Raw genomic sequence first — 51343 nt, 5'->3', positions numbered from 1 at the left:
CCTAAGCCCTAGGGCGCCCTGGGGCACGAGCCGCGCACACCGGGGGGTGGAGGATGCGCCTTCCTCCTGGTCCCTCTGCGACGTTGACTGAGCAGCCCCGGCACAGCTGGGGTTGGGGTCCTTGGTGGACGGGCAGCGGTCGGGGGGCCCTGATGAGCTGGCCCATCCCTGGGGGTGCTGCCAGGGCTCAGGGGCAACCTCCAAGCTCCCCCGAAGTCGGGGGTTCCTGGGGGTGTCCTCTGGGAAGCCAGGGCCCCGGGGCCCAGTGCGGGGGGGCAGAGCCTTGGGTCCCAGAGGGGTTTCCTGGAGCAGGACCTGTGGGGGGTTGAGGCGAGGCGGCTGAGGCTCAGCCTCCTGACCCGTGGAGATGCCCCCACGAGGTCGCCCTCCGAGCCCTGAAGCCTCCATCCATCCGGCTCAGCCTCAGTTCCCCCACAGTGGGATGGAGACAGCACAGGATCGGGGGGCAGAGGAGCAGGGCACGAGCGATGTGCCCCGCGGCGTCCCTGGGCCCACAGACGGGGACACTTGTCCCAGACCCCTGCCCCTTGCAGTGGGGGCCCCCAAGGGCTCTCAGGTCAGCAGCAAAGGAGCGATTTGGGGGCCTCACCCGGCAGCAGAGAAGATGGGACAGAGGTGTTGGGGTCATCAGTTTGGCCCTCCCACTTGCTGGGGAGTGCGGTTTCTGTAGGGAAAGGAGAGTCCCGGTGAATCTGCGGTTGGCTGACCCGGGGACCCCAGCTGGGCCGTGTGACACTGGGAACCGGGTGGTGGGATGCCCCGCCTGCCGTCACTGGCCGCCCTGGGCAAGGTGCTGGCGCGGGTGGCTCCCAGACTGAAGCCAGGGGTCCTGCCGCCAGCTGATCACACAGCATGTCCCTGAGCCGCGGTGGGCTCTCCTGGTGGCCCCTGATGCTCAGAGGGTCCCCAAGCTCGGGGCCTCGGGCCTTTGCACCTGGACTTGCCCCGACTAGAGAGGACGCAGGGTTGGTCGGGAGGTGCCCTCAGAGCCCGTGCTGGGGCCCAGTAATGCTCAGCTGATGGGATCGGGGCTTCTTAGCAAAGGCAGCTTCAGGCCGCAGACTGTTGTGAACTCGGGGTCTCACAGCCGTGCACCCTCCGCTGTCTGAGCGTCCACCCACCCCGGGAGCCTCAACAGCCTTTGTTGTCCCACAAGCCAGTCACCCTCCTGCCTCAGGGCCTTTGCCACCTGCCAGACGCTCTTCCCACAAATGTCCACGTGACACCAGCCCTCCCTTCAGACATCACCTTCCCCCCGGGGAGGCCTCGGGACCTCAGCCCCAGCACCTTTGTCTTCCCTCTCTGGCTCTGAGTTGTGTAGCGCTTAACCACCTTCCAAGGGATTTGTCGTATCTATTAAATGTAAGGTTTACTATGGTGAGTGTCCTTCCGCCCACCTCGCAGCAGGGTGCCCGTGGCCCAGGTCCCAGCCCACTGGTGCTGAATAAATGTTTGTTGAACGAATGCAGGGCATTGCGCCCTGGCCGAGTGTGGAGAGGGGGTGGGAGAGACCGGGGGGCTGGTGGCTGTCCAGGATGGAGCCTGTGGGACGGGGAGGAGTCGTCAGGACTTGGGGGCCGGGTCCCCAGGGCCCAGGGAGGGGCTGAGACCCCCCCCAAGGTGACTCCCAGTCCAGGCCCGCCTCTCCCACTCCAGGCTCGGTGGGCCCGCCTCCTCCCCGCTCTGTGCGGGAGCCCTGGGGCGCTGGCGGCCTGCCCAGACTGACAGGCTCCCAGGGTGAGCATAAAAGATCCCCCTTCAGCTGGAACACACATCTGCCCGGGGCGGGCTGCAGCCTGGCACTGCCAACCCTGCTGCCCGCCCAGCTTCCCCTCGCCGCCTCAGGACGCGCAGCCCTGCCGCCCACCCATCCGGCTGCAGGTCTGGCCCGCGGGCGGGAGCGGCCCCTGGATGCCTGACCTGCTGGGTAGAAGCACAGGAGACCCAGGCCTCTGTCCACCCCTGTCACCCGTGGGCACCTGCTGTGTGCAGAGACACGCTGGCGGGTGGATGCACCCATGGGAGCAGGCATGAAGGTGGAACGTTCCTTCCCGGGTTCTCCAGGTCCCTTCTCGCTCCTGTGTCTCTGCCCGCTACTTGCCTCTTGGGACACCTCCTCCTCCCCTCTGGCTGTGCTGGGATGGGGGCCGGCGGCTAGGGACGGTCCCGGGCCTGTGCCCTCGTGTCCCCTAGCACCAGACAGCCCCCCAACCTGATTCCAGCCCGGGACACGGAGCCTCAGGCATCCTCCCAGAGCGCGGGGCCGAGTGGCCAGCAGGGCCTGAGCCCCGGGGCCAGGGCAGTGGGGCCCTCGGGTGCGAGTCCGCGGCCGCCCCGGGCCCCTGGGCACGTCCCCGTTTGAAAGCCCACCAGCGCCCGGGAGATGAGCCGCCGCGGACCCTCAGGGCGCTGTTTGGGGGCCGCATCAGCGCCGCCGGGGGGCGCCCCCCGTGGCCCCGGTTCCTCCCTTGCGGGCGGGGGCGGGGGCGGGGCGGGGGCGGGGGCGGGGGTGGCGGTGCGACCCCCGCGCTCGCACGTCCCCGCGTCCGCGCCCGCCCGGGCCTTCGCGCCGCAGAGCACCGGCCCTTCTGACCTTTAAAACCCTCCTTTTATTACGGAAACTCTCGAGCCCACGGAGGCGGGAGGCCGGCGCGGCCCCGGGGACGGCCCCAGCGCGGGGAGGCCGTGGCTGAGGCGCGGCCGAGCCCGGTGACCTTGGGCGCGTCCTTCCTCCCGCGGGCCTCAGTTTCCCTTCTGCGACGAGGTCTGAGCGCGTCGCCCGGGCCTCCGGCCGCGCGACCTTGGGCCGTCCCCGCCTCCTCCGCGGCCCTCAGTTTCCTCCTCCCCGGCGCGGGGCCCGGGCGCGGCGCGCGGGGAGGGGGTTCCGGCCGGAGGGGGCCGCCCCCGCCCCTCCCCGCCCCGCCCCTCCCCCGCGCCCGCCCCCCGCGGGCTTCGCGCCCCTGCCCACGGCCCCGCATCCCCCCCTCGGGCTCGGGCCGGCGGGCGCGGCGGCGCTCCTCTCCTCACTTCCTGACCTCCCTCCGACTCGCCTGGCGCGCGGGGGGTCCGAATCTGCTCCCCCCCGGGCAGTCAGGGCGCTCCCCCGCGCCCCCCCGCCCCTCCTGCCCCCGCCTCCAACCCCCCCCCCGAAACTTTCCGGCCCGCCCCCCACCCCGCCGCCGGCGCCCCGGGCCGAGGCGGCTCCGCCGGAGGCGACGGACGAGGGCGGCCCGCGGGCCCGGCTCCGCAGCCGCGACAGCTCGAGCGGGCGGCCGGCCACCCCGGGCGCGGCGAGCACGGCCAAGGGCAGCCCGAACGGCGAGTGCGGGGCGAGGCGAGACGCAGTGCAGCCCGCGGGGCCGGAGGGCCCGGCGCGCGGCGCCAAGGTGTCGTTCTCCTGCCGCGGGGCCGCGGGGCCGGGGCCGGGGCCGGGGCCGGGGCCGGGGCCGGCGGACGAGGCGGGCAGCGAGGAGGCGGGCCCGGCGGGGGAGCCGCGCGGCAGCCAGGCCAGCTTCATGCAGCGCCAGTTCGGCGCGCTCCTGCAGCCGGGCGTCAACAAGTTCTCGCTGCGGATGTTCGGCAGCCAGAAGGCCGTGGAGCGCGAGCAGGAGCGCGTCAAGTCGGCGGGGGCCTGGATCATCCACCCGTACAGCGACTTCAGGTACCGCGCGGCCGCGGCGCCGGGGCTCGGGGACGGACGCGCGGCGGGAGGGCGGGGCCGCGCGCCCCGGGGGTGACCTCGGGCCCCTCGCCGACCCCCGGCGCGCCCGGGACCCGCCCCGCGAGGCCCCGCCCTCGGAGGGGCGCGGGAAGCGCGCAGGCCCGGCCGAGCCCCCGGCGCGCCCCCTCCCACGCACCGCCCTCCCGCGCCCGCGGGCCGGGGTCTGAGCGCGGCCGGGCCGGGAGGACGAATAGAGGGGAACGTGGGCGCCGGGAGGCGGCGGCGCGGAAGGAAGGCGGAAGGAAGGGCGCTCGGGAAGGACGCGTCCCGGAGAGGCCGGCGGCGCGGGGTGAAGGGCGCGGGGCCCTCGTCCAGCGGCTCCGCCCGCGCCGCGCGCCCCAGGGAGGCGCCTGCAGGGTCCCGGCCGGGGCCGCGGGGCGGCGTGTCCGCGTGTCAGTGGGTGTGTAGACGTCGGTGTGGATCAAGGCGGCGGATGCGTGGAAAGGCTCAGAGCCGGCCCGGCCCAGGGTCAGGCCGAGGATGTCCGTGGTTCGTGCTCCCTGGCGCGTGCCCCGTGGCCTGCGGGTGCGAAGCGTGCGTGTCACTGCGGGCCGTGTGTGTGATCACGAGCATGTGACTGCAGGGGGCGTGGGCCCGGGGCCATGGGCAGAGTGACCCGGGGGCCCTAGGGGTGTGTCCGCGTGGTAGGTGTGCCCGGAGAGGGGCTGCGTGCGGGCGGCCGGGCGAGCTGAGCTGTGTGCAGGGGGTGTGCAGGGGGTGTGCACGGTGTGTGCAGGGGGTGTGCACGGTGTGCGCCGCCTGGGAAGTTTGGAGCCGTGAGGGACGCGGCCGGTCGGGCGCGGAGGGTCCAGCCGGGCGCGCGCGGCTTCAGCACCACGGACAGCGGCCCGCCGAGCCCCGCCGAGCCGGCGTCCGCAGGGGGGACGGGGCTCCCCTGTCCTGGCCCCGCTTCATAGCTCAGGAAACAGGCGCCAAGGGGCGCACAGGCCCGGGACAGAGGTGGACGCCGGCTCCTCACCCTGCAGACCTGCCCCGGGAGGCGGAGGAAGCCTGCCCAGCGGCCTGAGTTCCCCGGGGAGGAAGGGGGTCCACACGGCGGGGCTGCGGGCGGGAGAGCTCGGTGTCTGCACTCGTGATCCCGTGATCTGGCCGGCGGGCCGGGGAGCGACATCGGGCACACAGCGGGCAGGGGGAGGGGGCCGCAGAAAGTAGCCATTGCTCCGGGACTTCTCCAGCACGTCTGCCTGCAGCAGCTGCCCCTCCCCCGCCAGCAGTGGGTGGCCTCGGCGTCCTGGGGCCACAGGAGGGGCAGTTTGCAGCCTGGTGACCGGGGGCGGCGAGGGCGGGCGGGAGGAGTGGGGCTTGCTGGTCCTCGTGCCCTTCTGAGCGTGGTCACCTGTGAGGCTCCGGGCAGTCCACATGGTGCGGGCTGAGCAGATAAACCCTAAGACGTGGTGAGCGTGTCCTGTGGTCGGGACGAGGGGACACGCCGTCGGACCGAACGCTTATGATACCCCCACACTGGGATGCGGCGGGGCCTCCGGACCCCGTGTTCTGGGATCGTCGGCCCCTCCAATCCCAAACCGCAAGCCTCCTGAGGTCCTCCTGGGTCAGGTGCTGCGGGGACACCTTACTCATACGGATTCAGGTCCCGTGTGGGCCGCGAGGTGGATGCGGCCGCTGGTCACAGGAAGGGAGCACGGACGTACAGCTGCTTGCCCAAAGTCACACAACTCGTCAGGGGCAAACGGGGGGTTGATGCCTGGGCTGACGGCCCCCCGGTCCTGGCTGTGGCCCCAGCTCTGGCCCATCCAGGCCAGGAGGACCCGGGAGGAGAAAGGTCTTCTGGGGGTTGTAGAGATCGGGGGCACCTGGGCCTGGGCTGCGGGCCTGAGCGTTTGAAAGCAGTTGGCAGAGCGCCGGGCAGGGGCCCCTCTGGGCCCCGTTTCCACACTTGCCTCTTTCACATCTGACCCGGTTGCACGGATGCCATCCTCTCTGGCGCCTGCACCCTCGCACTGTGCAGGATTTGAAAGCAAAAGAGATTTTGGAGGGCGGCCCCAGGCTCCCTGCCCAAGGCCATGGGGTCGCCACTTCCTCGAGCTCTGACTTTGCTGCGTGTCTGGGAAGCCGTCCCCACGCCGCCCGGCCTGGCACACACCTGGCATCGAGAGCAGGGCAGTTCGTGTCTGGTGACCTGGAGCCACCCTGGCTGTGCCTCATGTGCCCCGGGCCGCGGCTGCCCTGACTAGACTCACGGGAGTGGGTGGAGGGAGGTGTTGGGGCGCAGAGCAAGCCCCGGGGAAAGGCCCAATGTGCAGGGTGTTGGGGGTAGTCACCAGCCCCCCTGCCCTGTGCTGCCGGTGGCTGGGCCTCCTTGCCTTGGTTTCCCCTAACTGTGAGGGGCGGGGCTGTGAGGACTACCCCAGCCATGCCGCCCGGTTCTCTGGGGATGCGGGGAGTTAATTCCTGTTCCCTTCCCCTGGACCAGCCCCAACCTAGGGGGAAATGGTGGGCAGGCGTGGGGCCTGCGGGGACCTGCTGGGACCACCCGTCCTACTCTCCGCCACTTGACGCCACCTCCCAGACAGTGACACACGCAGCCCTGGGCTGTGGGGCCGGAGGGCCTGGCGGCACAGTCCTCACTGCCCTGGGAGAGCTTGGGCGACGCTGCCAGGCCTCCCCAAGCCTATAAGTGCCTCCCAGGTCTGATCTGAGTCTCCCCTGCCACTGTGACTTGGGTCCCGTAGTCCCTGATCCTGGGCCGCCCAGAGGCCTGTGTGACGGGAAGGAGAAGAGCCAGTCCCTCTCCTGCCCCTCAGAGGCATCTAGACGAGCCCAGGACCAGTGGACGCTGACCCGGGTCTGTGTCACGCCCTCTGGGGTCCCCAAGGGGCCTGGGGGGGCGGCGTGCGGAACCCAATGGCCCTGAGGTCTCTCGGCCCAGATGGCCTGGCGGAGCTGTGGGAGATCAGTGCACCGCGCTCTCAGCAAATCCCTGCATTAGCTCGTGGGAATAAATCCTGTATTATCCGGGGGGGGGGGCACGGAGGCGGGGGGGTCAGGGCCGAGGCTCTCCCGCTGCAGACCCAGCTCACGGGCACCGGGGCGCCATAGGGACAGGGAGGCCTGTCCTCCTGTCGGGGGGCGGGGAAGGGGACTCCGTGGGCCATGCGGAGGGCAGGGCCGGGCGAGGGGCCGGGGAGGCCGAGGCCCCCTCCTCTCTCCGGGGCCCTCCTGCCAGAGCTTGGGAGTTGGGGTCCCCGCCTTAAGCATGTCGCATGTCCAAGGCCCTGGCCTCACCGTGACGGGGACCGGGCAGGGCCAGGGCGATGCTCAGGTGGGTGCCCCGTGCCTGCCCCAGACCCACGCAGCGCAGGCCACCCCGTCTCCCTCCCGCCCCCTCCCGCCCCCTCCTGACCCTCCCTTGGCCAGCGCAGGCTTCCCGAGGTGTGCATGTGTCCGTCGACCCCTCCCTGGGCAGCTCCCCGGGCACCTCCCCAGGCTGCAGACCCTGCCTCCCACCCTCACCCAAGTCCTCGCATCCGTGCTCCAGCCCCAGACCACCCGGCCGGCCGTGACAGGGGACGTCTCACCGCAGCCGCAGGACCTTGGCCCGCGCTGCTCCTCGGCCTGGGCGCGCTGTCCCCGGGCTCTCCCCAACGGCTGCTTCTCCCCCTTGCCCGCCCGCCACGCCCTCCGAGACACCCTCCCGCTCTGGCCAGAGGGACCCTCTGGGGCGCCCCCAACCACGTGTGGAGTGCGGGTCCCACGGGTGAGGGCGCGGGACGGAGCTGGTCTGCGCGGGCACAGGGTATCCTCCCTTCGGGCCGCAGGGCTCACCGGGATGGCGCGGCTTCCCGTCCTAATCCCTGACACCGCCCGGGGGCTGTACCCGCACGGGCTGCTCAGGCCCTGATCCCCGTCCCCTGCTCGCTCCTGATCCCCAAGCTCAGCCCTAATCCCTTCAGATTTGCCCGATCGCTAAATCCCGCCTGTTTCCCGCGGGGTTCTCAGTGCCCGGATCCTGGGGCGCCTCCCCGCCTGTATCTGCCCCGTCCCCCCGGGTCCCACATCTGGTCTGGTCCTGTCACTCAGCACTCAGCCTGCCTCAGTTTCTCCATCTGAGCCCCGGGCCGAGGGGTGGCGGGGCTGGGCCCCCACGGAAGGCCGGTGTCCGTGCGGCGAGTGGGGTGATGGGGGGCCGGGGCCCCGAGCCCTGACCTCCCCAGTGGACAGGCCGCTGCCCTCCCGGGGGCAGGGCGCAGTACACAGCACTGGGGACCTGGGGTTCCTTGGGGTGGGGGCCCCACTGGGGCGATTTAAACTACGGGATTTAATTATAGTCCTTGAAGGCGCAGCCCTGGGCCCTGCTGGCTGCCCCTGCACACCCCGCACCCGTCCTGGGGGGGCCGATGTGGGAGGGAGGACGGCGGGGAGTCCCAGGCCGCACAGCCCAGGAGCGGGGTCGGGGTCGGGGTCAGGCCGAGCAGACCTGTGCTCCCTGTCCCCCAGCTGGGTCCTTTGTGCCAGACCTTTGGTTCCCCTCGGTAGGTGCGGTGTCTGTCGGGGGGACCAGAGGGCGTGAGAGGGCAAGGGTCACGGCTCTGGGCACATACGGGGCATCCTGCTTAGAGCAGTGGGTCACCCTAGTGATGGCCCGGAGCTGCCCCAAAGCCCTCTGTCTCCTCAGCCCCGCTCCGCCTCTTCGTACACCCAGAGGACCCCCCGCCCCAGGAAGACAAGCAGTACCGAGGGCCAGGGCCAGGGGCCACTCCAGGGGCCAGGGCTGTGGACGCGGCCCCAGGTCGAACGAGGGTTGACCCTGACCCTGACCCTGACCCTGAGCCTAGACAGGTGCAGTGTAGACAGAGGACAGGTTCTGGGAGCGCAGGCTGGGGACTCCCTGGCTGGGCCACATCTGTGTCGGATGCCTGCCTGACCCCCCCCCCCCCCCCCCCCCCCCCCGCCCAGGAGGCCCCCACACGCCAGCCCTGCAGATTGTTTCTAGGCTCCTCCTGGGGGTTTCAAGCCCCCCTCCATGGTTTCTAGGCCCCCTGGGGGTTTCTAGCCCCCCCCCATGGTTTCTAGGCCCCCTAGGGGTTTCTAGCCCCCCCCCATGGTTTCTAGGTCCCCTGGGGATTTCTAGCACCCCCCCATGGTTTCTAGGCCCCCTGGCGGTTTCTAGCCCCCCCCTCCATGGTTTCTAGGCCCCCTGGCGGTTTCTAGCCCCCCACCCAACCCGTTTGTAGGCCTCTGGCCTCCTCAGTGACTCTTTCCTGCTTTGTCCCAGGGCAGGCCCTGTTCAGGGAGGGTGAGTGGGATCAGAAGCCTCACGCCGTGGAAGCTCTGGGGGCTAGGAGGGGGGAGCGGGGCAGCAGGCAGGTGGGGCCCCTCCATCCCGGATCCCAGAGCCAGGCTGCATTCAGCCAAAGGAAGTCCTTAAATTTTGAGCGGTTACTGGATTTTGCCCTTAATACGACCCCACGTCGTCAGTCCCTTTCGCCCCGTCCAAGTGTCCGTCCCGCCCCGGGTACTCCCGTGGGCCCCCCACCTCCGCCCCGCCCGCCCCCCCACCCCTGCCGCGGTCCTCTTGCACTGGGGAGGCTCTGCCTGTCAGCCGAGGGGCTCCCACCCCCAGCTCCTCCCTGGGCCCGGGGCGTGGACTTGCCCGCGGCCGCACCTGCCAGCAGGCGGGAGAACTGGGTGTCAGCCCGGTCTGGCTGTTGCCGCCCAAGTGTGAGCCGTTGGGTGCCTTCCAGCCTCTGGCTCTCGAAGACTGAGCTGCTGTGAACATCTTGGTACAAATTGGTTTTTAATTTTTTTCTCTTCCTCTTGGACAGCTTCCTTGGGATCGCTTCCCCGAAGTGGAAGCCCGGGTCGCCCCGCGGGCGGTGTTAGCGCCCCCCCTTGCAGCGCTGGCCAGAGGGTGCCTACTTCCGTGGCTCCCAGAACGGGAGCTCACCGGGGCCAGGCCAGGCTGCATCTTACGGCTTTTTATTTCTTTGGGCTCATGTCGGCGAACCCCAGCCCCGGGCTCCGGGCCCGCGCTTCCATCCATGCGGGAGGAGGAGCCAGGGAGCCGGGCCTGTCCTGCCCAAGCAGGGTCGAGCCTCCTCTAAGTGCTCGTGAGCCCCAGGCCGCGACGGGGAGAGCCCCGCACGCACCTGCCTGGCGGGGGAACACCTGGACAGCTAGCGGGCTCACCGGGGGTCGCTCCCTGCGGCGTCACGGGAGAACTAAAATACTCGATCAGAATTCGAGACCCTCCTTTACCTGAACCTAGATGGGCTGTGTGGGCTCCGGCCCCAGATCTAGGGCATGTGCTCCCCTGAGACCCCCACCCCACGGTCTCAGAGCGTGATGTCGACGCATGTGTAACAGAATTTGGCATTTAATTGTTTACAAATGTGCATTAATATGGCATTAGGTACAGTGACAATGTTGTGCGATCATCACCACCACCCACGTCAGGACTTTCTCATCCTCCCAAACAAAACTCCCTGCCCCACCATGTCCTCCCCCCCGGACCCCCCCAGCCCCCTTCCCCGTGCGTGGGCGAGCCCGTCCTGCACGTGTCACACGCGTGGACTCCACCCCGCGGGGCCTCCTGTGTCTGGTTCCCTCCCTGAGCGTCGTGGGCCGGGGTCCGTCCCCGGGGCGGGTGAGGGAGCCCGGAAGCTTCCACCATTGTCTGTTTGAACCATGGTCCTGGGAATGTCCTGTGAGGTCATCTGTTTGAGTTCTTGGGGTTCACACCTAGCGGTGGAATTGCTGCGTCAGACGGAAATTCTGTTTACTTTTTTAAAAAAGATTTTATGTATTTATCTGAGAGAGTGAGAGCGAGCGCGTGGGAGGCAGGGAGGGGCGGAGGGAGAAGCGGCCTCCCCGCGGCGAGCAGGACTGGACCCCCGGACCGCGTGGGAGGCAGGGAGGGGCGGAGGGAGAAGCGGCCTCCCCGCGGCGAGCAGGACTGGACCCCCGGACCCGGGATCAGGACCTGAGCCGAAGGCTTCACCGACGGAGCCCCCTGGGCACCCCCCAGGCTACAGTCTTGGGGAGCCAACGGCACGGTGGTCCCAGGGTGCTTGTGATGCACGTCCCGGACGGCCTGACCGTCCTCACACTGTATTCACAGCTCGATGCGCAGCCTGGGCCTTTCCCGGGGGCCTCCCCGGGGGCCGCTGAATGCACCTGGGGGCTTGCGTCTGCCCCGGGGGTCCTGGCAGTGGGATCAACCAGTCCCCACATCCTCAGGAGCATTTGCCGCTGTCCGGCCTCTCGGCTCCTCCCGCCATCCGCCCCCCTGCAGGCCTCGGTCCCTTCCTCGGTCCCTACCTCGCTGCCTCTGCCCCCTGGGGTGCCCGTACCCCGTCTGCGGGAGCCCAGCTGCTCCGGACACTGGGGTGCTGCCCCCAGCCCGCCCTCCCCTCCTCCCTCCTCCTTGCTGGTCTCCCCTCTCCTTTCTCACCCAGACTGGTTTCCTGGACGCTCACCCTGCGTCTCACATTTGGACCTCTGGGGTCATGGGGCACGCTTAGGCAGTCTGGGGCCACCTCTTGGGCTCTGTCGGGCCTCCTGCTTCTTCCAGGAGGTCAGGTTGGAGGGACCCAGGCTGGGGGGGAGCCCAGCGGGCAGTGGGGTGCTGGCTAGGCGTGGGAGGGCTTCCCGGAGGCGGGGTACACAGTACCTGGGAGTCAAGACCAAAGTCCTGGCTCCACTGGAGGAGGTGAGATCCGGGCCGGTCCTCGGTGGGGACGTCAGGCCCCTGCAGGGCACGCAGGGGCGGAGGCTGGGGTGACAGCGGTGCCTCGCCCCCAGGTTCTACTGGGACTTCACCATGCTGCTCTTCATGGTGGGAAATCTCATCATCATCCCTGTGGGCATCACCTTCTTCAAAGACGAGACCACGGCCCCGTGGATCGTGTTCAACGTGGTCTCGGACACGTTCTTCCTCATGGACCTGGTGCTGAACTTCCGCACGGGCATCGTGATCGAGGACAACACGGAGATCATCCTGGACCCCGAGAAGATCAAGAAGAAGTACCTGCGCACGTGGTTCGTGGTGGACTTCGTGTCCTCCATCCCCGTGGACTACATCTTCCTTATCGTGGAGAAGGGCATTGACTCCGAGGTCTACAAGACGGCGCGTGCGCTGCGCATCGTGCGCTTCACCAAGATCCTCAGCCTCCTGCGGCTGCTGCGCCTTTCGCGCCTCATCCGCTACATCCACCAGTGGGAGGAGGTGAGCCCGCGCGGGCGGCGTGGGGGGGCGGGCGGGGGCGGGCCGGTGGGGGGGCAGGGGGCGCTGGGTGTGGGCGGGCGGGGGGGTGGAGGGTGTCAGGTGCGGGCAGGGGGCTGGGGGCTCTGGGTGCGAGCAGGTGGGGTTGGAGGGTGTCAGGTGCGGGCGGGGGGCGCTGGGTGCAGGGGCCTCTGGGTGCAGCCGGGGGGTGCTGGGCGCAAGCAGGTGGGGCGGGTGCCTGGTGTGGGTGGGCGTGGGTGGAGGTGTCAGCTGTGGGTGGGGGGCGCCCGGTGCAGGCAGGTCGGAGGGGGGCGCCTGGTGTGGGTGGGCAGGGAGCAGAGGGTGTCAGGTACGGGCAGGGGGCGCCGGGTGCGGGCAGGTGGGGGGAGCGGGGAGCTCTGGGTGCAGGCAGGTGGCGGGGCGGAGGGTGTCAGCTGCGGGGGGGCCTCCGGGTGCAAGCAGGTGGGGGGCGGGGGCCGCCGGGGGTGCTGCAAGGGCCTGGGTGGAGCCACAGTACGGGGAAGTCGTGGGGGTCCCGGGCGGCCCGGTGAGCACGGACCGGCGCAGGCGACCTCCCTTCCCGGGCGCTGTAAGAGGAGGAGCCCACGGCCCCCTTGGCAGGAGCCCAGCGGCTCAGAGGGGCCAGATCACGCGAGATTACGCCCGCCCCCCTCCTGCCGCCCCAAGTCGGGCCTCTTCTTCGACCCCTGCTCCCACGCCCTCCACCCCCCTCCCCCGCGCTGGCGATGTCCCCTCCCCCTTCCCGGCCGTCACCAGGCTTGAAGGGGAGGGTCTGGGGGCTCTGGGGACGAGGCCTCGGGCGGGGCCACACGCGGTCACAGGGGGCAGTGGAGAGGGGAGGCGGGGACCCTCAGGCGGGACCCTGACCCGCGCGCCCCGCAGATCTTCCACATGACCTACGACCTGGCGAGCGCGGTCATGCGCATCTGCAACCTCATCAGCATGATGCTGCTGCTGTGCCACTGGGACGGCTGCCTGCAGTTCCTGGTGCCCATGCTGCAGGACTTCCCGCGCAACTGCTGGGTCTCCATCAACGGCATGGTGGTGAGCGGCGGGGCTCGGCCGGGCGCTGGGGGGCTCCCCCGGCTTCCCCCGGGCTTGCGGGCCCCGAGGCCCGACCACCCAGGCGGCTCCCAGACCCCGCGAGAGGCACAATGACCTCGTCTGTCACCAGAGATGATGTCATCGGCTCGCAGTTTTCTTCCGACTGATTCTATTCTCGGTGACACACATGTACTTAAAAGGCAGCTTTATTTATCGGGACCCTGAAAGGGGAAGGCAGGGTCACGGGCCGTAAGAACAGAAAGCACGGTGGGGGGGCCCAAGCACCTGCTGGTGCCCGGCTGACACCCCGACTGTGTACAGGGCGCCCCGGGTGCCAGACAGCAGCCTAGGGTGATGAGCCTGCCCGGGGGCTGGGAGCGCCCTCCCCCCGCCCCCCATGGCCTTGACCGACCCCCAGGGGGCCATGAGCCCCCCTGTCCCCCATGGCCTTGACTGACCACCGGGGGCCATGAGCCCCCCTACCTACCATGGCCTTGACCGAGAGCCCAGGGCCGCGAGCCCCCCCAACCCCCCATGACCTTGACTGACCCCCCGGGGCACGAGCACCCCCTGCCCCCCATGGCCTTGACCGACCCCCCAGGGTCGCGAGCCCCCCCAGCTCCCCCATGGCCTTGACCGACCCCCCAGGGCCGCAAGCCCCCCCAGCCCCCCCATGGCCTTGACTGACCCCCCAGGGCCGCAAGCCCCCCCAGCCCCCCCATGGCCTTGACCGACCCCCCGGGGCCACGAGCACCCCCGCCCCCCATGGCCTTGACAGAGCGCCCGGGGCCGCGAGCGCCCTCCCACCGCCCCCCATGGCCTTGCAGAACCACTCCTGGAGTGAGCTGTACTCCTTCGCGCTCTTCAAGGCCATGAGCCACATGCTGTGCATCGGCTACGGGCGGCAGGCCCCGGAGAGCATGACGGACATCTGGCTGACGATGCTGAGCATGATCGTGGGCGCCACCTGCTACGCCATGTTCATTGGCCACGCCACTGCCCTCATCCAGTCCCTGGACTCCTCGCGGCGCCAGTACCAGGAGAAGGTCTGAGGGGGACGGCACCCTCTGGAGGTCTGGGGGCCCCTGCACTGTCCCCCGGCCTCCTGTGCTGTGTTTGCGGGGGGGCCGGTGGGGGCGGGGGCTGGGCACCTGGAGGGGCCGGTGCTGTGATGAGCAGGAGCTGGAAGGGCCCCGAGGCGGTGACGGAGGGAGCGGAGTCTGGGGCCTGGGGGGGACGCAAGCCGAGCAGTGGGAGCCAGGGGTCCAAACGGGCTGGGGGTGGGGGGGTTGTCTCGGAGGCGGGCTCACCCCAGGATCTCCGGACCAGCTTGGGAGGGACTGGGGCAGGAGACACGTGGGGCAGAGTCTGCGAGCCCTGGGGTCGTGCGAGGACACGCACTGGGGCCCTCAGAGGCCTCTGGGGCCCTGGGCGGGGGCAGGGTCTGCAGGGTCAGGCCTGGGTCCGGGTGGGCGGCGGCCAAGCTGCCTCCTAGACGCCGCCCACGCCCCGCGCTGCTCCCTAGTGGCGGCCCCCCCCGCCCCCTGCGGTGCCAGCCGGGTCAGCCGGGTCAGCTGGGCCTGGAGCCAGAGCCCCCGGCTGTCCGGAAGCCACGGGCCTCACACCCAAACATGAGCTGGTGCTGCCACCCGCCCGGCGTCACGGGTTCCGCTGAGCTCAGGGCAGCTGTGTGCGGGCGGAGCCGGGGCGGAAATGGGCTGGGAGACCCCTGGGGGTACCGTCCTGGGGACAGCAGGGCCTGGCACCCCGGCCTGCTGCCCACACCCCCACCCTGCCCAGGAGGGGCTGAGCCAGTTTCTGGAAAGATCTCTGGGGAGGGGAGCCAGAGCCAGCGGCAGGGCTGGGCGCCTCCGGGACGGGGTCTGGGATCTGGGGCCCGGGGGTCCGTCCACCTCCGATAAGGGCCCGCAGTCCCGCCATCCAGCCGTTTCCCGGGAGGCAGGGAAATCCTTCCCTCGTATACGCTGCCCCCAAATGCCGCCCAGAAGCTCCTAACGCGTCTTGCTGTTCACCCGCAACTCAGAGTGAACGGGGCACCCCGAGTCTGTTGTCGTGGTCGCCGCTGACCCGGGCCCCCGCCCCGTTGTGCAGTACAAGCAGGTGGAGCAGTACATGTCCTTCCACAAGCTGCCCGCCGACTTCCGCCAGAAGATCCACGACTACTACGAGCACCGCTACCAGGGCAAGATGTTCGACGAGGACAGCATCCTGGGCGAGCTCAACGGGCCGCTGCGGGAGGTGAGGCGGGGCGGGGGAGGGCGGGCCCGGGGTCACCCCCGACCCAGCGCCACCCCTCGCGGCCTCAGGGACCCCGGCCCGCCGAGCCCACCCACCCGGCCACTGACAGCAGCGGGGACGTGGCCTGTGCGTCCTGGGCCCGAGACCGGAGACCCCGGCGTGGCTGGCAGGCCCTGCGGCTGCCTCCCCAACCCCGACCCCGACCCCGCCTCGGGCCCGAGTGCCGCGTCCCCCTGCGTGTAAGGGCACCTGTCGCTGGCTCCGGGGCCTCCACAGCCCGGGACCACACCTGCGAGACCCTGTTTCCGAGTCAGGTCCTGTTCACAGGCACCGGCGGTCAGGACTTGAACACAGGATTCGGGGGACACGGCTTAGCCCGCAGGCCTCAGCCGGCCGTTCTTGGGCACCTGCTGTGAGGCCCGCCCTGCACCCTCGGGGAGGCCGGGGAGCCTGCAGGCCCCCAGGTGGAGGGCACAGCCCCGGGGAGGGAACCGAGGACCGGGGGAGGGGGAGGGAGGCCGGGGGGGGAATTCCTTCGGGGGGTGGGGACATTGCCCCCAGGAGGTGGGCACTCACTGAAAACCTTTAATTGTACTGGATCATTCATTCATTCATTCATTCATAGACACAGACCCCACAGATCAGAAAAGGCACACGGCCCAGTAGTTTGTGGGGCTTTTAGAAATATTTGTGTATTTAAAATCATCTCCACACCCCACGTGGGGCTCGAACTCATGACTCTGAGATCAAGAGCCACAGGCTCCGCGCATGGAGCCGCCCAGTGCCCCGGATCAGCGGCACAGCCACTACCACCGGCCACAGCCCTGGGTCCCCGGAGGGCATCCCCCGTGACCTGTTCTGTCCCCAAGCAGAGGTGCGCGGCCTCTCCCAGCCCCCGTGCTGGACGCTGCCCGCTGGGGGCCCCGCAGACTGAGGCCCCGGGCCCTGCCCTCCTTCCCTGAGCTCTGCGGGCACCTCCACCGTCGGCGGGGTGAGGGCCGAGGGTAGGGTCCGGGCCCTCTGGGAGCGAGCACGAGGGACACACACCCCAAAGCCCAGGTGAGAGGAGCCTGTGGGGAGGCCTCAGCTGCGTTTCTCTTCTTCTGAGCGATGCTGAGCATCTTCCCACGTGACGATGGGCTGTTTCACTTGTGTTTCTCCGAGAACCGGCCACAACTGTCGCTGCTCTTTTGTCCTTTATGTTTGGGGGACTTTATGTGACACAAACTTCCACCCCAATGGCTGTTTGTCCTTTAACTTTGCTTACTGTGGGTTTTTCTTTGCCATATGGGATTTTCATGCTGCACGAGCGCTTGCTGTATGCAGCAGGTACTAAATACGTGCTTGCTGTACCGAGTGGGTGTTCCGTGTTCCACACCTACTCTCTGTATACAGCAGGTGCCCCGTACACACGTGCTGTAGGAGGCCCCCATACCTGCACCTGTATACAGCAGGTGCACAGCGCAGACTTCTCTGGTTTGGTTTCCCACGTGTGGGTCCCCTTGGAACGAGCCTGAGAGGCCGTGTGGGGAAGCGATCCGGGTCCGTCTCCCGCTACCCGGTGGCCGCGGCTGGTTTCGCTGGGTGGCTTGTGGGGCGCCCCCAGCGGCCGCCGTGCACGGGGGGGGGGGGGGGGTCTCTGGGCTTGCATCCGGCCCCCCACGCCCACACCCGCGGAGGCCGTGCAGGCCTTGGGGCAGGCACGCGGTGTGGGGCTGTCCCCTCTCCGCTCTCCTTCCGGACTAGCAGGCTTTCCTGCTGTTCTTGCTGAACGACGTTGCCGGCCTTCAGCAGCTCAAAAGCAAACCCGATGGCATGTCCTCTGCGATCCCGCCACACGTGTGAGTGAACGGGGACAGCGGACGTCTTCCGTCTTTGTGGTGGCGAGGTGTTCCGGCGTCCGACCGCGCCGCCGGGGGTGGCTCCGCGTCCTCCCCAGACAGGCGCCGGCGCTTCTCCAGCCCGGGCCGGGCTGCCTTTCCTGGCCGTCCGCCGGCGCAGGTGGGGTCTCCCCAAGCCGCGGCCTCTTCCGAGGGGTCTTGTCTGTGCAGAAAGGCTGCTGCGTTTCTTTCCAAGGCTAAGCTCCCCCTTTGTTGCAGTGTCGTACTGCGGGCCGCGCGGGGGGGCGGGGGGTGAGCGCGACACCCTCACCTGGCCGCTGCGCAGGGCAGGCTGAGCCTGGGACGTTTCCGCGCTCACCCTGAGGAGTCCTTTACAGGCCCTGGGTTCTGATGCTGCCTTTTTCATCTTCGCACTGGCCGTCTCGACTTGACTCCTCTCACTGTTTTATTTCATTTACTTATTTTTTAAAAATTTTATTTATTTATTCATGACAGAGAGAGGCAGAGGGAGAAGCAGGCTCCATGCAGGGAGCCCGATGTGGGACTCGATCCCGGGTCTCCAGGATCACGCCCCGGGCTTTAGGTGGCGCCAAACCGCTGGGCCACTGGGCTGCCCTCCTCTTACTGTTTCAGTTTCCGTGGGTTCTTTTGGGTTTCCCAGATCACCGTGTTAAAAGAACGATCGTAAAGAGCTTTAGCGTCACTTTGTCCTTCCCGGTTCTCGTGCCTCTGATGGCCTTTTCCTGCCTGACCGCACAGGCCGGCGTTGCTCACACACACACACCTTTTCTTGCTCCGGTCTTTGGCGGTAAAAGCTCGGGCTCCGCCTCGTAAGATGCCGGCTCTCAGGCTCAAGTGCCAAACTCCGTTGGTAGATGAAGAAGCTGCGGGATCTGAGGGAGGAGATGGGCCCAAGGCGAGGGCCCGATGGACACAGGACGGTGCCCCGCGTCACCCCTGCGTCCTGCCCCCGCAGGAGATCGTCAACTTCAACTGCCGGAAGCTGGTGGCCTCGATGCCGCTGTTTGCCAACGCCGACCCCAACTTTGTCACAGCCATGCTGACCAAACTCAAATTCGAGGTCTTCCAGCCGGGTGACTACATCATCCGCGAGGGCACCATCGGCAAGAAGATGTATTTCATCCAGCACGGCGTGGTCAGCGTGCTCACCAAAGGCAACAAGGAGATGAAGCTGTCCGACGGCTCCTATTTTGGGGGTGAGCGTCTGTGGGGACGGGGGTGGGTGCAGGGCAGGCGGAGGCCAGGAGGCTGGAGCGCACGCCTGGTCGGTGGGAGGCCCGGGCGGGTGGGGCAGGTGGGTGTAGCCGGCGGCTAGGACCTGGCGGGCTGAGGCCGGCGCCCTTGGCCACACGCAGAGATCTGCCTGCTGACGCGGGGCCGGCGCACGGCCAGCGTGCGTGCGGACACCTACTGCCGCCTCTACTCCCTGAGCGTGGACAACTTCAACGAGGTGCTGGAGGAGTATCCCATGATGCGGCGGGCCTTCGAAACTGTCGCCATCGACCGCCTGGACCGCATTGGTGAGTAGGCCGGTCTTGGGGGGCATCAACCCGAGATGAGGCGGTGCGGCCCAGCTGGGCCTCCGGGCCCCCACGAGTCCCCAGACCAGTCTGACCTGCTCTGTCCCTTGGCCAAACGTGGCCCTGGTTTCCCGAGGAAGAGGAAGCGTGGGGGAGTTCCCAGTTGTGCAGAACTTCAGTTCACGTGGCAGATGTTTGCTGAGCACCTGAGTGCCAGGAGGTGTGGATGGTGGGCCAAGAGGCTGTGTCGCAGGCCCCCCGCAGGCTGATGTCAGAGGAGGGGGTGTGGGGGTGGCGGGAATGCCTTGTGAGGCTGGGTGGAGGCCAGGATGAGTAGCTGTTGCCAGGCAGACAGGGACACGGCATGTGCAAAGGCCTGGAGTCCAGGCACCTGGAGAAGCTGGGGGGGAGGGGGGGGAGAGGAGGCAGGGAGCAGGTGCACGGGGCCGAGTAGGCCGGGGAGGACCTGACGGGACTGGCATGGGACAGGTGAGTAGTACACAGGAGGGAGACGGGGCCTGGCCATGAGCGAGGTGGCCTTGGGTGCAGAGAGAGGCAGGGGGTGACGTGAGAGCCCTCAGGACTGGCTGACGACTAGCTACGGGAGTCAGGCCGACCGTGGCCCTCGCTGCTATTTGGGGGAAAAAAGACAACTGGAAAGGCCTGGGCGGAGTGCAGAGGTGTTAGAGCAAAGACTTCCCGGTACACAAAAGGCATTCAATTCACATTTATATACAACAGGCACTCAACCATTTGCTCTTACAGTAGGTGCTCAACATATTTGGGAGGTGCTTAGATATGTTTGCTGTATACAGAAGGCTGTCCACATATGCTTGCTATGCATGTGGCGGGCACGGAGCGCTCCGGCTGTGTACAGGCAAGTGTTCTCCGTGTGTTGCTGTACACTGCAGGTGCTCAATACATGGATTACTGTACACAGGAGGTACAATGCACGCTTGCTTTAGCATGATACCCGCTTCGTGTACACAGCAGGCACCTCATGTGCTTGCTGTATACTGTGGGAGCGCAATACATGTTTACTGTATACAAAAAGCCGTGCTTGTGTCCCAAGCACGCTGGCGGTATACAGTAGGTGTCTCACGCCAGCTTTGCCTACGCAGTAGGTGCTCAATGTGCTTCCTACTCACAAGTCCTCGGTTAATGCTTGTATACAGCAGGTACTCGATACCTGCTTGCTATACGGGGCGGCAGGTTGTGCGTACTTACGGCATACAGTAGGTGCTCAGTTCTGCTTGCTATCCGTGGCAGACAGGTGGTATCTGCTGTGGGCAGGGGCTCCGTGCATGGGGAGTGCTGTGTGCGCCGCGGCCCAGACGGAGCGCCCGACACCTGCTTGCTGTGCACGCGTGTGCTGTCCACGAGCTTGCTGTACACAGCAGGTGCTCCATGAGTGCTTGTCGACAGCAGGTGTGCGTGTGGCGCCAGCAGGTGCCTGGTGCTGCCTCGGTGCAGGGGGCACTGTGCGTGCGGCCGTGCCTCGCGGGTGTGCCGGGCGCGCTGGGCCCGGCGCGCAGCCCTAGGCGCCCGGATGCCGCGCCCGCTGGGTGCGTGCAGGAGGCGCCGCATGCATGCAGCTGCCGGGGGAGCCCTCCCCCGCCCGCGCCCGCCCACGCTGACACCCCGCCCCGCCCCGCCCCCAGGCAAGAAGAACTCGATTCTGCTGCACAAGGTGCAGCACGACCTGAACTCGGGCGTGTTCAACAACCAGGAGAACGCGATCATCCAGGAGATCGTCAAGTACGACCGCGAGATGGTGCAGCAGGCGGAGCTGGGCCAGCGCGCAGGCCTCTTCCCGCCGCCGCCGCCGCCGCAGGTCACCTCGGCCATCGCCACGCTGCAGCAGGCCGTGGCCATGAGCTTCTGCCCGCAGGTGGCGCGGCCGCTCGTGGGGCCGCTGGCGCTCGGCTCTCCGCGCCTCGTGCGCCGCCCGCCCCCGGGGCCCGCGCCCGCCGCCGCCTCGCCGGGGCCCGCGCCCGCCGCCGCCGCCAGCCCCCCGGGCGCGCCCGCCAGCCCCCGGGCGCCGCGGACCTCGCCCTCGCCCTACGGCGGCGCGCCCGGCTCCCCCGCCGCCCCCCGCGCCGGGCCCGCGCTGCCCGCCCGCCGCCTGAGCCGCGCCTCGCGCCCGCTGTCGGCCTCGCAGCCCTCGCTGCCCCACGGCGCGCCCGCGCCCGGCCCCGCGGCCTCCGCGCGCCCCGCCAGCAGCTCCACGCCGCGCCTGGGGCCCGCGCCCGCCGCCAGGGCCGCCCCGCGCAGCCCGGACCGCAGGGACTCGGCCTCGCCCGCCGCGCCCCCCGCCCCCGGCGGCCTCGACCCGCTGGACTCCGCGCGCTCGCGCCTCTCGTCCAACTTGTGACCTTCGCGCGCCGCCCCGCGGGCCCGGGCGGGCCGGGGGCGGGCCGTCACCCACACCAAAGCCATGGCATCGCGCTGCCCGGCCGCCCGCCCCAGAAGCCATAGAGGAGCCCAGGCAGTAGTAGTCGGCGGGCGGGCGGGGCACCCCCACCCCCGCGAGCCCCAGCCCTGCGCCCCCCACCTCGTCCTCGCCCCCCTCCCGGCGGCCTCGCCTGCGTGTGCGAGCGCGGGGGCTGCCTTCACCGCGGTGCCTCAGTTCCCCCAACTGTGAAAGGGGACGGGGCGGCCGCGGCCGGAGGAGGAGGCTGTGGACCCCGCCGCCCGCCCCGTAGGTGGCCCGCCCGCCCCCGGAGGATTCTGTTTTTTAAGTGCAATACTCGGCCGCCGGCTTCCTGCTGCCCCCATCGCTCACGCAATAACCGGCCCGGCCCGTCCGCGCGCGTCCGTGCTGACCTCCCCGGGGCGGGCACACCCAGCCCCTCCGAGCCCGGCGTCCAGGGCCCGGCAGGCCCCGTGGCGCCGGGGCGCGGGGCGAGGCCGGGCCACCGTCGAGATGAATGTACTGACGAGCCGAGGCAGCAGCGCCCGCCGCGCCCCACGCCCCTAACCCCACGCCCCCATTCCACGCAATAAACGACAGCATTGGCGTCCAGCCTGCCGGCCTCTGATTCTCGGCGCCGTCCGGGCGCGCAGGTGCCCCAAGAGCGACAGAAGACACTCGGTCCCACGGGTGGCAACAGAGCTTTATTTACACTATGGTACAGGGCGGGCTCCCGCGCGGCACCTGCCTGGGGACCGCCGTGGGCTGCGTCAGCTGAAGAAGTAAGTGGAGTGCTTCACCTGCTCCAGGTCGAAGGCCCCTGCGGAGCAGAGCGCACACCGGGTGTCGCGGAGGCCGTGGGCAGGGGCACCCCGGCGTGCACTCCCGGGCCACACTCACCTGTCTCCGGCACCGCCTTCAGCGTGTCCTGCAGCTTGCTAATCCACGAGTCCTTAGGGTGCTTCAGGGACCTGGAGCAAGGCCAGGTGGGCGTGAGGCCCAGGGGGCGGGTGGGGCGGGTGGGGGCCGGGGCAGGGTCAGGGTGGGGGGTACTTCACCTGGAGCTGCAACAGAATCGCTCCACCAGGAACCTGGACAGGTTGTGCAGGATGGGCTGGCTGTGCAGGTGGACAAACTGCTCGCGGCACACCTGGGGGAGGGGACGGTGGGACTGGGCCTGGGCCTCCGAGGTCAGGTGGGGTCACGCCCCCTGCCCAGCCCTGCCGTGGTGGCAGGTTGGAGGCCGACAGGTGCCTGCGGCCACCGGGGCTCACCTGGTTCATGACCGCCACGTCAGCCGCGTGGGTCCAGAAGCAGTCGTGCACGGACACGAAAGTCAGGCCCTTCCTACAGCAGCGTCAGGGTCTCCTGTGAGGGGAGGGCCGCACCCCCGCTCCCCCGCCCCCGCCCCGTGTCCTCACTGCTCTTGGGCTCAGCACGTAGGTATAGGTGCAAAGTTCCCTTAGGAAGAACACTGGGGCCATGCGTTGCCCCCACCCCTGCTGCCATGGGCACCCCCCCCGGGCCCTGGGCACCCACAGGGAACTGACAGACGGACGCGACCCCAAACCCCAGGCCTCTCTACTGCCCTGCTGGCTGCCCCCGAGGGGCTCAGGACAAACCCGGATGCCTATGCCTCCCCTTACAAGGGCGCCCCCCAGTTGTCAGAGCTGTCCACAGCCAGCACTCACCTGGGTGGGACCTAGGCAAGGGTCACTGAGAGCACCTGCACCCTCCCTCCAGGCCCAGCCCACTCCCCCCCCTTCACACCTCACCGCCGCAGGGCCTTTGCACTGGCTCACACAATCCCCTTTCTGGGCACCAGGTCCAACACCTCACACAGTTAGGGTCCTAACCCTGTCCGACCTGGCCTCACAACCTCCCGTCACTCCACGGGCCCCCACTGTGTCCCCAACACCCAGACCAGGGCCCGCACGCAGCAGCTGACAAACAGGTGCGGGGGGCACACGGCCTGCGAGGCCCGCCAGACTCAGGGCCCACCTGTAGCAGTGCAGGGCTGTGAGCATCATGTGCGAGGAGTCCAGCGAGTGGATGAAGTTCGGGGGGAAGCCGTTCTTCTGCTTCAGCGTGTTAGGCTTCCTGGGGACACAGGACACTCAGGGGTCTGGGGGGCCGACCTGGGGCAGTCCCTCGGCCAGGCTCGCCGCCCCCTGGCTGGCAACCCCCCCCCCCCGGCACCCCCCAGCACTCACTGGGTCGTGTCCCCACTATTGCTGAACGTGAGGCTCTGGATGCCACCACCGATCTGCAGGGTCGGGAGAGGAGGGTCAGGGAGGGGAGGGTCGTGAGTCCCACCCGACAAGCACAGGGGTGGGGCGGCGAGGGTGGACGTACCATCACTTTGGAGTCCCGGTGATAGGGCTGGATGATGGGGATGCCCAGGGGTGTCACCCACTCCACGGCCGAGCCCGTCTGCGCGATGAGCCGGGCGCTCTCGGTCAACCAGTGCTGTGGACGCAGGGCAGGGGCTCAGGGCAGGGCCCAGTCGGGTGGCCTGGTGGGCCCAGGGAGGGGACAGGAGGACACACCTGGATGGCCCGGGTACCCGAGAACATCTCCTGGAGGCTGTTGAACACCTGGCGCACCAGGTAGTGGGAAGCCTCCCACACGAACTCCTGGAGGGAGCAGGGTGGTCAGCCGGGCACTGGGGGGCAGAGCCAGGACGGCCTCCCCACCCCACCTCGGGCCACCTGCTGCCCCGCCGCCAGGGGCCGGGGGCAAGGGGCAGCGGGCGCACCTGGGGGAAGTTGCTGAGCTCCCGCAGGCGCCTCTCGATCTGCAGGCGGCCCCCGTAGCGGGTGACCCCGTACACCACGGTCATCACCGTCTGCTTGACCACCTTGCGGCTGATGAAGCCCTCGAGCACCTGGGCGACCCGCACGCCCCGCTGGGCGTCCTGCCTGCGGAACACCTCGACCTGGGCGGGCGTCTGGGGTCAGCAGGCAGGTGTGCAGACCCGGCGTCTCCCTCCCGCCCAGCAGCTCCCCTGCGAGGCCCCTCTTCTTCCCAAGGGCTCCAGGTTCCCTCCTATGACACCTCGCTCAGGGAAGCCCACCCTGACCACCCGGCCCCATCACGGGGGGAAAGAGACCACAGGCTCCGCCAACGCAGGCGGTCGGAGGACGGAGACGCCAGTGGGCTCTGCGGACGGAGGTGGGGGACGTGGCGCCCACCTGTGCAGCCACCCCGCTGTACACGTCCTGCGGAAAGTCCGAGGGCAGCAGGTTGACCGAGGCTGCGCCGATGCTGTCGCGGCCCAGGGCGGCGTAGTGCTGCAGGCCGTTACAGGAGCCGTCCTGGCCGACGGGAGAGGGAGGGGCCCGGGCAGGGCTGGTGACAGGGACCCCGGGAACGAGCCACAGCTCCAGGGCTCCCCAGGGCGCAGCACGCGCCACCCGACGCCGGACCCGAAAGCCGAGAGGCAGGACAGTGCGCCTGAATGAGGCCACGCAGCAAGGCTGGCCGGGCCCCTCACGGGGACACCAGGAGACACAAGGTGGGGTCTGCAGGAGCCACACACGCACAGCTCCTCTAGCCGAGCCCGCCACACCAGGGTACCCAGCCGCTCACCTGGTGAACCGGGAAATGAGACACGAAGGCCGTGGGGTCGGGGGAGCGCACGGCCCGAGCGATCTCCATGCAGCAAGCCAGGGCTTGCCAGGGCTCGTCCACCTCCATCCACCACTTCCGGCCCTGAGGGAGGGCACAGTGGGGCTCGGGCCGGCCCAGCTGGGGCCGGGGGCCTAGGACAGAGCCCCCGGGGCGGCGGGGGGCGACAGGGAGATGGGAGCAGTCCCCAGAGAGTGGCCAGGGGATGGGGAAGGGCCTGGGAAGGGGACCCAGGATGACCGAAAGGAAGGACAAGGCCAGGAGCCCAGGGCCAGCCGACGGGAGGCTGCGGGGGGGGGGGGGGGGGGGGGGGGGGGGGGGGAGGGCTGCCTGCTCCAGGCATGGCTCGGGGTGTCAGGAGGGCACAGGGCCCCGGCCGCCCCCTCCCCGCCCCTACCGTCATGGGCCGGTCGGCAGAGTCCAGGATGTCGTCCATCACCTCGTCGGCGAAGACCAGGCGTGCCTGCAGCGGCTCGTGCTTCTTGAGCCCCGTGAGGTTCACCAGGTGGATCTTGAGCCAGTCGAGGCCGTGGGGGCCGAGCGGGCGGCCCTGGGCAAACTCCAGCAGGGCGCGTGCCAGGTCACTGCCCAGGTGGTTGAAGTGCGGCGGGCAGGGGTAGGTGCGGCCGCGGAAGTCCATGTTGTGCGGCAGCCAGAAGACGCGGTGCCGCAGGTGCTGGGCCAGCGACAGGCGGTAGAGCGCGTCGGAGCGCAGGCTGTGCATCTCCCGGGCCACCTTCAGGCAGCGGGCCAGCTCCCGCCGCACCTCGGCCTTCTGCGTGGGCGAAGCGTCGGGGGGCAGGCGGCCCTCTGGCGGCCGGGGCGCCTCAGAGGGCGGGGCCGGCACGCCCAGGCGGGGGCAGCCCTTGGCGGCGAAGAGCTCCAGGACCAGGTCCAGCACGCGGCCGTTAACGCGCCAGGCGCAGTTGCCCAGCTGCGTGAGGGCGTCCAGCGCGCCGTGCAGCTCGGCGGGCGGGCAGCTGTCCAGCAGGCGCTGGTGCTGCATGGTGCCCTCCAACGAGCGCATGAGCTTGGTGGGGCTGAGCAGGAAGGCGCCCGTGTGCGGCGACGTCCAGGGCAGCGGCGGGCACAGCATGGGCACCTCGGCCGCCTCGAAGATCAGCGTGTGCTCTGCGGCGGCGGCCAGCAGCTCTGTGAAGGCGGGGTGTGGCTTCAGGATCCCGATCTGGGGGCGAGGCAGAGGCAAACGTGGCTCCAGGGCCCAGTCGTGCCCAAGGATGCACAGCGAGTGGACACCGCCCAGCGTCCCGTCGGGCACCCCAGCCCCGAGGCTGTGATTTCAACAGGCCCCGCCGTGGCCCAGGGGTCCCCAGCCTCCTCTCCGGTCCCCGACGCACCCTGAAGCAGCCTACCTGGCGGAAGCTGCGGAAGGAGTACACGTGGTACAGCACGGGGATGAGCGTGCAGGCGCCCTGTGGGGCGGCCAGGCTGCCCGGTATCCGCACGGTCTCCACCAGCAGCTCGGCCAGCCTCTTGCCCAGCTCCACCAGCACCGGCAAGGGCCAGGGCTGCTCGTGGGGGGCCTCAGGTGGCCCCAGCGCCTCCCAGTACTGCCGGGGCAGGTGGGGTGCTGCCACCTGGGGGGGACAGTGGGTCAAGCCCTGGGGGGCTGGGCCCAGAGCTTACTGCCCCTGGCCACCCCCGAGGGCAGGGCGACAGCCATCCCGGCGCAAGAGGGCAGGGCCCGGAGGCAGACCCAGCTGCCCCAGGGAGGGAGGGGAGCAGGGACGCCCGGGTGCCGGGCCTCACCTGGGTGTCTGAGGCCAGCAGGTGCAGGTAGCGGTAGTAGCGCTGCTGCAGAGCCTGCACCTGGCTGCTGAGCTGCTTCCTCTGCACCATGTGCCGGTTGAAGACGCGCATGCCCAGCTGCTGTGCCAGGGAGAGGAGCGACTCTCCCTGCGGGGGCAGCACCTGCAAGGTCTGGGGGCGGCACCGTGAGCCCCAGCCCCACCCCCCGCCCCCCACAACCCCAACATCCCCGGGGCCCCACCTGCAGCAGCAGCTCGGCCATCTCCTCCTCAGTCAGCACGCACAGGAACGGGAAGAGCGAGGGGCGGCCCGTGCGGGCGGCGCGGGCCTCACTGGCCTTCATGTCCTGCAGCCCCAGGCACAGCGCCTGTGCCCACTCGGTGCGCAGCTGCTTCAGGGTCTCCCGCTGCGGGGGACGGATGCAGGAGTCACCACCACACGCGCTCTAGGCCCCCGGGGGCAGGGACCCGAGCTTACAGGCACCCTGGAAGGGGCACCCTGAGCCGCGGGGCCAGGTGGGCACGCAGCCTACCCCAGCCAGGGCCTCACCGCCTGCAGGACCTCCTTGGTCAGCACCCGGGCCTTCTCCACGGACTCCACAGGCACGGTGGTGGCCATCTCCACGCGCAGCTGCTCTTGGAAGAGGCTCTGCAGCTTCTCCAGGGGCAGGTGCAGCTTCGGGTACGACACGGGTTCGCTCTGCGGGCGCCGACAGGCAGGCGGTGAGGCTGAGAGCTGCTGCTCGTCCCACCTTCCGTGCCCCCCACCCGCCTGCCCCAGCACTGGCCTGGCCTCCCCGGGCAGCCCGGAGACAGTTCAAGTCCCTGGATGCTGGTATTTTCTTTTCAAACTCGGGACCGTGTGAACACGTGACCCACCCAACAACAGATCGATTAAAAACAGCACGATCTGGGGATCCCTGGGTGGCGCAGCGGTTTGGGGCCTGCCTTGGGCCCAGGGCGTGATCCTGGAGACCCGGGATCGAGTCCCACATCGGGCTCCCTGCATGGAGCCTGCTTCTCCCTCTGCCTGTGTTTCTGCCTCTCTCTCTATCATAAGTAAATAAAAATTAAAAAAAAAAAAACAGCACGACCGACACGAGAACCCTGAAGAGGGCCTGCGGGGCGGCGTGTGCCCACCTGGGGCTCCAGGCCACGCAGGCTCGGGCCCTGGCCACCGGCTCTGCCTGGAGCAGCACAGCTGTGCCCCTCCCGGCGTCCAGAGGGTCAGGGCCCCGCTGGGCACCCGGATGCGCCCAGTCTGGCTGGGCCGGCCTCTAAGGAGCAGGGAGGGCGCCCCCGAGAGGCAGGGGCTCTGAGAGGAGGACAGGGATGGGCCCAGGCCCCCAAAGACCCCGCTGGGCCTGCTCACCGTGGCGTAGATCTCCCGGAGCAGCGGCGAGGTGTTGACCTGGGGCGGGCACTGGGGTGGCGGCGGGGGCCTGAAGGTGGGCTGCACCTTGCGCACCGCCCTCAGAACCAGGGCCCGCTCCTCCTGGCACAGCGGCACGGAGGTGAACAGCTCCTGCAGCTTCAGCCCGTCCTGGCCCATCTGGTTCAGGCACCTGCGGGGGACCCAATGCCAGGTGGCCGTGGGGGGTGGGGGGCGGGCCCCCGGCAGGCCCAGGCTGGACGCTTCCCCCGTCGCTGCGGGTCGGCCCTGGTGCCCACCCACCTCTGGATGGTGGCGGTGCTCTGGTCCAGGCGTCCCATGCACTGCAGGGCAGCCGCGTAGGACAACAGGTCTGGGGTGAGGCCCGCGTCTTTCACCATGAAGAACACGTACAGCAGCTCTTTGTAGGAACCCTGGGGAGACCAGGCTGGGTGAGGGCCTGGGGGGCCGGCCTGCCCCCTCGGGACCTCTCTCCACAGCCAACAAATCAGGCAGGAACACGAGCTAGCCAGACAGCGCCCCGAGCGCCCTCCGAGGGCGGTGCTGCCCGCAGGGACACGGCGGCAGGGGCGGGGGGCTGGCTTCCGAGGGGACCATGTTAACACCTTGCTCTCGTGGACGAGAACACGCACGACGTCAGCCCCGCTGCGAGAGGCTCCCCAGCGCTCCGCAGAGAACCCCGTGCGTGTCGGTCTCTGATCCGCGGTCCCGTCACGCCAGCACCTGGGCCATCCATTCCCCCAAGACCCCTGCCTCGTGTGAGCGGCGTGCACGTCGGCAGCCGTGTCCGGGGAGCGGCCAACGCCCCCGCACACATGGGGCCTAGCAGTGCCGCCCCAGGGCCTCTGGAGACCATGAAGTGCCGCATCCCACCCCCGGTCCCGCCGCCCACATCTCAGAGGTGCCACCACCAGAGACCACGGCGCCAGCAACCGGGTTCTGAGGGGCTTGTCCCGGCCACCCTGGATGGGCTGCAGTCACCAGCACGCACGGCCACTCCGGGGTCTCCAGCTCTGCCGGGGCCCAGGGGCCATGCGCGGCTGGTGTGCATGAGGAGCGTTTACAAGGGTCGGGGTTCTACCGGGCGCCGCTGTCAATCCCACGTTCATGAAATAAGGCCACCGACACGAGGACACACCCTTCTGAAGTTCGCGTGCCCTCTCGCCCGGGTCCTCAACACGTGTGGTCAGAGCCCTAAATCAGCTCCGTCAGTCTCCCCGAGAATCCAGTAGGTTCCATACTTTACAGATGGGAAACTCGGGAGGCGAGAGTGCTGCAGGCCAACAGGGGACACGCGGCACAGACAGGACTCACACCGGGGTCTGGGGACAGCCAAGCCCATCACACACGTGGGCCGCCCAGAAACAAGGACTCACAGAGCCAACGATGGCTGTGAAGTCCGTGCCTATTGGGGGGGGCTGGAGCAGGTGGACTAGTGACACCCCCAAGTTCAGGACAGAGGCTCTGCTGGAAACAGGGTCTTTGTTGCCATAACCAGTGAGGAAGAGGCCGCGTGCACGTGGCGAGGTGGCCACATGACCTCAGACACAGACCTGGAGGGACGTGGCCACACCTCCAGGAGTGGGAGGAGCAGGAAGGACCCTCCGTGGAGGGTGGCTCAGCGGTGGGGCGTCTGCCTTCAGCTGAGGGCGTGACCCTGGGGTCCTGGGATCGAGTCCTGCATCTGGCTCCCCACAAGGAGCCTGGTTCTCCCTCTGCCTGTGCCTCTGTCCCTGTCTCTGTCTCTCAGGAATAAATACGTAGAACATATACGTGAGAAAGAAAAAACAAGGAATCTCCAGTGCCTGCAACCACCCAGACCATGGTCACTTGTGGCAGGGGCCGCAGGAAGCTCTCGCAGGGGCTCTTGGCAGGAACGTCCCGCTAAAACAGGGCTCCTTCCTGGGGGACCTGGACGGCTGTGACCTTGCACGGAGGGCACGACCCCTCTGTGCACCCCCAGAGACAAGTGTGGGCCAGAAACCGCCTGTGACAGGCAGTCGTGGACACTGGGCATCTCCGCGGCCCATCGCGGCCCATCGGAGTCTGATGCAGACGTGGGAGTCTCGGTAGCTCCTGGGCCTGCCGCCCGGGCCATGAGGGTGCAGCGCGGTGTCCAGAGAGCCCACCCTCCTGTGCCCGCACCCGCGTCCTCACCACTGCCTCCTTCACGGGCCTGAGAGCAGGGCTGCCGGCGCACAGCACGGAGGAGGGGCCCCCTGGACGCAACACTGTCCCGAGCACACAGGAGAGGTCAGGGGTGCTCGCAGGGACACGGCGCGTGGGAGCAGAGCCCGGAGGGAAGCGCGCAGCCACCAGCGCCCACGTGCCCATGTGCAAGAGGAAAGGAAGCGTCCTGACGGAAAGACCCGCCCTGCCCTCCGGAGTCGCCGTGCGGAGGGAGGGGGGAGGCCTCCAGGGTCCGGCAGCCCTGGCGCCAGGAGAAAAATGCCAGAACCGGAGATTTCTTCCTTCCCTTGGCCGTTGGCACTTCCCCCAAGGGCCACGCCCGCTGCGCCCGAGAACCGTCAAGGCGGCCACGGCGGCCAGAGCAGCGCTCGGACGCGGGCTGCGGGGACCCAGTGGCGCCGCCACAGTAGAGGGGATGGAAGCCCCGCCGACACCCCCCGGGCCCCGCTCACCTTGCGGGCCCAGCCCAGCAGGACGACGTTGTACATGGCCAGCGTGAGCTGCTGCTGCTGCCGGGCCCGGCTGTGGTGCGTGACCAGCACGTGGTGGGCGAGCGGCAGGTGGCCAGTGCGCAGGCAGCAGTCCAGGAAGGCCAGGAGCCGGTGCTGCTGGACCTCCAGGCGCGCCAAGGCGGCCCCGGCCTGGGGGGCCTGCTCGGCCTTGCGGCTCGGCTCGCGCGGGGTCTTGTGCAGCAGGCGCACCAGCTTCTCCTCCCAGCGGCTGTGGGGCTCCCGGGGCTCCCCGAGCTCCAGGTGGCAGGCCAGCCTGGCGTCCAGCAGGCGGGGCAGCACCCGCAGGGCGCGCTCACACGCCTCCGGCTGCGCGTGCCCCTGCAGCTTCACATCCAGCCGCTGCTTGCGCTTCTGCAGCGTCCACTTCTCCTCGTCTAGTTTCTGGGCCCAGCGGCCGCTTGTCCGCCCGGCCGCGCCCTCGGCCCTGCGCTGGGTCTTCCCGGGGGCCCGCAGCCGGGCCACGCCGACCCTCTTCACCGTCACCTCGGACACGCACTCGGCCTGCAGCTGCCGCACCCGCGCCTCGAGCACTGTGGGAGCAAAGGGCAGGGGCGTCAGGGGCGTCTGCCCGAGGGGCGCGGCCCCTGCTCCTGAGGCTTTGGCTCCACGACTCTGGTGACAACTGCCTCGGGCGTCCCGATGTTCAGGCACACGCACCCACTCAGCCCCTGTCCGCCTGAGCCTCTCCAGCCCAACTCCCCAACAAGCTGCTGGTGTCCCCCCAAAGCCCACTCCTCCATCTCTCCCTCCCCGGCAGGGGCGTCCCCGCAGGTGCTCAGCCAGAAACCCAGGGTCGTCCCGGCCTCTCTCCGTCCACATCCAGCCTGTCAGCACGCCCTCGGGGGTGCACCTCTGCTTTCAAATCCATCCAGGTGCCTGGAACCCTCGTGGTGCACTCTGCTGCAGCCCCAGTGGCCTCAGGGCCTTTGCACGTGCTGTGCCTGATGGCTACACGTGGTTGGGCAAAGGTTCCGGTGCTGGCCCTTGGCACAGCCACTGTATAGCTGGTGGGAGTCCCAAGCGCATCAACACCGGGCCTCGTTCTAGGTCTTTCTGTCGGAGACGCCTCACTTCACACATACTGTTAATTCGCGACCGCTGAAGCCACAGCCAACAGCACTGCAGCTCACTCCCGCACAAACACCTATTTTCTCCCGGAGGCACCTCACTGCCTTCCTGAGCGCAGAACACCACAAAGCACCGCTGTGCTTAGGGGCCGCTCCGAACACCAAAATCACCAACAAAAGTGCAAAAATGCAAAAACAGGGCGCCTGGGTAGCTTAGCCTGCTGAGAGTCCGACCCTTGATTTCGGCTCAGGTGGTAACCTGAGGGTTGTGAGATCGGACCCCATGTCAGCTCCGCGCTCGGCGAGGAGTCTGCTTGAGACTCCCTCTCCCTCTGCCCCTCCCCACCGCTCCTGTGCTCTCCCTCCAAGGAACAGACCGTTTAAGTTAAAACGACCTGGCAGCACTAAACGTACCTTGGAGAGAGCGCCCGTCTGCGGTACGTGTGAAACGAGAGGTAACAAGAGGACAGCGTGCGACCTGGGCCTCCCTCGGCAGGGGGAAGGCGTGTCACACCACGTGCCTCCCAAGGAACCACGAAGGCACCCGATACTGATTTCAGGGCCGTGTGTGAACTCTGCGACCGCTCTCAAGGACCCACCGTGCCTCTCCCACGGGACTGCAGCCGACCGGGGAGCCGGTCTCGCTCACCGAGCAGGGGCTCAGCAAAGATTTGCCGAAGCGGAGTGGGAAGTCAGGGTGACCTTGGCCCTCCGCACGCGTGCCAGCACCCGGGACACGTGTGCTGAGGCCACAGGCTGGAGCAGGGCCGTGGCACAGGCCACAGGGACCTCGGTCCTGGGGGGTTGGCGGTGGGGGGGGTGCTGCAAACTAACAGGACTCCCAGATTCAGACTTCCAGAACCTTCCTACGGGTGAACGACACATGGCCTAGTCTTTGCTTTAAGGACATCAGGGAGCAGGTGAGGGAGGAAAGGCCGCTGACCGGGGAGGGTGTCACTCTGCTTCTGCACGTCTGGACTCTCCTGAAGCCGCGGTTCTCGTTTTAGAGGCGCCTCCACCCCAGGCCTGGCTGGGCCGGGCTGGGCCGGGTCCGGGAGACACAGGCCCCCGCCTCCTCTGGAGGCGCCAGGGCTGCCCGGGGCTTCCAGGTCAGGAAGACGGGAGGACCCCCCCCCCCCCCCGCCCCGCCCCTGCAGGAGCCCCGGCCCAGGAGCCAGCCGGGGCGCACGGTCGGTCCGGGGTTCGGGTCCTGGCGGCCCAGCCTCCCTCGAGGAGGCCCCGGGGGTCGCGCTCACCCTCCAGCAGCTCCGCGAGGCCCCAGTCCTTCCGGCGGTCCTGCTCGCGGGGGCTGGCGGTCGAGCTCGCCCCGCGGCCCACGACGCCACGGAGGGTCCCTGCGGGCGACACGCGGAGGCTGCGGGGGCGGGTCCTCGCAGGTCAGGGGTCCGCGGCCCCACGCGGGGAAGAAGCCCGGAGGCCAAGGGTCACGGGGGCCCCGAGCTCGCGCCCCCCGGGCTGCAGGCGCGGCGCAGGGGTCAAGCGCCCCGGGCCCCGAGGGCGGGGTCGGCGGCTCCAGGCGTCAAACGGCCCCGTCGGGGGCCCGGGGGCGTGGCGCGGTCGGGGGGGGGGGCGCTCCCCAGAACAGGGCCCCGGGCCCCCGGGCAGGCGTGGGCGCTGGCTCCCGGGGCCTGGGGCGAAGGCCGCGGCGTCGCGCCCGGGGCTCCCCGCGTTACCTTCCTCGGCGGCGAGGCCGGGGCGGCCCGCGGGCCACAGGGCCCTCCGGAGGCCGGACGCACCGTGGCCCCAGCGCAGCGCCGACATGCCGCCCGCCGCACCGCCCGCGCCGCCCGCACTGCGCCTGCGCCGCCCGCGCCTGCCGGGAGTTGTAGTTCCGCGGCCTATGGCGGCTGTGACGGGACCACGCAGCGGGAGGAGGCTGCCGGAACCACAATTCCCAGGGAGCAGCGGGGCCGCGGAGCCTCGGAGGCATGCGCCGGCGGAGCTCTCTGATTGGCTCTTCCGTCTGTCTCGGAGGGGCGGGACAGAGCTGTTGCTTGGGTAACCGCGTGACGGGAAGCCCGCTCCGGGAGGACCCGGAAGCCACGTTTGTTTGGGCCCGTGCGGTTGAGCGATTCCGGTCCGCGATTTCCAGGCTCCGCCGTCGACTCTGGGGCGCGAGCCGCGAGCCACGTACCGCGGGGGAGGCCGGCGTGGGCAGCTGCGGACCCGAGCCGGGCCGGCTGGGCGTCTCCGTCGCCCGCCCCGCCCGCACACCGGCCGCCTGGACGGACGCGAGGACGGACGGACCGGACGACCCGGCGCCCGGAGGCTCCCAGCGCGGCCCCCGGCGTGACCCCGCTCCGGCGCGGGCGCAGTGGCCGCGCCGGCAGCTCCGCGGCGGGTGCAGAGGCCCCGAGGCGCGCCCGGGGTGCCTGGCTGAGGCGGCGGGGGGCGGAGCCTGGGGCGGGGGCGGGGCCCGGGAGGCGGCAGTGGGCGGGGCCTGGAGGTGGGGGCGGGGCCCGGGAGGCGGCAATGGGCGGGGCCTGGAGGTGGGGGGCGGGGCCCGGGAGGCGGCAATGGGCGGGGCCTGGAGGTGGGGGCGGGGCCCGGGAGGCGGCAATGGGCGGGGCCCGGGAGGTGGGGGCAGAGCCCAGGGGCGGAGCCGGGGCGGCGGGGCCCGGGAGGTGGTGGAGGACCCCGGGGCGGCGGGGGCGGAGCCCGGGGCGGCGACCCGCGTCCGCAGGCGTGGGCCCCGGTCGCCCGGGGTGGAAGGGCCAGTCCCTGGGCCGCGCGGTCCCTCCACAGCACATTCCAGACGCGGCTGCCCACGCGGGGCTGGGCCTCATGATCCCAGCGGCGGGGAATGTGCCAGCCGCGGCCTCTGCAGGCGCCCGGGGCCTTGACCTCGGGTCTGACTCACTGCTGGGAGCGCCCTCGGCCCTGGGCCCCCCGAGGCCTAGACGCCCGGGACCCCTGCTCCCCTGGAGCCCGGGACGCTGCCCGCCCGCCGCCCCGCGCCCCAGGCCCGGCCGCACGGTCCCCTCCTAACACGGCTCATCGCCGGCGAGTCCCCGCGGGGCTCCCCGCTCCTGACGGTGACACCGAGTTTCCTTGTAAAACTTAGGAAAAAGGTGAACGATAATTGAAGTGGCCCCGGGGTCCCGGGTTCGAGTCCCGCGTCGGGCTCCCTGCACGGAGCCTGCTTCTCCCTCGCCCTGGGTCTCTGCCTCTCTCTGTCTGCCTGTGTCTTTCGTGAATTAATAAATAGAATCTTTAAATTAAAAAAAAATAGAAAAAAAACTTAAAAAAAAATAAGGCAGAGAAAGGCAAGGGTCTGCAGATGGAGAGGAGGCCGGATCCCGGCGCTGCCTGTAGGGAGTTGCCACGAGCGGGGGCGCCTGCGGGCTCAGTGGCTTGAGCGTCTGACTCTTGGTTTGGGCTCCGATCGTGGTCTCGGGGTCCCATGAGCCCAGGGTCATGGGATCGAGCCCCATGGCAGGCTCTGTTTAGCGGGGTGTCTGCTTCTCCCTCTCCCTCTGCGCTCTCTCTGTCTCTGTCTCTCTCTCAAAATAAATAGATCGTTAAAAAAGTAAATGAATTACCACACACCCAGTGCCCTGGACGACAGAAGCGCATTCTCACATTCCTGGAGACCCACCCGACGCGCAGCATCAGCACCCGTGGGCTGGAACCAAGGGCTGGCGGGGCCGCGCTCACACTGGGAGCTCCAGGCGGGGGTCCTTGCTGCCTCGGGCAGCTTCTGGGGGCGCCAGGTCCCGCGGCCTGTGGCTGCACCCCTCAGCTCTCCACCTCCGTGGTCGCGTGGCCTCCTCTGTGTCTGTGTCAGATCTTCCCACGTTTCTCTCATAAGGACACTTGGGGTCTGCTTAGGGTGCTTTCCTCATCTGCTCATCTTAATTTTTTTTTTTTAATTTTTATTTATTTACTTATGATAGTCACAGAGAGAGAGAGAGGCAGAGACACAGGCAGAGGGAGAAGCAGGCTCCATGCACCGGGAGCCCGACGTGGGATTTGATCCTGGGTCTCCAGGATCGCGCCCTGGGCCAAAGGCAGGCGCTAAACCGCTGCGCCACCCAGGGATCCCTAATTTTTTTTTTTTTTAAGACTTTATTCCTGAGAGACACAGAGAGCAGCAGAGAACCAGGCAGAGGGAGAAGCAGGCTCCATGCAGGGAGCCCGATGTGGGACTTGATCCCAGGACCCCAGGATCACGCCCTGGGCCCAAGGCAGATGCTCCACCAGAGCCACCAGGCGTCCTGAGCATCTTAATTTATTAGTATCTTTATCTGCCAAGGCTCTTTCCAAATAAGGTAAAACTCCCAGTTTCCTGGGATGAGAATATGGTCGCATCTTTGAAAGGGGCTGTCGTTCAGCTCATCAGAGATGACACTGGGTTTGCGACCAGGAAGCAAGGCTGTGGTAGGCCGGGGGGGGGGGGGGGGGGGGGGCGCCTGCCTTGGCTCAGGCCGTGACCCCGGGGTCCCAGGATCCAGTCCCACGTTGGGCCCCCTGCGGGGAGCCTGCTTCTCCCTCTGCCTGGGTCTCTCATGAATAAATAAAATCTTTAAAAAACCCCAGACGACCTTGCCTGCAGCAGACGCGGCCTGTGCCCCGAGGTGGGGCGGAACCATCCCTGCGGGCCTACTCTCACGCATCCGCTACGTGGAAAGGTCCCAGTGCGTGTTTCCTGAGGTGAGATGTCACGAGGGCGCATGTCAAGAATTCAGCTCGGGTGTCCGTGTCCCCCGAGCCCCTGGCACCGCCGCCCACGGCCAACACCCCCGCCCTGGCGCCTCCCACCACACAGTGGTTCTCGCAGTGTCGTGTTTATTCCCCGGGGAACCTGCTGCGGAGCCGAGAGACAGTGGCGCGTCAGGGGCCGCGTGGCAGCGATGCTCACAGCACTGTCCTCGCACCCACTCCATAGGTGTCGCGTCTCCCGAGGACGTGCACCATCTCTCCGCTCTGCCCCGTGAAGACGGGCTGCAGGATGTGCCCACGTGGGCTGCGGCGCGGCGGGTGGTCGGGAGGCGGGCTGGCGGCTCAGAGGTCCACCTGACCCAGCAGGTCTACTCTACCTACACGCAGGACAAACAAAACCGCGTCCACGTAGAAACCCGTACGCCCACGTCCACGGCAACACAATCCACAGCAGCCAGAAGATAGAAATGACCAAGTGTCAATGGATAAATTATACAGTCCCTGGACCCCGAGCAGGAGCGAGGCCCCCACATGCCCCGGGGACGGACCCGAGCCCACACGCTCAGGGAGGGAACCAGACACAGGAGGCCCCACGGGCTGGGAGTCCACGTGTGTGACACGTGCAGGACGGGGAGGGGGCTCATGGAGGTAGGGGTGGGAGTTGGGGCCGGGGGGAGGGGCTGGAGGTGCGGATGGGGATGAGGGCGGATGGCGACAGGACTTCCTTTTGGGGCGATGGAATGTTCTGGAACTGGATAGAGGTGATGGCTGACGACGCTCCCTTGAAAACACGGAGTTGCAGGCTTACCTGGGCGCACTGTGAGGTACGTGAATTATATTTCAATGAAGCTGTTATTAAGCTCCAACAGCACCCGGGGCAGGACAGCTTCCTGGGCGTGGGTCCACCCCCACCTCACAGAGCCCCCAGCACTGTCGTCCTGGGGGCAGGGTGGGGACACTCCAGGAAGGGGAGTTTCTGGCTGCTGGGAATCAGGATGTTACGAGTCTGTGCCCAGCGAGCTGGTGCGTCGCCGCCCTCCATCCTCCGGCCCACCTTCCAGAGGCAGCACGAGGCTCGGGGTGGGGTGGGGGGGACATGCGCTCCCATCTCTGTGCCCAGACCCCGGGGCTTGGGCACAGCTGGTAGGAGGCCCGCCTGCGCCCAGGAAGGAGGGTCAGGGAGTCCCCAGAGCGGGCCAAGGCTTCCCGGCTGCCAGGCGGCCGGCTCCGCCCTCCAGCACTGCACCGGGCCAGGCCTGTCCCCTCGGCTTCACCCGGGTGCTGCTTGCGGTGCCACCTGGGCCTGTGGAGCAGAGGAGCAGCGGAGCCCTGGGGTGTGTCCTGTGTGCGGCCTGGGGCAGCTGCTGACCCACCCACCCCCGTGTCCCCACCTGTCAACGACATCGCGGGGCTCTGTCTGGGGAGGCTCAGTGCGCCCCTCGCAGGATCCGGGCCGCAGGGTGGCTCCCAGCGGGCCTGGGTGTGTCTAGTCATGAGCGGGGATGGCTGTCGATGGAGCCACCCTCCCGGGCCATGCAGCTCTGGACGCTGGGGACGGGGCCGCCCCAGCCATCATCCGCGCCCGGGTCAGCCGGCCACAGACTCGCGAGCGCGGCACCGCTCCCGGCCCCCGCCCAACCCCGGTGCGCCCGGCGGTCCCTGGGCCTGGCTCTAGGGGGCTTCAGCCTGGGGCCAGGCGAGTCCACCGGGCACGACCCCTGGCAGCTCCGCCCCTCCCGGGTCTCGGGCTCCCCCGGCGCTGTGTCCCTGTGTCCCTCCGTGTCCCTGCGGGCCCGCCTGTCTCACACCCACGCCCCCGCAGCCCCTGCAGGCTAAGCCGGTGACTCACGGACACGCACTGGCCTCCCCGCCCCGCAAGACAAACACGCGGGGAGGCAAGACAGTCCCCGAGTGGCCCCGCCCCTCGCCCCGCCCCCTGGGCGCAGGCCACGCCCACGGCCGGATCCGGACCGTGGCCCCGCCCACCCCCAGCTCCAGACCGCGGGGCCGCCCCGCCCCCCTGGCGCAGGCCCCGCCCACACCCAGCTCCCGATCGCGGGGCCGCCCCGCCCCCCTGTCGCAGGCCCCGCCCACCGCCGGCTCCCGACCGTGGCCCCGCCCCGCCCCCTGGCTCAGGCCCCGCCCACCCCCAGCTCCCGACCGCGGGGCCGCCCCGCCCCCCTGGGCGCAGGCCCCGCCCACCGCCGGCTCCCGACCGTGGCCCCGCCCCGCCCCCTGGCTCAGGCCCCGCCCCTGCCTCCCTATTGGCCCGCGCCGGCCGGCCCCGCGTGGCCCCGCCCCCCCGGCGATGGCCGAGCCGCGGACGCGCGGGGGGCGGCGAGAGCGGGCGGCGAGCGGGGCGCGGGGCGCGGGGCGATGCGCGGCCGCCTGTGGCTGGGGCTGGCGTGGCTGCTGCTGGCTCGGGCGCCGGGCGCCGCGGGGACCCCGGGCGGCCCGCGGAGGCCGCGCAGCTACCCGCACCTGGAGGGCGACGTGCGCTGGCGGCGCCTCTTCTCGTCCACCCGCTTCTTCCTGCGCGTGGACCCCGGCGGCCGCGTGCAGGGCACCCGCTGGCGCCACGGCGCGGACAGTGAGTTCGGGGCGGCGGGCGGGCGGGGCGGCAGCCGCGGTGGGGACCCGCCGGTCGTCGTCCCGCGGGGTGTGTCGCTGTCGGCCAAGCCGCTCCCGCTGGGGCCTCGGTTTCCCCAGCTGTGAAATGGGCCCGGCGCAGGCGCTGGAGGGTTGGACAGTGGAGGGAACGCTCCCAGCTCCGGGCCTGGCTCCAGCAGCGGAGAAAGGGGTTTGCGGAATAGGTGAGGCAGGGCCCCTGGGCGCGTGGGCCGAGCGAAGCCGCCCCCAGGTCCCGGTGACAGGGGAGGTGGGAGCAGAGCTGGGGTCCGCGCCGCGCCCAAGCTCAGAACCCGCCCGGGTGCGGGCCCCTCTGTTTGTTCCCACACACCCTCTAGGTGGCCGAGGCCCAGAGAGGGCAGACCGCGGCCCCAGGGTCACCCGGCTGGCGTGGGCGTCGGGGTGTTGCTGGCGCTCCTTAACGCCCAGAACCTTGTCGCGTTGGAGTCACCGCGCTGACGCCCTGCCCAGCAAACAGGAGGCACTCAATAAGTGTTTGTGGAATGTATGCAGGCGAGGAGGCACGAGCAGAGGGGGCGGAGGAGCCCGGGCACCTGCGGCGGGCAGTGCCCCTGCGGGCCCGTCTGCGGGGAGCTCTGGGGCCGGGCTGGGCAGCGGGGCGGGGGGTGTAATCATGGCCACTGCCTGAATCACCACCATTAGGGCAGATAATCACCCCCTGCCCTTGCAGCTGCTTTCATCGGGCTCCCAGGGCTCTCATTAGGCGCACCGGACAGGGGCGATGACGAGGGGACTGGCTGGGCCGGTGCATCGCTGGTGGGCACTGGCCGGCAGGTGGCTCCAGGCCGGCTGTGGGGCCCGGGCCTCCGGGTGACTCGGGATGGGCGCTGCGTCTCTCGGAGCCTCGGGTTCCCCATCTGGGCAGCAGTGCTGGTGACTCACGGGACGGCTCTGTGGGGTGGGTGTGTGGAGCCCTCCTCTCCTTCCCTACTTCTGCGGTCATTGACTGGGTGGCTCCTGTGTGCTGCAGTGGGCGCAGGGAGGTCGCCGTGACCAGCCCGCCCTCATGAGGCTCCCCCGGCAGAGGGCAAAGCGGTTACACACACGATCAGCTAATAGGGTCATTTCAAGGAGGCCACATAGGGTGAGAGTCAAATGAAAATAGGGTGAGGTCCCGGTGCAGCTTAATCTGAGAGGCCTGGGGCCCCCCGAGGAGGTGGGACTGGGTGGGACAGGCCCTGCAGACAGAAGCTGACTGTGCGAGAGGAGCCGGGTGCCTGACGGGGGAGGTCGCAGGTACAGAAGCCCCATGCTGTGTGGGGTGAGCTCCCCATGGCCTGAGGCATCCAAGTCCAGGCTGCAGACCGGAGGGCAAAGCCTCGACTCCAGATTATTAACCCCTGGTACACGGCGGGGCCCAGGTGTGGGAGACTCCTCACTCCTCAGGTCCGCACGCTGGGCAGCAGGGACGGGGGGAGCCACGGGGAAGGCTCCTCAGGGGCTCCCCCGCCTGCAGATGGGGCCCCACACTGGCTCTGACACGTCCCAGGCCTCAGTTTCCCTCTCTGGGGAGTGGGCACGGTCAGCACCCCCCACCGGGGTTATGGGGTGCGCTTGGGGCTCCCTGAGCACCCCGTGTCCCCCACCATCTGGAGCTCCGTGTCCCCAGCCGGGATGGCCAGGGCAGGAGGCTGCGAACTGCCAGTGTGGCCGGCACCGGGTGGCCTACACCCATCCTGCCCGTCCTGCTTGTCACCTGTTGTGACAGCGGAGCTCCAGGCGCCCCCCACCCCAAAGCCCTCCCTGCCCCACACGGGGCTGTGGCTCCCGGGCCCTCGGACCCCTCCCCGCTGACGTCCTCCCACCTTCCTGCCCCCGCGCCCCCGGGTGCTCCCGGCCCCTCCTGGCAGGGCCTGTGGCTCCCCCGTGTCCGTGCTCGGGGCCCAGCCCCCAGACGCCTGGATGACCCATGAGCCAACAGGAGCGCCAGGGCCGGGGGGGGGGGGTGGACAGGCCCTGGCTGACCCCCAGCCTCCCCCCAGGCATCATCGAGATCCGCTCCATCCGCGTGGGCGTCGTGGCCCTCAAGGCTGTGCACACCGGCTTCTACGTGGCCATGAACCGCGGGGGGCACCCGTACGGGTCGGTGAGTGCCGCGCGCGCGGGGCTGGCGGGCGGCCGGGTGTCTGCCGGGGGGCGGGGTGCCCGTGGCCCGCCTCACACGCCCGACCCCCCGAAGCGGGTCTACACTGCCCACTGCAGGTTCCAGGAGCGCATCGAGGAGAACGGCTACAACACGTACGCCTCGCTCCGCTGGCGCCACCGCGGTCGGCCCATGTTCCTGGCGCTGGACGGGCAGGGGGCCCCGCGGCGTGGTGGCCGAACACAGCGGCACCACCTGTCCACCCACTTCCTGCCCGTCCTGGTCTCCTGAGGCCGCCAGGGCTTCCACGAGGGGTCTGAGCCGTGTGGCCCGGGGCGCGGCCCAGCACGTCGGGTCACTCCCCGTTTCCAAGCACTCCCGGGGCGTCCGCCGCGTGCCGGGCCGGGCACCTGCCTGCCTGAGCCCCGGGAGCTCCTGAGTCTGGGGACAGGCGGACGCCGAGCTGAGCAGAGGCCACAGGTGTCCAGTCACAAGTGGGGGGCACGGACGCCCCAGAAACGCTCCACCCGGGCCAGAGCCTGAAGGATGTGGCCAGGGGTCGGTCCCCAGGAGGGCTGGGACGCGGCCGAGGTGGCTGGGAGGTGGGAACCCGTTGGGGTGTTGGAGGCTGGGGGAGGGGCAGCACGGACGTGCCACGGGGTGACAGGTCTCCACCCTGGTTCCGGGAGGTGAGGGTGACCTGGGGTCCTGGGGGTCCCCCCAAGAGGCAGGGGGGGAGCCCCAGACACAGGCAGACCCCGCACTGCTGGCGGTGAGGAGGGGCCACGGGCCGGGGAGGGGGCACCCCTGGAAGGTGGGGGGCAGGGGGGTCTCCCTGGGGGTGACCAGTCCTGCGTACCCCTGGGTTTTAGGACTTCTGAGGCCATCAGAGCACCCGCGTGAGCGGTGGCATCCCACCGGAGCACACACGTGCACACACACGTGCACGCAGGTCTCTAGCAGCTCCGGTGGTGACCATGGGGTGGGCAGGGTGGGTGGGGGCAGGGGGACCCGTGCAGGCCAAGGGGCTCCGGGGCTGCTCCCTCCCAGCACCCCGAGCCCTGCCATCGTGGGCCGGGGGGACGCCGCACGGGGAGGGCGACGGTCCTGGGGGCTCCCACCCCCAGCAGCCGCCCTGCACCTGGAGGATGAGGTCGGGGAGCACGTGCTGGAGGGGCGCTGGGTGGGGCCGTGGCCCTCAGTGAAGCTCTGCGACTTCGGCGGCTGTCGCGGGGCGGCTCCCGGGCGGGTCCGCAGCCACAGAGCTGGTGAAGGCGCGACCTCGGGGCCGCACAGCTCAGCCCCCCCAGTGCTGCACAGAAGGAAAACACCGAGCACCCGCTTGTTTCTAAGTAGGTGTATTTTTAAATAGCTTTCAAGATACACATATTTTTTTCCTTTAAAAAACGTCTGTCGGAGCAGTTTTGTTGTGTTGCTGGTCGTACTGTGGTCCCGAGCCCCCTGCGCTTGGCTTGGGGCCTGGTGGCCTGTCCGGGCATCGCGGAGACCCCGGCCTAGCGGCTCCACCCAGTCTTTCCACAGATCATGCAGGGCCGCACGTGAGCTAAAACGTCCATTTATTTCAAAGCAGTAATAATTTAAAATTATAAAAACCTTTCCGCCGTTGACTGTGTGGAGGGTGAGGTTAGAGACAAACGGGTGGGGGAGCCGGGGGCGCCCGGGGGCGCCGTGTGCCCAGGCCCCTGCGCCTGACGCCCCTCGGGGAGGCCTGAGCTCTCTCCAGCCTGGAGGCGGCGGTCCTCCGAGTCTCTGCCTGCAGCGGGGGTGGTGTGGGCGCCGAGGCGGGTGGGGGCACCTCCAGGCTCCAGCTCCGCGGTGCCCCCCACCGCCCCGCAGGGCCTGGGGCGCGAGGTCCTGTGCTCACCGGGGGCGGCCGGAGGGGGGCGGGGCGAGGGGCTCAGGAGTTGCCGGCTGGGTTTTCGTTGCTCGGCGAGCTGGAGGAGGACGACGATGAGGAGGACGAGAAGCTCACGCCGGTCAGGCCCGGGGGGTTGGTGGCTGTGTTCTGTCCCGTGAGGCTTTTCCGGCACACGGGGCAGCTGTCGTGCTTTGTGAGGACAGAGGGAGGCGGTTCAGAGGCTGAGCGCGGGGTGGGGGCCCAGAGGCCGCGGCCCAGGGGCTCACCTGCTGCAGCCAGGGCACGATGCAGCCGTCATGGAAGAGGTGGCTGCAGGGCAGCTGCCGTACACGCTCCCCCAGCCCGTAGTCGTCCTTGCACACGGGGCACTCCAGCCCGGAGCCTGCGGGGCGGGGAGCCTGTGACAGCCCGAGACCCGCGGGGCAGCCCTGGGGCACGCAGGGTGGACTCCCGAGCCCTGTGTCCTGGGGAGGGGACGGTATCGGGACAGGGACCGCGGCCCCGCGGCCGAGAGCCACACACCTACGTGTTCCTCGGTGACGGGGACGGTGGGGAGGGCCTGGATTTTCTCTTTGTCTGCAGGCGGGGGGCCTGTGTTTTCAAACTGATTGAGGAGCTGAAAGACAAGAGGCCAGAGTGCCGGGAGCTCGGCAGGCAGGTGCGGCCCCTCGCCCCGCAGGGCTCTGAAATCAAGGCCGGGTTACCTGCAAAAGCACCAAGGCTGGTCCTCAGACCCCCGAGGCCGAGCCCCGCGCTCCTACCCGCGCTTCTGCTTGTCCCGTCAGGGCCACCTCGCACCCAGGGGGCAGCGGCCCTGGGGACAGCACGAGCCCTCCCGGCACCGAGAGCCAGCCGCCCCCCCCCCCCCCCGGGACGGCTCAGGATGTGGAGGTTCACGGGCACCCCAGGGCGGCTGGGGCAGGGCACCCACCCTGGGGACCCTCGTCCCCTGGAGCATGGCCCGTCCCGCATCTCGTCCTCAGCAGAGGGAGATGGCGACTCCCCGGTGCGCACCACGGGGCGGCCACCCTGTACCTGTGTGATGATGGCATCCAGGCCGTTGGCCCCCCAGGCATAGTCCATCGGGTTTGAGTGCAGGACACCCCTGGGCAGAGAGGTCTGGGGTTCAAGTGGCGGAGAGGCCGGGGAGGGCGCCAGGGGACCCGCCCCCCTACTCACCAGGGGCCCAGGCCCAGGCTGGGGATGCTGGCGGGAGTGATGATGCCGTTGACCAGCTGCTGGATGATCCTGGAACAGAGCGGGGGCCGGGCCTGTGGTCAGCGCTCTCCCGGGCAGGGCCCCGTGCGTCTGAGCCCACGGTGACAGGCCAGGCTGCACCTGTGAGGACGCTGGCGGCCGGGCCGTCCCCGCTGGGGGTGGGGCCTACACGGAACAAGCCCGCAACACGGAGGGAGCTCGGGCCGCGGAGCAGACGCCAGCACCACCCTGCTCGCCCGCTGCTGGGACACCAGGACCCAGATGTGAGCGGCCAAGTCTCAGCCATAGCATGGGAGAGGGGGAGCGGGACGGGGACGGGCAGGGCCAGCCCAGAAGGACGGGGCACGGCAGGACGAGGGCCCTCGCTCAGGGCCCGCCCCGGGGCCCCCAGGACCCTCGGAAGGGCACACGGCCAGTCCGCCGAGTCGGGATGGGGCAGGCCGCCAGACTCCCAGGAGCGCCCCCGCGGGCGGCCCCCTCGTGCCCTCACCCTTCCAGCGTGGGGACGCCTTCGTGCCGGCCGGTGGCCCGCCGTGCGGTGAGGCGAGCGCGGGGCTGCCGGGCGCCATACCGGTGCCGGGAGTGTTGCTCTCTCTCCCGCCGGCTTTCGGGGTCCCTGCCCTCTTCGGCCTGCACCCCAGGGGGGAACGTGGGGATCTCGAAGCTGTCGTCAAAGATGCCGAAAGCAAACTGCCCGTAGCCCTGCGGCAGCGTGAACAGGTGCTGATCCACGTTCTGTGGGGAGGAGGGCCGTGATCACGGGCAGAGCAGCAGGCCCTCGCCCGGACCCCACGTCTCCTCCGGGCGCCACGGGGCGCGGTCCCAGGCTCGGGGCTCGGAGGGAGGGGGACGCACCAGGGGAGCCTCGGTATGTGCGGGACAGAGGGAGGAGAGGCCCCGGGGGTCAAGGGTCAATGGTCAAGGGTCAGGCCCAAGGGACAGCCTGATGGGGGAAGGGGGTAGAGGAGGGCAGGGGGCACAGGGGAGGGCAGCTGCCTGAAGGGAAGCCTGCGGTCTGCGGTCTGGGGCCGACTCACCTCGAACGGCGGCCTGCTCTGGTCCGTGGGGGCCGTGGAGGGTGCAGACCCGTTCTCTGTGCTCCTGGGAGGACGGTGCAAGTCAGCAGGGGGTCCCCCGGCCTCGGGCTGCCCCCCCACGTGGCCCATCCGGGCTCTGCCCACAGACCTGAACCACCCCAGGGGCCTGGGTCGGGCCGCGTGCACCTGGGCCGCGTTACCTGGTCTCTTCTGGAAGCTCCTCGATAAAACCAGACTCGCATCTGGGGCAGATGTAATCCTGCAGAGGAGAGGGCGGGTGAGCGCCGGGCCAGGGGGGCCGCGGACTCAGCACAGGACACGCTCCACAAGCACCTGGGAAACCACTCAAGGCCAGGGTCAGACTCACGGGGCGGCCTGGGCGGGACACAGGCGCCCATCACCCGGGGCAACGGCCGCTGCATCTCCAGGCCTGGAGCCCCCGGACCCGCCCCTGCTGCAGGGGACCCCGCCACAGTCCACCGCACCAGCTGCCAAAGGCTCTGACAAGGCCTGTACCAAACGGGGTCCACGGAGCAGCCCCCACGTGCACACAGAAGCACCCGCCCCAAGCTCCTGGGAGGGTCGCACGACTGACCTTGGGGCCCCAGGAGTTCATGTCCCAGGAAGATGACCACGGAGGCTGGAAGTGCCACCCAGGCAAAGGGACCGGCCTGTGGGCGTCCCATGGCAGGCCTTCTGGAACATTCCGGCAGCCCCAGCACAGAGCCTGTGACCCCATCCCCACTGGCCACGCCCCTTCCTGGCTCCCCACCCCCCACGGGTCAGATGGGGGAGACCGAGATGTCCTAACTGGAGGCTGGGGGGCCGGCCCAGGGGCAGCGTGGGAAACACCAGACCCCGCCTCCGGTTCCCAGAAATAAGCCCAAGCCCAAGCCCACACCCATGAGGGTCCTGGAGCCGCAGGGTGGGGAAGACAGCTCAGCTCTACCTTCAGGGACTTTCAGAGGCGCTGCCCCCGGTGGGAGAGAAGGGGGCGCTGACCGTCCCAGGGGGGCCACGGGCACAGGGGGCTGTGACCGTCCCCCGGGGGTAGCAACACCGCGGCTTGGCCTGGCCCTTCCCTGCTGACATCCAGGAGCACCAGGCACCTCCATCGGGGCAGCGGGCGCCACCGCAGCACAGGCCGCGACCCCTGCGCTCCCCGAGCTGCCAAAGGCAAAGGGGCCCCCAAAGGGGCCCAAGCCCGGGGGGGAGGGTAGCAAGAGCTGCATAGGTCGTGGGAACTGAATCCCAGATACACACACAACCCTGGTAATTCGTCGACCGAGGTACAAACAAGCCAACTAAAAACGGCTCAAGAACCAACAGGCAGGTCTCCAAAGACACGATGGAGGCCGCCCAGCGCCCTGGGCCCAGGCACCGCACCCCAGATACCCGGGACACGCGGCCTGCCCGCAACACACGATGACAAGTGGCGGCGAGGACGCGAGGACGCGGAGCCATCAGAACCCCACCAGGCCGGGGGCCGTGACCCGGGGCAGCCGCTTCGGACACGGCCCCGCAGTCCCTGGAAGAGCCGCACGCAGTCATCGGCTGACCCTGCAGTTCCGCGGCTGCGCACGCGCCCGGGGGGCAACGAAGACGCACGTCACACAAAACCCATCGCACGTCCACGGGGGATGTGACCCAGCCACGTGCGGGAGCGTCACTCGGTCGCCAGCGGGAGCGAGGCCCCCCCCAGACGCCGCCCCGGGGACGGACCCCGAGCCCCCGACGCTCCGGAAGGGAACCAGACACAGGAGGCCCCACGGGGTGCGAGTCCATGCGTGTGACACGTCCAGGATGGGCTCGTCCACACACGGGGAGGGGGCTGGGGGGGCCAAGGGATGACTGATGGGGATGGGGTGCCCTTGGGGTGATGGAATATTCTGGAACTGGATAGGCCGTTGGGTGCACGACTCCTGCGTGTACAGAAAGCACGGAAGCGCACCCTGTGCACAGGTGGGCGGTGTCTCAACAAGGCTGTGAGGAGCAGCGAGGACAGTGACCTGCGCCCCTCTAAGTGGGGCCGTGGGGGCAGCTCTGCTGCGGGACACTTGGGGACCTCAGGTCCAGGGCTGGTGGGAAGGCGCGGGCTCTCCCCGTTTCCTCCCGGAGCCCACCTGCCCACACCTGCCTGTCAGCCGGGGGCCTCCGTGAGCAGCGGCCCCTCTGTCCCCCGAGCACGCCGCCTGTCCCCAGCCCCATGCCACCTGGGCAAGGCTGCGTGGCCGGAGCGGAGCTGCCGGGGCTCGCGGCGGCTCCTGAGCATCCCCCGGCGCACGAGCCCCTGGTCCCGCTCTCTGCTCTGCCCTGTGGGCACCCCAGCCGGCCGCTCCCGCTCCCCTGCCCTCTTCTCAGGGCCTGCGCACCAGGCCTTCTGCGGAGCGTTCTCCCCCAGATAGCTACCTGGCTCGCCCCCTCTCCAAAGCTGGGTCTCTGCTCAAACGTCACCTCCTGGCTGCGAGCCTCGGTCTCCCCACCTGTAAACGGAGGACGGCCTCAAGCCTAGGGCCCTGGAGTCCGCGGCCACCGAGGACCAGAGGGCTGTGGCTCGTCTGCTGGCCGTGGGCAGGGCCCGGCCTCCGTGCTCTCTACCCCGAGCAAGCCCCACGCGCTGAACCCAGGTGTGCCCGTCTGAGCCGTGGACCACCCGGCGCAGGATTTCAGGCAGGCTCCAGCCTCTGCTCGCAGGCAGCGGGGAAGGGACCAGATCCGGGGGTGTCCCCGCGCTCTGCATGCCCCAAAGGCTTTGGTTAACCCGAGCAGCCAAGTGAGGAGACCCTCGATGGAGCGGGTCCCGAGCCTGTGTCCAGGTGGGGGCAGCCCGTGCTCGCCCGCCCTAACTCGTGAGCACCTGTGTCTAACCAACGGCTCCTCACTGTGAACCGCTTACCTCTCCCCTAAGAGGAGGACAGGGGGAGGCGAGGGGATGACCCCACCCCGTGACGCGCCTATGAGGTGCAATAACCCGTCCTGAGTGACAGGGAGCACACGGGGTGCAGACAAGGGAGCGACCCGCCCAGGTCAGGCAGGTACGGGTAAACGGGGGACCCCCTGGCGGAGTCACAGCGGCGGCTGGCCCCCCGAGATCGTCTGCCCTGGGTGAGGTTGGCCCTAGGGGCCCCCCAAGGGGCCAGAACTCCAAGAGCAGCGCAGACCCAGGGAGGACCCAGGGCAGGTGCAGGTGCAGAGGGACTCGGGCTCAGGGCCACACAGACGTGGTGGGACTCCCCGGCCCCACCAGCCCCGGACCCCAGGAGCGCACCTGCTGCCCACAGCCCGCCTCAGCTGCCACTGCGCAGAGGGACCCGCCGGCGCCCACGGGAACGCCGGCCCCGCCCTCGCCACTCCCCACCCGCTCGCACGTTCTTCCTGTGGCCTCCGCAGCTGCCACCACTTCCCACGTTCACACCCCATCTGTCCCCCGAGCGCCCGTGAGCATCACGCCCGCTGCTGGATGCCGGGTGCGGGCCACGGCAGGACCCGGCAGGGTGTGCGGCCTTCCCGCCCAGGGCCCCCCGGGCCCACCTTCCTTGGTCTTCCCAGGGTGCTTCTGACGCCGCTGCTGGGGACCGGACCCCCTGACAGCACGCGTGTGCCCCCGTGCTGGGGGCTCCGCTCACGGCAGCCTCCAGCGGTTCCACGTGGCTCAGGTGGGCGCCCCAGCGCGTGGTCTGCCCGGCACCCAGCCACCTCTTTGGGCTCAGCCGCTTCCATCCCCGCTGACGTCAGACCCTGAGCACGCAGCGGCCCTCCCCGAGCACCCGGGGGAGGCGCGGGGTGGGGGCATCCGCGGAGCCCCGGCTCAGCTCGGCGCTCTGCGCTTCCAGGGACCCGGGGGGGGGGGGGGGCCGCCGCGCGCTTCACCTCTCCAGCTGCAAACGGACGGCTCAGCGTGGGGCAGGGCGCAGGGGGCGCCCCGGGGTGCCCCGCGGGGAGGGCTGAGGGCGTCTCGCGGCGCCTCTAGGGGCAGCGACGGCGGGCGGGGAGGCGCCCCCGCTGCGTCCCGGGGAGGATGAGTCTGGGCGTGTGCGGCTGCCCGCGGGCTCCGACCGGCCGCCTGCCTGGCTCCTGCTCCCACACGCCCGGCTCCCGCGAGGCCGCCAGCCTGGCCCCGGGCGGGCTCCCCAGGCCCATCCCGCGGGCGGCAGCGGCGCGCCACGGCGGGGAAGCCGCGACGGCAGGCACGGGGTCGGCCGCCTCCCCGCGAACCGCGCGCGCTCCTGGCCGACGGCGCTCCCCGCCGCTGCTCCGTCGCGGTCCCGTCGCGGTCCCCGAGGCTGGGGCTCCGAGGACAAAGGTCGGGGCCGCGGCTCAGGCCGCCGACCCGGAAGTGGCCGCGCAGCGCCCGGGGGTCGGGGCGCCGGGGGCCGGGGCCGGGCTCGGGGCGCAGCAGCCGGAAGCGGCGGCGCAGGGCTTCCGGGAGCCGCGGGGCACGTCGGGCGGCCCGGCAGGTGCGGCGCACCTGGACCCCGGCCCCTGGACCCCGGCCCGGCACGAGCAGCGCCCGCCGCCGCCGCCAGCCCGCGGGGACGCGGGGACGCAGGCCGAGCCCGGGCGCGCCGCTCCACAGGTCGCCGCCGCGCCCGCCCCGGGGCCCCCAGGCCGCGGCAGCCAGGCCCCCGCCCCGCCCCTCCCCCGCCCCCGCCCCCGCCGCCGCCGCCGCCGCCGGTCACGCGGCCGCTGCGGCCTCAGTTTCCCCGGCGGGGCCGGCCCGCCTCAGGCCGAGGGAGCGCTCCCGCCGCCGCCGGCCCGGGCCTCACCGGCAGGCGCGGCACGATCTCGACGGAGCAGCAGTGGCAGAAGTACCGTCCGGGCTGCGGCGACGCCTCGGCCATGGCCACTGCCGCCTCCTCCGCGCCGCCCGCCCCCCGCGCGGCGCCCGCCGCCGGCCGTTTGCTGCTCCCTTGCCGGCCGACGCGCCCGCGCACGCTCACGCACGCTCACGCACGGCACGCACGGCACGCACGGCGTGGGGCGGAGGAGCGCGCGGGAGCCAGGCGGGCGGCGCGCGCGGCGGGCGCCGTCCGGGCGACGGTGGTCGCCGAGGGACAAACTCGGCCGGGCGCCTCTCGCGCGGAGCTGCGGGCGGGGGGCGGGGCTTCTGGCGGGGGCGGGGCTCCGGGCAGGGGGCGGAGCCGAGTCTCCCCGGCGACCCGGGCGGGGAGCGGGGGGTGTGGCTGGGGGCGAGCCCCGCTGGGAGGCTGGAGGGGCGCGGCCTGCTGGGGCTGGGAGCCCCCCTCTTCCCCGACCTCCCTCCTCCGCCCCCCCACCCCGCGTGCCACCGATCTGCCCCCGCGTTGGTGCCCCCGGCGCGCCCTGGCCCCCGGGCCTTTGCACGACACCTGCGTGCCTTTCCCCCTCCCTTTCCTGAGGTCTGAGATGCTCCTCGGCCGCGCTCGCTGCGGACGGCGGGCTGCCGGGAGCTCGTCCCGGCGGGAGCCTGCGCGCCCGGGCCCCATTGAGGTCCCCAGGTGTCCCGCAGGCCCGGGCCCGCTGCCTGCGGAGGGGAGACCCAGGCCGGCTGCGCACAGCGTGACCCGTGGAGCACGGCCTGAGGCTGCCGCGTGTGGCCTGGTTTTCGAGAGCGAAGGAAACCTGACCTCCTCCCCCCACCCCACAAACTAACCCGCAGAACTTTGATGAGCACCAGGCACAGGCCGGGATGGTTCCTAAGGCCAATTCCAGCCTGACCGTGCATCTATTTACGCCTCTATCACACGCTCATTGAGCACCTGCTGCACGCAGGGACACGCGTGGAGAAGCACTCAGCAGGCCGTGAAAACGGGGCCATAGGGCTGGATGCAGACGCCAGCCCCGTGACACTGAGCCAAGAATGGGTCCCTGGGGCTGGCCCTGCCTGGGGGGGCAGACGGGCTTCCTGGGGGAGGGGGCATCTGAGCCAGGGCCTTGAGGACTGGACGGGAGTAGGCTGGCGCTGGGCTGCCCGCAGAAGCGGGCAGTGCAAGCGGAGTGTCAAGGAATTAACCCTGGAGCCTGTGTGCAAAGGCTGTTGGATGTCGGGGGGCCAGGGACTCGGGTGCCAGCCAGTCTTGTCCCCGTCGAGGTTCACAGGTGACTCCAAGCCATTCCTGCTCTGACCCCTGGAGAGCACCCTGGTCCCGCCTCTGGGAATCCAGGAAACCTGTGCCTTCCACGCCCAGCC

General features: G+C 69.8%; 4 protein-coding genes across 9 annotated transcripts; 2 read left to right on the top strand and 2 right to left on the bottom strand.

Annotated features, from left to right (window-relative positions):
* Nucleotides 1–488: 488 nt before the first annotated feature.
* HCN2 (hyperpolarization activated cyclic nucleotide gated potassium and sodium channel 2) lies at nt 489–21676 on the top strand. Its single transcript, XM_038565398.1, has 10 exons — nt 489–577; nt 2215–2336; nt 3112–3682; nt 11525–11948; nt 12849–13010; nt 13838–14056; nt 15123–15269; nt 18087–18327; nt 18487–18651; nt 20313–21676. Exons 1-10 carry the CDS (start codon nt 489–491, stop codon nt 21023–21025), a joined length of 2853 nt encoding a protein of 950 aa, XP_038421326.1. The 3' UTR covers nt 21026–21676.
* A 70-nt stretch (nt 21677–21746) lies between these two features.
* Nucleotides 21747–33409, bottom strand: POLRMT (RNA polymerase mitochondrial). Of its 2 annotated transcripts, XM_038568067.1 has the most exons (21): nt 33320–33409; nt 32882–32980; nt 30499–31088; nt 28139–28269; nt 27836–28028; nt 27014–27163; nt 26706–26870; nt 26465–26635; nt 26068–26292; nt 25092–25880; nt 24656–24778; nt 24259–24381; nt 23823–24002; nt 23614–23700; nt 23420–23533; nt 23278–23330; nt 23066–23164; nt 22339–22411; nt 22123–22214; nt 21965–22035; nt 21747–21884 (listed from the first exon to the last, which is right to left on the bottom strand). In XM_038568067.1, exons 1-21 carry the CDS (start codon nt 33405–33407, stop codon nt 21835–21837), a joined length of 3666 nt encoding a protein of 1221 aa, XP_038423995.1. In that variant the 5' UTR covers nt 33408–33409; the 3' UTR covers nt 21747–21834. The 2 variants fall into 2 exon arrangements, with proteins under 2 accessions (XP_038423995.1, XP_038423993.1); XM_038568065.1 differs by lacking the exons at nt 32882–32980; nt 33320–33409 and having other exon boundaries at nt 30499–32692.
* Nucleotides 33410–38684: 5275 nt separating this feature from the next.
* FGF22 (fibroblast growth factor 22) lies at nt 38685–42019 on the top strand. 2 transcript variants are annotated; one of them, XM_038565349.1, is made up of 3 exons: nt 38685–38898; nt 40940–41043; nt 41160–42019. In XM_038565349.1, exons 1-3 carry the CDS (start codon nt 38685–38687, stop codon nt 41358–41360), a joined length of 519 nt encoding a protein of 172 aa, XP_038421277.1. In that variant the 3' UTR covers nt 41361–42019. The 2 variants fall into 2 exon arrangements, with proteins under 2 accessions (XP_038421277.1, XP_038421278.1); XM_038565350.1 differs by having other exon boundaries at nt 41137–42019.
* A 363-nt stretch (nt 42020–42382) lies between these two features.
* On the bottom strand, nt 42383–50090 carry RNF126 (ring finger protein 126). 4 transcript variants are annotated; one of them, XM_038568062.1, is made up of 9 exons: nt 49941–50090; nt 45375–45433; nt 45175–45238; nt 44628–44872; nt 44099–44167; nt 43955–44024; nt 43442–43535; nt 43186–43301; nt 42383–43108 (listed from the first exon to the last, which is right to left on the bottom strand). In XM_038568062.1, exons 1-9 carry the CDS (start codon nt 50013–50015, stop codon nt 42959–42961), a joined length of 942 nt encoding a protein of 313 aa, XP_038423990.1. In that variant the 5' UTR covers nt 50016–50090; the 3' UTR covers nt 42383–42958. The 4 variants fall into 4 exon arrangements, with proteins under 4 accessions (XP_038423990.1, XP_038423992.1, XP_038423991.1 ...); XM_038568064.1 differs by having other exon boundaries at nt 44709–44872; XM_038568063.1 differs by lacking the exon at nt 49941–50090 and adding an exon at nt 45770–45839 and having other exon boundaries at nt 44709–44872.
* Between the last annotated feature and the right edge of the window lie 1253 nt (nt 50091–51343).

This window comes from Canis lupus, chromosome 20 (assembly GCF_011100685.1).
Source record: "Canis lupus familiaris isolate Mischka breed German Shepherd chromosome 20, alternate assembly UU_Cfam_GSD_1.0, whole genome shotgun sequence".
In the NCBI taxonomy this organism is placed as follows: domain Eukaryota; kingdom Metazoa; phylum Chordata; class Mammalia; order Carnivora; family Canidae; genus Canis; species Canis lupus.
This window is presented reverse-complemented; position numbering and strand designations above follow the sequence as displayed.

Bases quoted from the DNA above. Each gene is read 5' to 3' on its own strand.
- HCN2 (XM_038565398.1), top strand. From the start codon at position 489: ATGTGCCCCGCGGCGTCCCTGGGCCCACAGACGGGGACACTTGTCCCA. The intron at 13,011-13,837 runs GTGAGCGGCGGG...ATGGCCTTGCAG, and splicing joins TCTCCATCAACGGCATGGTG to AACCACTCCTGGAGTGAGCT. The intron at 18,652-20,312 runs GTGAGTAGGCCG...CCCCGCCCCCAG, and splicing joins CGACCGCCTGGACCGCATTG to GCAAGAAGAACTCGATTCTG.
- POLRMT (XM_038568065.1), bottom strand. From the start codon at position 31,377: ATGTGGACGGAGAGAGGCCGGGACGACCCTGGGTTTCTGGCTGAGCAC. The intron at 28,029-28,138 runs GTGGGTGGGCAC...GGTCCCCCGCAG, and splicing joins AGCACCGCCACCATCCAGAG to GTGCCTGAACCAGATGGGCC. The intron at 22,412-23,065 runs GTGGGCCCTGAG...ACGCTGCTGTAG, and splicing joins ACAGCCCTGCACTGCTACAG to GAAGGGCCTGACTTTCGTGT.
- FGF22 (XM_038565349.1), top strand. From the start codon at position 38,685: ATGCGCGGCCGCCTGTGGCTGGGGCTGGCGTGGCTGCTGCTGGCTCGG. The intron at 38,899-40,939 runs GTGAGTTCGGGG...GCCTCCCCCCAG, and splicing joins CTGGCGCCACGGCGCGGACA to GCATCATCGAGATCCGCTCC. The intron at 41,044-41,159 runs GTGAGTGCCGCG...TGCCCACTGCAG, and splicing joins GGGGGCACCCGTACGGGTCG to GTTCCAGGAGCGCATCGAGG.
- RNF126 (XM_038568062.1), bottom strand. From the start codon at position 50,015: ATGGCCGAGGCGTCGCCGCAGCCCGGACGGTACTTCTGCCACTGCTGC. The intron at 44,168-44,627 runs GTGAGGGCACGA...GCTCTGTTCCAG, and splicing joins GGCGTCCCCACGCTGGAAGG to GATCATCCAGCAGCTGGTCA. The intron at 43,536-43,954 runs GTACAGGGTGGC...CTTGTCTTTCAG, and splicing joins TGGATGCCATCATCACACAG to CTCCTCAATCAGTTTGAAAA.